The sequence below is a fragment of the Coenobita brevimanus genome, chromosome 67 (genome assembly GCF_032717465.1).
Source record: "Coenobita brevimanus isolate Jiangsu-jjx chromosome 67, ASM3271746v2, whole genome shotgun sequence".
Lineage (NCBI taxonomy): Eukaryota > Metazoa > Arthropoda > Malacostraca > Decapoda > Coenobitidae > Coenobita > Coenobita brevimanus.
The window spans coordinates 32,953,834-33,025,922 of NC_137020.1; the positions used below are offsets into that span (position 1 = coordinate 32,953,834).

At 41.5% G+C, this 72,089-nt stretch overlaps 2 protein-coding genes across 2 annotated transcripts in view; both read left to right on the forward strand.

Annotated features, from left to right (window-relative positions):
* The window catches only part of LOC145405458 (aldehyde dehydrogenase family 16 member A1-like), a 17,494-nt gene extending 1,425 nt beyond the window's left edge, over window positions 1–16,069 (forward strand). The window contains exons 2-15 of the mRNA XM_080276804.1: window positions 83–211; window positions 594–694; window positions 3,078–3,256; window positions 3,551–3,868; window positions 4,511–4,608; window positions 5,791–5,988; window positions 6,416–6,540; window positions 7,411–7,519; window positions 8,536–8,635; window positions 9,240–9,367; window positions 9,633–9,781; window positions 11,886–12,324; window positions 14,635–14,741; window positions 15,313–16,069. Of these exons, the coding sequence (XP_080132930.1) occupies window positions 83–211; window positions 594–694; window positions 3,078–3,256; window positions 3,551–3,868; window positions 4,511–4,608; window positions 5,791–5,988; window positions 6,416–6,540; window positions 7,411–7,519; window positions 8,536–8,635; window positions 9,240–9,367; window positions 9,633–9,781; window positions 11,886–12,324; window positions 14,635–14,741; window positions 15,313–15,505 (2,373 nt within the window). The 3' untranslated portion in view covers window positions 15,506–16,069. The remainder of the gene's footprint in view (window positions 1–82; window positions 212–593; window positions 695–3,077; window positions 3,257–3,550; window positions 3,869–4,510; window positions 4,609–5,790; window positions 5,989–6,415; window positions 6,541–7,410; window positions 7,520–8,535; window positions 8,636–9,239; window positions 9,368–9,632; window positions 9,782–11,885; window positions 12,325–14,634; window positions 14,742–15,312) is intronic.
* Window positions 16,070–20,100: 4,031 nt separating this feature from the next.
* Window positions 20,101–59,517, forward strand: LOC145405518 (solute carrier family 2, facilitated glucose transporter member 3-like). The gene is made up of 12 exons (XM_080276862.1): window positions 20,101–20,172; window positions 35,648–35,764; window positions 39,321–39,481; window positions 39,775–39,899; window positions 44,792–44,932; window positions 45,661–45,798; window positions 46,211–46,413; window positions 48,510–48,634; window positions 49,746–49,936; window positions 51,264–51,435; window positions 55,409–55,469; window positions 59,179–59,517. The coding sequence occupies exons 2-12, from the start codon at window positions 35,708–35,710 to the stop codon at window positions 59,206–59,208; spliced, it is 1,404 nt and encodes a 467-aa protein (XP_080132988.1). The 5' UTR covers window positions 20,101–20,172; window positions 35,648–35,707; the 3' UTR covers window positions 59,209–59,517.
* The last annotated feature ends 12,572 nt before the right edge of the window (window positions 59,518–72,089 follow it).

Here is a 72,089-nt window from a genome sequence, read left to right on the forward strand (position 1 = left end):
TATAAAAGGAAAATATACAATATTAAAGGAATGAGAGTTATCCCAGACTTTTTCCAATTTTCTGTCAACTAATTCCATGCAGGCATGGCTAGATGACCACAAGCGTAAGTTTGGCCATTTCATCAACAACCAGTGGGTGCATCCCAAGGACCGAAAGACTTATGAAACCCGTGATCCGTGTAAGGATCGTGTCCTGGCTTCGACAGTGCAGGTAATATCCAAGTTAAAGTTTGATTTGTCAAGACATCATAGAAAATGGATTTGATATAAAATGGAACTAAGGAAAAATATCATAACCATTGATTCTGTACATACCATCCTCTTGTAAGCTTAAACAGTTATAATTTAAAATGCCTTGGTGAAACATACCACTGAGAAATTCTCTCTACATACCTCCCTCTTGTATGCTTAAACAGTTGTAATTTAGCATTGGGAAACAACTCTGTTGAAGAAACTTAGTGAAACACACGTTAAAGTGTGAAGCACGATCAGATATTAGATGTAATGTTTATAGTAGAGATTACCTGTATGTAAAGTGGAATTTAGTGTAAAATGAATCTACGTGGCACTTAAAAAGATTACTATGTGTACAGGGCACACAGGAGGATGTAAATGAGGCAGTGGCAGCAGCAAGGAAGGCTTATGAGTCCTGGAGCAAACTCTCTGGTCATGCCAGGGCACGCCATCTTTATAGGTAATGTAGCAAAAAGTACAGCATTGGTGGTGTGACAACAAACGAAATCAGCGGTCATCTACCAAATCGACACCATTAATAAGTACTGTATTATAGTTATTATCACCGCACAGATTCATACGGTACATACCTAATAATTTGAAATCTGGTGAAAAAATTGTGCTGAATTTAACTACTGTAATAAAAAATTAGGATTCAGAGTGAAAATTTGCTAAAGTCGTGGGTAGGGGTGTATCACTACCAGTAATGGGAAGGTGTGCTTGTTTCCCCGTAGGATTAGTTGATTTCAGGACTTGTACGGAGTTTGAATGTTTATATCTGTACTAGATTTGCATGCTCTTCAAAACTATGTAAGCCACTTGCTACAGAAAATATATACACCTGTATAGTACTTAAAAAAGAAGAAAAATGTATTTAAGGGTATGCGGCTGGACCATGTACAGTATCCAGCTCAGGGAAGATGGACGCCCCTGCCCTGCATAGTCCCGGGTCACCCTTTGGCAAGGTGTAGCACCCGTTAGATCTTCAAAGAGGTAGTAGGTGGATGGTTACAGTCATCCCAGGAGGTACTACCATGGGAGTGATAGGGCCAAGGCCTGGTAGCTGGTCATGCCAAACACTCCCAGCAGGGGAGCTCGACCACATTTACCAAGTAGTCAGATTTCCAATACACAACTCTTGGGAGCTATGCTTCCTCTTTCTTCCTTGCAACTTGTCATGTGGTAGGACCCTGTTCTGGTTCTAGCAATGTACAGTTTGCCATAGGAAGGTGGCTGCTTGCTTGTGGTCAATAGATCTGCTCACCCAGACAGACCAGGGTAGGGCAGCAGCAACAACTGCCAGTACTGTATCTGTCTTTGTGTCATCTGTCTATCATTAAGTGCTTTAATCCTGGATGCATCCTTGGCACTTCTCCCCCTCTCCTTCTCCATCTTACTCACCTACATTTACCTAATCAATCCCTCATTTTCTGTTTTCTCCATTTGGTCAGACCATCTCAGGGTAACTCAGTGTTTTCCAATGCATTCATATTAACACTCCAATTCTCTTTTGCATCCTCACATATGTGTCTGTCTGTCTTTCCATGCAACTAAAACACATTCTACTTCCATTCATTAGTACCACTAGAGGTGTTTTTTATTTTGCTGTAGAGGGAATGCAGCATGTTATAGCCATTATGTCAGTTGGTTGACCTGATGATTTTTGTGTGTTGGAGCAGAGTTAGTTATTTTAATATAGCCCTTAAAATTTATCAGTATTTTGCCTCATAGTTTATCAGTTACCATACTCACATTATTAAGCCAGTTCCTTTATTGTGCTTCTTGTGTTTCTCTAGGTTCTTTTTTGTTCCCTGTCCCAAAGTTTGAAATTTCATAGACATATCTCCATCCATCCATCCCTGTCCCAAAGTTTGAAATTTCATAGACATATCTCCATCCATCCATCCCTGTCCCAAAGTTTGAAATTTCGTAGACATATCTCCATCCATCCATCCCTGTCCCAAAGTTTGAAATTTCGTAGACATATCTCCATCCATCCATCCCTGTCCCAAAGTTTGAAATTTCGTAGACATATCTCCATCCATCCATCCCTGTCCCAAAGTTTGAAATTTCTTAGACATATCTCCATCCATCCATCCATCCATCAGCCAATCCTATGTTGTCCCATGAGGAGCATAGGAGCCCGGGCTAGGCAAGTTGGTCCTAACATTTAAGATGAGAGTGACCAGCCTCACTCATCATTGAGTGGCATAGTGTGAGCAATAAACCCCAACCTTCCCTTGGATATAAACTTACACCGGTTCAATCCGATTGCAGCGCCATAATTACTCACTAACCACTAGGCACCATAATTTGGTTTTATGGTTACCACCCAGCATAGTAAATGGTTTCCTGGAGTCCAGGAAACCATTTGGCTTGTCACTCAGTGTAGAGTCACCCATGGGCAGAAGGAAGAGGAGAGAATGAAGGAAACAAAGACAGAAGAGAGAGTGTAAAGTCACCTGTAGGCATAAGGATGAGGAAAGAATGAAGGAAAGAAAGACAGAAGAGGAAGGATGGAAGTGAGGAAAGGGCAGATACCCAAAGCAGCACTACATCAGGTGAGTGGATGGTGAGCACCCCCACCTACCACAAGGACCTTAGTGGTTGTTTGACAACATTGAGCTTCACAGATATGGGGAATGATGTGAGATGAAAGTGTTAGTTGCTGTTGAAAAACAAAAATATCCTCTTATATAAGCACTCTCTTAAGTTAGCTTCTTGTTTTACACACACACTTTTATTTTTCTGTTCTCACAAATTTAGGATTCGTTAATCGTGCACATATAAAACCTGTCTTGCCCAGCCTGTTAAGTATTAATTATACCATCGCTGTCAAACAGTTTGGCACGACACATCCAGAAGCACTCTAGGCTTTTGGCTGTCATTGAATCTCTTGACAATGGGAAGACAGTTCGTGAGACTCGTGACTGTGATGTTCCCCTGGTGGCACGTCATCTATACTACCATGCAGGATGGGCGCAACTCATGGATGACGAGTTGCATCAGTGGAAGTCCATTGGTAAGCTGATTGATGTACTGTATTATTAAAACTGAGTGTGGAAAGGTGTAGACAAGCCCCCAGATTTTCTTACATGCAACTTAATGGTCGTTTGGTTAAAATGTACCATTCAGAGTGACAGACATACTGTATATTTGTGTTTGATCATGAAGAAGCAGTTTTTTTTCCTTTTTTTTCTTAAATTCACAAATTGCAATCAAGAGTAGTAGGCTGGCCCTTATCTGTATAAATCGTGTATTAAGGTTTTCTGTGCTGTTCTGTATAAGCAGAAATGTTATATCATGTATGCCTCAGGTGTTGTGGGAGCCATAGTGCCGTGGAACTTCCCAGTAATGCTCTTGGCATGGAAGGTGTGTCCAGCACTGGCCATGGGCAACACTGTCGTACTTAAACCAGCAACATCGACTAGGCTATCAGCACTTCTCTTTGCTGAGATATGTGCTGAGGCAGGGTTGCCAGCAGGTGTGTTCAATGTAGTGACTGGGAGTGGGTCGATGGGTATGTTGCTGGCCACACACCCATCTGTGGATAAGGTGGCTTTCACTGGTTCGACTGAGGTGGGACAGATACTTCGCAAGGCCACGGCAGGAACTGGCAAGAAATTGTCATTAGGTGGGTGTTTGTTTACTGTGCATTTTTCAAACTAAATGATTCCTAACCCGCATCAGTCTGGATGATTACCAGGTTTAGTCAGACTGGTGGGTTGATTGTACAGTGTACATGTATTAGAGCAATGTGCATTCCTTGTTTTAACTTGACAGTCATTGGATAGACTCTCCCCCCCCCCCCAGCTACATGTGGATGGGGACTTGAACAGTGAGTGTGTGCAGCCCGTTTCATTGGGCTTGCTGTTGGTTAGTTATCACACTGCCATTGTTTTCCTTTTCCTTGCTTTCTTGACCTATTCCACCCTACTTGCAGGCGGAGAAAAAAAAGAGGCAAGATGGTAATGATGATGCTCATGCTTAGGGTTCTTTTGTTTGTTGGTGTTCTGTTTGAAAATATGACAATTTTTTTTCCTTATGACTGGTACCCTGAATTAATAGAAACTGGCAGATCAGCTTTAAAGGTGGTATTGAAACTTGAATATGCAGTTTTTCTTTGAATGTCTGTGGACTTATAAGCAAAATTGAATGTCAAATGAAAAGTGACACAGAATGAAGACTTACTGATCTGGATTTGAACATTTGTGAGTTGACTCTTCCTTTGTTTATTTCCAATTCCTCACAATCGGGTCTGTGGCGAGATGTGTAGAGCTTGGAGGGAAGAGTCCAGTGATTGTGTTTGACTCAGCAGACCTGGACTCTGCAGTGGAGGGGGTGGTTGATGCCATCTGGTTTAACCAAGGACAGGCAAGTAATTTGCTCTCTCTCTCTCTCTCTCTCCCTCTCTCTCTCTCTCTCTCTCTCTCTCTCTCTCTCCCTCTCTCTCTCTCTCTCTCTCTCTCTCTCTCTCTCTCTCTCTTCTCAATCTTCATAGGTGCTGGAGAGAGATGTAGTCTCACAGTGGCATGGATAGTATATCACCAGTGGCTCTGCTATCTAGTTGTACGAACGTATCCTGCCTGCCACTGTGTACCCTGAATGGAGGATTAGGGACTATCTGAAGTGGGCAGTTTCAGCCTGCAGTCAGTGGAGTTCACTTCCTGATGAGCCAGACGTTGCATCTACTTCATAACCAGTATTAGTAATTTTGCTTTGTTATTGCCTACATTTTCAATATACTGTACCTGTATTTTCATTTTTAATTAGCAGACCAGCTTTGTAGGTACAAGTGGAGATTTAATGTTCAGTTTTTATAAATTTATATTTGCCTGTATAGCAGACAAAACAATCTCTGTATCTATCTATTGCCAGACGCCTCAATCCCGTTCGGGGTGGCCACAAACAGATCGCCTCCACATCGCCCTGCCCCCTGCAATTTCACTGCCCCGCTCCCAACTCACACCCCCATCTCTCATATACCTCTCCACCCCATCCCTCCATCTCATCCTCGGCCTCCCCCTCCCTCCTCCCCCCTCCACCTCACTCACAGACACTCTCTTCATCAGTCTTTCACCCTCCATCCTCTTCACATGGCCAAACCACCTCAGTGTATTCCTCCTAACGCTTCCTATCACATCCACATCCACACCACAACGCTCCTTTATATCCTCATTTGTCAGCCTGTCTCTCCATGTGACTCCACAGGCTCCTCTTAACAAAAATAATTAATATAATAAATAATAAAAATACTTAATATATGAAAATTATAAGGACTTAGTTGCTTGACCATTCAGCAAGCATGTGTATTATTTAGTAGGTGTTGTCCCTCTTTTGTGCTGTCGCTTTCCATGTTTTCTAGATGCTGCCACATCCCATGTTTAGGTGGGATTAATAGGTCAGGATGATGATGATGAAAATGAGTATGGTGTGGGTGATAGTGTAATTACTGTATGATGATAATAATAATGGTGGTTTTGTTGGTGGTAAGGTATGGTAATGATGATGGTAATGATGGTGATAATAATGATGATAATGTGTCTGGTTATTCAGGTGTGTTCAGCTGGCTCTCGTCTACTAGTGCAGCAGTCAGTATTCTCACAGTTCATTGATAAGGTCAAACATCGCATGGCCAGCCTGCGTCTGGGTTCGTCCTTGGACAAGGTGGTGGACATGGGAGCTGTCATAGATCAGACACAGCGTAGATCCATAGCAGAATATGTGGACCAGGCACGGAAGGAGGGGGCACAGGTTTGTATTGATGGTTTTAGCTCCTTCAACCCAAGGACTGGTATATCAGAGATATTGGGCCATTAACAGGAAGATTGAGGATGACATGGTACGAGGTGGTGATTGCTGACTTTCAATCTAGAGGTACTATTAGAGTGCTGGCACAAAACAGCAAGGTGGAGGAGTGACATGAGATGAACCTATGTGACCCTTGTTGCTTAGAAATTAGACATGAAACTGAAAATAAAAAAATAATTATGCATGTGCTACTGTCAGATGATTTTATAAAATTTAGGGGAACTGTGTTGTGGAGAAATTAGTAAGGCTATGTTTAACCCATCCTGTCTGAAATTTTTTGCTCTAGATTTTAAAATAATCTGTCAGTAGCAGAAGTAACGAGACGTGGCACTGAAGGAGTTAACAAGGCTATACCATAATAATGTTACAGGTGCACCAGATAGAGGCCCCCCCTGGCTGCTATTACCCTCCAACTCTGATCACTGGTGTCTCCACCACCTCACGCTGTGTCATCGAGGAGATATTTGGCCCTGTCCTGGTGGCCATGCCCTTCAGGTTAGCCACACATTAGGAATTGTTTTCTTTCTCATTAAAGGTTGAGTCCTTTAATACACATATATGTGAGTTTAGGTGCTGCAACCAAGTTGAGCCTGTAAGGGTTGATATCTTAGGGGTGATTGGAATTTATTGCTCACATATGTCATTCAGGGGCAAGTGAGGCTTGTCACCAATGCCTTAAAATTAATGACAGAAATTTGAAACAAATTGAGCGTGGAGGAAAAAAAAAAAAAATAAATAAATCTGTGGCTGAGTGGGTTAGAGTGCTCTGACCGAAGGGTCGGAGGTTCAAGTCCACTCAAGGGTCATTAGTAGACATCAGGAAGGGCATCCGGTCCTAAAGTGCTGCATGCTTCAAAACCTAAGTCCTCTACCCAAGGGCAACGCCTTAGCCCTTGTCGACAAAAGGGGACACTTAAAAAAAAAAAAAAAAAAAAAAAAAAATGGATGCAGCCAATTCAAATAGCTACCAGGCAGTATAATATCACCGAAGGGCCACTGAGGTCGTATGACAGTGTTTATATGTAAATAATCAAAATTGGTGGTTGACTGAAAGGTTGTTACCTAGAGTGAAGGGGTTTGTGAATTTTATTACATTGTTCTTGCATTTGTTTCTGCTTCTCATATCCTTTCATTTTCATTTTTTATAGATTCTTTGTCACCCTTCATTGTCAGGTTGCTATAAATTCCTCATTTTTACTATATTTACACTTACAGATTCCTTTTCTTTCTCTTGTTACAGTTTTTGTAAAATCTTCTTTGTCAACTTTCATTTTTTTAAATTTTGTACTTGCATTAATGGATGACATGAACAAATTCTTTGTTTCTATTCTCGTAGCCAACTCGGTCTGTGCTCTGTCTTTGTAGGACAGCGAAAGAGGCTATTGCCCTGGCCAACAACACCATCTATGGCCTGGGAGCATCCATCTTCACTGAGCAGATGACACTGGCAATAGAAGTGGCCAAGATGATCAAGGTACAGTTCTGTACATGTGTTGTGGCTAATTCAAAGTAGTGATGGTGTGTTGGTGCAGTGCCAGGAACTAAATTCAGTAGTACAAGTATAACCATGGCATAAATCTCTGTTTGCATAATGTTAACCGTCATTTATTTTCAAATGTACACTCAAACCTCGATTTAAGGGACTAAATGGGGAATCAGCTTATCCCTTACTTGAAAATGTCCATTGTTTTACCACATATAACTACGATGTTATAATGAAATGCAATTATTGTTTCACTTATTTATATGATTATGAATATTATTTTACGGGTACTGTATAAAGAAACATTAATGTGTATAACCTAGACATTATGTATCATTTTTTAATGCTCTTGTCCGTTTGTCAGGTAGAACATGGAGTCCCTTAAATCCGAAATCCCTTAAATGGAGGTCCCTTAAATCGAGGTCTGAGTGTACATCCAAATTGTTTATTGTCTCAACTCAGTTTGCACTGTTTCCAAATTTTGCATTGTCTCAACTTGGTTTGCTTTACTTCCAAATTTTTGATTGTCTCAGTTTTGCTTGCATTACTTCAGTGGTAAGCTCCAGGTAAGTTTAGTGGTGAATAATTCATAGAGTTTAATATGTCATGCAGTGTGGATACTGTGTTTCAGACAGTAGTAGTAAAAAATAGTTTATCCTACCCTGTCCTGATATTTTTAAAAGTTGTACTGCACTAGTATCATATGCTGAGTTTCTCTTTTCTTTCTCCAGTTTCACATTTTGACACCATCAGTCTTTAATAGTACATCATGCCATTTATTTATTATTCATTCATATCTTTTATGTATTAATTGTTAAAATCTCCATGGCTTCTTTGATCATATTTGTTTTGTTTTATCCTCTTTTCACCATATTCTATTCCTCACTAATCGGTATTTGTATATTTGAAAATAAGGGTGATTTCTGTCAGGATGATTAATGTTTCTCTGTATTGTATTGATGTTACTGAGTGCCTTTGATTAGTTATTGCTTCTCATGTAATTCTAGGCTGGTGCTGTGTGGATCAACTGCCATAACATGTTTGATGCAGCAGCTGGGTTTGGTGGGTACAAGCAGAGTGGTTATGGCAGGGATGGCGGCAAGGAGGGTGAGCACAGCATTACTGTACTTATGTTACCTCTGGGTTTGTACTAATGTACAAGTGCGTCTGTAAAGAAAAATATAATAAATAGTGAGTGAGTGAATTTGTGGCCCATGCAATTGATTAGTTCCATCTTTATTGTTTTGCTTTGTCCATAGGTGGGAAAAAAAGAGGCTGGGATGGTGATGATTAATTTGTTTTTTATGGAGCTGTATATTGAATCTTTAAGATATACTGTCATTTTGCTAATTTACCTGTGTCTTACTATATTATCTTTGTCTTACTAGAAGCTGTTGCAGTGCCCCCTGGTCATAATGTACAATGTTTGGATAAGTAGTTTGATTATTGTTTTTGTGTTGGGCATAGCATGAGGTGAAAAAATGGGTTGCGTTAATAAGCCATGCAGTGAGTAGAATGAGAAATAATTTAGAGAAGATATATAAAGGGAAATTAAGGTTGCCAAGGTGGTAATTTTCTATTTTATGTATTGGGTATATTTTTAAAATCAGAAGTCATTGCAGATATGCTGATATGTGTTTACTGTGTTCTTTCTGAAAAGGCTTGGTATCTGAGGACCTACTTGGTGACAAATTTCTTGCATGTATTTCAGGTTTGTATGAATATGTGAAGCCAGTGTGGGAGGGTAAGCTGAGTGTCACGGCCCCAGATGTTGACATCAAGAAATTTGGAGCAGCGTACATGGCTGATGGACCCACACTTGACCCAGCCACACCACAGGTATATTTGTGAGCAATAAGAACTTTTTTTTTTCCCCCCATAATTTTGACTCTACATATTTTGACAAGTGTGTTGGCCTTCAGAGATGGTTTCAGTAAGCTTCAAAAGTCATCACACACTCTTTATGTATTTAAAAAGCATGGTGGCCCCCAAAGACAGTAACAGTAAGGTTCACAGGTCATCACTCATTCTCTCATTAGCTTTTCATACCTCTCTGAAACATTTTGACTTCTAGCAGTTATAGCCCTGTGGATAAAACTTACAGATAGTGAGTGGTGAGGGTGCACTACCCAGAGTTGATCGCACCTATAAGCTGTATTATGGTGGCGCCCAGAAACGCCCTGATGGCAACTACTGTCGTGTGGTGAAGGATGCAAAAGGCAAGGCATTCGCACTGGTGGGGGAGAGCAACAGGTGAGGCTTGCATAGGTTAATTTGTAATAAATGGGTAAATATCTGGAATGAAACCATAAATGTTTCATTTATAACTGTAACTGGTTCATAGAGTTTCAGTTGAAATAGTGCTTGTATCATAGTTCTTGAATTACTGTTAGTCTGGTAGTAATTCTAGCACTGAAAGGTAGCATCACTGGGTGTTTTTGTTTTCTTTTTGTGTTATATAAATGTATAGTTGACAGTATTTTAATGAATGCAGTGTGTTTTACCACTTGTGCTTCTCACTTTGCTCTGCTGGCTAATATTGATAAGCTAAGAGTCTGACGTTATGCTGTACCCACAGATGAATTACTTTGGTATGTTGTGCCTGAACAAAGAGCTAGAAATATGTCCTATGTGTGAAGTTGGCCCATTGTAGTAGTAGGCAAATTTTTCCATTGTTCGTTTGTTTTTGAAGGCTCCAACATGCTTGCATGCATTGGCCTTGGTCGCCTAATGGCAGCTTTCCATGCTGCTCGATCTCTGGCAGCTTTCCTATTCAGTCCCCTACCCTTCAGGTCACACTCAGTTACCACGTCCTAGGTCTTTTTCGGTCTACCTCTCGTAATCCTACCCATAACATTAACTCTTCTCACTTTCTGCACCCAGTTATCATCCCCCATCATCTCCACATGCCCAAACCATGTCAGTCTACCTTTCCTCATCACAACACCAATACACTCCAGCTCTATCCCACCCCTCAAGTCTCCCATCATAAACCTAGCGCCCCCAGGCCTCACACTCAGGGACGCACTGCACATTCACCTAAGCATTGTTATTTCTGTACGTTTAAGCCTGCAAATATCCTCTTCCTTTACTTCCCAGGTCTATACAGCATTACACTCCTAACACATGCTGCACACAGAGATCCCTTAGCATGCAGGGAGAGCCCTCTCAATGTCAGGAGAGGCAATAGCTCCCTGAACTTCTTCCAACCACTCCACACTCTAGCCTCAGAGCTAGCTCCAGCCCCACCTCCAGCACATAACATGTCTCCCAGATAACAGAATTCTTCCACACACTCAAGAGACTCACCAGGAAGTTCAATCCTTTCACGCCTGACAATCTCCACCTGCTCTCCCCGACACACTGCACCCATGAAATCAGAATTGTCTTGCAGTCTACATCTAATACCATAGCATCTCTTCTGCACCCACTTATCACAGACACTGCACAAGATGGAATTACTTCCCATGCCCTTGTGGCAAATCACACATGGCCACTCTCCCTCTTCTTTGACGGTACTGCCACCAGCCCTAGATACCATTACTTTCATTTTATTTGCATTTACACTCAAGCCCTTGTGCCCCACACCATCTCTCTGCTTCCAACATCTTTCCTCCGTTTCCTTTTCATTCATTGCGATCAACACCAAATCATCAGCATACATATCTCCCATGGGAGTCCATTTCCGAAGTCATGCGAGACTTATCACAAACAGAGGTTTACCCACTTTTATCCATCCTTCCATGTTATAATGAAACTGAGCCAATAGGGGGATGGGACAGTGATGTGTCTGATAGTTCAGTATAGCCGATATTTGTTAGGGTCGGCTACATTGAACCCAGGTTTGTTATACACTGAATATTGTTCAATGGATACCTATTGGAATTGTGTGTTCACAGTTGTATTTCAGTTTTGCAGTTGTTTATGCTGTGTATCTTAACACTATACAGATAAATGTATTTATATTTTCAATTATTAATGAACAGTGGAGTGGAAAAAGCAACAAAAGTTGCTTACTCTGTACCGTTCATATGGTGTGATGTCTGTTTCCCCGCACTGTATTGACCCTTGGCTTGATATAGACAGTATACAGTATGTAATGAAGTTATTGGATAGGGTGAAGATGGTTGATATAGTGAAGTTTGGCTTAACGAGGTTTGATATAAGGGAGGGTTTACTTTACTCATTGCTTCCCCAGAAGCTAGAGAAGATTCTGCTTTCTCTTATTGTTATGTACTTCTTATTGCTATCACATAAAATTGTTACATGTAATGCTTTCCATTGTCAGAGCTGGCAGGAAAGTATGAGTGAATGTTTGATTGTGATATAATACAATATTGACCATTTACCTCTACAGGAAGGACGTACGCAATGCAGTGGAGGCAGCAGGCAAGGCTCAGCCAGGATGGGATCGACGCAGTGGTTTCAACCGTTCCCAGATCCTGTACTATTGGGCTGAGAACCTTGAGCAGCGAAGAGAAGAATTCATCACCCACGTAGCCTCAGCCATGGGATGGGAGGAAGATGAGGCAGGGAAGGAGGTGGATGGATCAGTAGAGCGGCTGTTCCACTGGGCAGCGCTGTGTGACAAGTACGGTGGGGTGGTGCAGGAGACGCAGCTGTATGGAACAGTGCTGCGGGTGCATGAGGCTGTGGGAGTCATTGGTATTGCCTGCCCTGATGAAAACCCCCTCTTGGCATTTGTGTCACTGGTGGGGGCTGCTGTGGCACGGGGAAGTGCTGCGGTGGTCGTACCCAGTGAGGCTCATCCCACCCTTGCCCTTGCACTGTACCAGGTGTGATATAATCCAAGCTTGCTGGATACAGAAAACCCTAGTTGTGTCACCCTTTTTTTATTTATTCACCATATTTTCGGGCATATAAAGTGCATGAGCGTATAAGGCGCACCCCAATTTTGGCAGGCCTAATCTGGAAACAATAAAAAAATGCAGCTAACCCCAGACCCCCTAGCTGAATGTCTCATGCTTTCGGCGCTCAACCCATTTACATATCGCTACATAACCATTCATGTGTTGGTTATAAAATTTACATGTATAGGAATCATGAAAATTTAGACTGACACTCTTTGGTAAGCTATCATGGTAGGCTAAGTTACAGTACTTACCTTAACACTACCAGATATCACCACTGACCTCCACCATCACCAGTATTGGCCATCATTAATAACTCGAACCACTATCAACCAACAACACTAAAATTATCAATCATCACCATTAATATTATCAGTCTCCACTGCCGACACTACCAACTACCACCCCTAATACAAAGCTATCATCACTGCTTAAGCAGTACGTGCCATCACCATGATCACTTGCAAATAGACATGGCGGCGCAAGTTGTGGCGTCATTAGAACTTACAGTAACGAAAAAATACTGCTGAATACTTAGTTTACTAAACTGTTACAGCGACTGAAATATGTTTGTTTAAATATCTATATTTTTTATTGTTACGGTATTTTTCCTCAAACTTATGAGAATTACAATACATCTTTTATTATAATGAACTGCCAGTTAACACAATCAGTACAGAACAATAAAGATCATATTTATAGTACAAATAGATATTTTATTTTATTTTTATTTTTATTTAACACCATAATAGGTACCCATAGCATTTGTATATTGTGCCAAATCTTACCGGTATTTTTTTGTTTCGGTAGTACAGATCACTGTCCTCTGATGAAAGCAAACAACAGTGCACAGCTGCTGTGGACGCAGGTTTGCTTATTATATACTGAATAACTATATTTGTAATTTATTATTATAATTACACATGTATAACTGTATTTAATTTTTAATATTTTGTTGCTAATCATTGTAAAGAAATTTGGGAAACACTTCTGTAAGGAAGGTGTTTGGAGTTTGTTTACGATACTGGTAGGCCTACCGCAGCACTGAAACTACCACTTGCCAGTAGCCCAAGCCTGACCTTGAGCATATATAAGGCTCAGGGTGATTTTCTGGGACATTTTTCTTTTTTGGAAAAGAAGCGCGTCTTTTATGCCCGAAAATATGGTATTTATTTTATTATTGTTATTACAATAATAATTACTATTATTATTATTATTATTATTATCATGGTGCTTGGTGGTTTAGTGGGGAGTTAAGTTGCTTCAATCGGATTGAGCCTGTGCAGGTTTCCATATCTAAGGGTTGGTTGGGGTTTATTGCTCATGCATTGCCACTCGGTGATGAGTGAGGCTGGTCACTCTTCTAATTGTCAGGACCAACTTGCCCAGCCCCAGGCTCCTACACTCCTCATGGGGCAACACAGGATTAGATGATGATTTTTTGTAAAGCTATGTGTGGAATGCTTTTAACCTGTAAGGTGTAGCCAGAATTACAGGGCTTGAATGGTGACTGAATGAAATTGTGGCTCATCCATGGACAAACTTTGGTTAATATCTAATTTTGTTAATTTTTTCTGGCTCTGGATCCTCCCTCACCCTATGGTGGGGTTCAAAAGGAGGTCTAGATGATTAAAAAAAAAAATTAAGTATTTGGCCATGTGAAGAAAATGGGGAGTGAGAGATTAACCGAGAGATTGTGAGTGAGGTGGAGGGGAAGGGGCAGACTGAGGATGAGATTGAGGGATGGGGTGGAGAGGTATATATGTGAGTGAAAGGGTGTGAGTGGGCAAGAACACAACCTGATGGTGTAGGACATTGAGGCATTTTGTGGACACCTCAGTTGGTAATAAGATGTCTGGCAGTAAATAGATTGATAGAAGTTCACATACCTGCCCTTGCTTTGTCAGGTCTGTTGTTAAACGAGTTCGCTTTCTGTTTGTACTAGATAATTTTATAAAATTATTTTTCATGTATCCAGGGATTTGATGTTCTGTATTATAAGTCCACTTTATATGGCAGGGATGTATTCCAGAATATCAGAGTTTTTCCATACAATTGGTACTCTTACTGAAGAAGCTGGTAAGTCAACTTTAATGAAAACAGCGGAACTCTCACAGACAGTTTTGCTGTGAATATCTTGAGTGAAGGAGTAAGTAAAGAATAAGTGTTAATTCATCAACAATTTAGCAGTGAACTAACTGTAAACAAGGACCAGTTATATGTGTTGTATTGCAGGTATTGGAGACATCTGACTTGCCTGGTGGAGTGATAAACATTTTAACCGGCAACCGTGACCATATCACCAAGTACCTCACTGAGCACCAGGATGTCCAGGCCATGTGGTAAGCTCACAGTCACTGACACATTTATTTTGTCTACTTTTATTTTTTCTGCCCACATGCATATATTCCCGCCACATTCTTTGTCTTGCTTTTCGTTACTTGTACTGACTGATTTTTTATTTTTTTCCCCCCTTGATTTTTGAGACAGTGGTACATTCAGGCAACTTTGCACTGATGACAAGCCAAAAAGTTTCCTGTAATCTAGAAAACTGTCTTACATTGTGTGGTGACCATATAACCAACAGATAGATACTTGGTGGTCCAGTGAGTTGAGGCACTGTAGCTGGATGTGACATATGAAGTGCTTAAATCCAAGGGGAAGTTGAGGTATATGGTTAGTGGGTTACATAATTCCTCTTAGGGTGAGTTACTGGTTATTCTTGTCTTAAATGTCTGAGCTGAGTAGCCAGGCCCTGGACCTCTATGCTTATGGTGGGGCAAAAAAACAGGTTACTGTATTATTGATTTGACATGTAGAAATAAACTAATAAGGAAGGGGTGCTACTGAGTTTCCAGCTGATAAGAATATGGGTGTTAGCCATTGATGACAGTGTCTCATTTGCCTCTGCAGGTACTTTGGGTCACTGGCCGGATCAAAGTTCGTGGAACACACCTCAGCGGTCAACCTGAAACGCACATGGGTTAACTATGGTCAAGGGAGGAAATGGTCCCAGAAGGACCAGGGGGCTGGGCCAGAGTTTCTGTATCATGCTACTCAGGTTAAAAATGTTTGGCTGACTGCTGGAGATATCTTTGCAAATTAAGGAAGGAAGAAGAGGGAGGAAGGAAGGTGTGAAAACTTCTTTGCAAATTATGGAAGAGTTGAGGAGGAAGGAGGGAGGGAGGACTGGAGAATTGTAGCAAAAGAAGGAAGATTGATATGGAAGAAAGGCTGGAAGAGAAGGTTAAGGAGGGAAGACTGGAGACATTTTTGCAAAATAAGGAAGAGTGAAAAGAAAGGACTTGAGACATCTTAAAAAAAAAAAAAAAAAAAAAAAAAAAGTGGCAGCAAGACATGAAGAGTGGAGTAGAAGCAAGAAAGATTAGAAAGGAGAGAAGAAAAGAAGATGGGAGACTGGAATGTATTTAAGAAGAAAAGTGGATAGAGAAATAGCTGTAAGATGCAGCAACGGTCAAGATGGAAGTACCCAAGTTGTTGTGGCAGTCACGTCAGTGCTGTACCCTGTCCACTTTAACTTAGCGTATAATTACCATCTGTCCACCAGGAATGCTGAGCTGTAACAAATTGATAAATACGAGTATATGATGCTAGTCACAAAAAAGTGTTATGGAAAGGATGTGGAGCCATAATATTCATCCTCGGTGAAACAGAAGTTAACTGCAAAGGGACAAAAGTCCCATGTGAGTTAAGATGGACTACCTAAGTGCAGTAATATTCTAGACTGAGGAAGTGAGGGAAAGGAAGGATGGATAGAAGGCAGTGAGAAATGGAAGACAGGAAGGAAAAGAAGAGAAGCCAGGTATGAAAATGCCATTGTTATGCATGGATTTAGAGAATATGTGAAGGGTAAAGGAAGTTTAGCACTGTATTGCACCTGTAGTTAAAAATAGGATGATGGTTGGATGAAAGTTGCTTGCTAGGTACAGTAGCTAGACTGTTGCTCATTTTCCAGGATAGAGTATTGATAGAAGTTATATTTTTATAGTGTAAATGCAGCAGTATCTATGACTACACTGGTAATGAAAAGAGTAGTTGGAGATTAGGGTACAAGGAGAGTACCTCTTGTTGCTGATTTGCCAATTAACATATGAATTAGTAGTTTTGTATGCTGGTAATTAGTATATAATTAATAAAAAATGTAGATATAGGAGGACATGTCTAAACTGGTAATGATGAGCATGTACAAATTATTGCTAAGATTTCATGCCAAAGGTAAGCAGTGACATTGTACTCAAAGATAACTTTTATATTCAGTAGGGAGAATTTAAGTATTTTGGCTCAGGTAAAAGAAAGCAGCATTAGTCACCATTGTTGGTACCATTGAACCGTGAGGTGTAACCCTTTCCATCAGATGACGTTATTATGATTTTGCTCTTGCTGTTTTACTGATTTTGTTTCAGTCAAGAGACATTTTTCAAATTGGTGGGGTTAGTTATTGCCTTCATTAATCCCTTTGTTGCTGGAGAGGGATGCCTTTATGTAGTGACATTTATATAAGCAGGTGGTTTAGCTTCCTGGTTATACAGTACCCTCGCGTCCAAGTATTTGTCCAAGACGTTTCGCGTCCAAAACGGAGACTATAAATAATAATCCAATATACTGTATTAATATGGAACCAACGGTTCATAATGGTCCAAATCTGAGGAGAATACAGCTATAACGGTCTCACCCGGTCCAACACAGTTCCTGCGCCCAGGAGAGTGATGTGGTTGTGATGTTGTCCAATAAAATATTGGCATCTGGTCACCTGATGAGGAGGTGGGGCTTGCTTTTGTCTTTCTCACCAGAGCATCGTGGACACACTTACCATGTATTGCATTGAATGTTTGCTCCTTGGTTATTGCCTCTCCTTATGTAATCATGCCTAGGAAACCGTCTGCTAACCCCTTGAAGCGTCGCCTTCTACCTCAGGCTTCTAAGCTGGAGATAATTGAGCTACTAAGCTGGAGATAACAAGCTCAGAAACACACATTTGCAAGGTGAGGAAATTTGTTTGGTGCCAAAATAGATCTAGGTTGATATTTGTAGGGGCACTTTTTGAAGAATTTGTGACTATTAATTTTTTCCATAAGGTCTTGTGTTGGTCCAAGACATATCTCATCCTAGACAGGACCCTCAGGTGACAATATTACTGTCTTGGACACGAGGGTACTGTATAAACATTCCTCACTTCCTTCCTGTACCCCAAAAGGAGGATGGTGAGGTGCAGAAGGAGGGCAGCTTCAGCCTGCAATCCATGGAGTTCACATCCAGATGAGAATGGGATTATACTTAATATTACAGTACTATTAACCTCATCACTATTTGCATGATATAATTTGGATATAATTTAACAGTAGCAAGAATAAAATATAAACTACATCATCAGGTGGAATAAGTTAAACTTTGTGTAGAAACTAGACAGTAGTTCCTAAGAAGTTGTATGTACAAGATCACAGCACTTTTATACAGTGTGTCTTGACTATCTTTTATGAGATAGAAATTTTAGTACTGTACTGATATCTTATGGTATCTAACAGATGGCTCTGTTTTTTAAAGTATCTAGTGCAGAACTGTAGTAATTCAACTATTTTTGTAGATGCACTTTTGTTAGTTCGTATTGTGTTTACTAACCACTCACAAAGGGGTATTATCTATCTTTCTATCTATTGCCAGACGCCTCAATCCCGTTTGGGGTGGCCACAAACAAATCGCCTCCAAGTCGCCCTGTCCCCCGCCATCTCACTGCCCTGCTCACAACTCGCACACCCCTCTCTCATACCTCTCCACCCCATCCCTCCATCTCATCCTTGGCCTCCCCCACCCTCTCCCCTCCTCCACCTCACTCACATACACTCTCTTCATCAGTCTTTCACCCTCCATCCTCTCCACATAGCCAAACCACCTCAGTGTGTTCCTCCTAATGCGTTCAGTTTGGTTTTCTGTCCACCTTCTGCAGTCTACTATCCCCCTTTTAGAGGATGGGAAGTGAGTTGAGGGGCATTTGTGTAGCTTGGTAGGAGAGGAGCCCATTTTTGTTGGTGCAAGAAGGCATCCCTCTCCAGCACCACTGAGGGGGTTAATGAGGGATATATGTAACTCCTCCAGTTGGGAAAGTCTCTCCTTAGCTAAATAATGGCCTTTGAAAATAGCAAGAGAGGAGTAAGAAAGATATCATTGGGCTGAAAGGGTGAAGGCCACATTTGTCGAATAGTTCCTAAGGCATTGGAGTCTGCCCTTTGTTTTCAGGTATATTGTAGTTATTAGTATTGTTTTTGTTGTTTTTTACATCATTCCTATTGGTTTATATATGTATATATATATATATATATATATATATATATATATATTGTAGTTAGTAATGTGCTTGCTATGTTTGTTGGGGTATGTCATAGTTACCAGTATTGTTTTTGATGTCTTGGTTCAGGTATATGCTAGTTGTTAGTATTATGTTGCAGTGTTCCGGTTTAAATTTATGATGTTAATAGTACAGGTTGACATGTATGATGTAATAAAACTTATTGATTTCCCAAGGATTTTGAAGTTAGTTCTTTGTACTGTATTTTCTATATAATCATGCTTTCTGCTAGCAACTACAGTGCTACATATTGTAATGTAGTCCAGCACTTAGCAGGTTACTTATTAACCCATTCACCATGAGGATTTTATTTAAAATTTACTAGACATCTCCAGATGATTTTATTCATCTTATGATAGACTTTGAGTTGGAAGGGTTCGATATTGGCTAAACTAATCCCTTCACCACTATACTGTTTTTTTTTATCAAGGCGAAGATGCACTTGACAGGTTAGTGCTGCTTGGCTGAATGCAACGTTACTTCATAATCTCTTTACTCGTCAGCATTATTAATTGACAACTTATATCTGAGGGGGAGATTTGGGTTAGTAAATATTATTCCGACATGTTGCATTCAGCCAGTCATCACCAGCCTGTCTAGTGCATCTTTGCCTCAGTAAAAAAAACTGAGTATAGAGGTTCATCCTTAGTTGGGTAAAATTGGAGATAGCTAGAATAAACAAAGGCATTACCATTTTCAAAGGGTACATAACATAAACTTGCTTTGTAGTGTAATACTGTATGTTGCACTACTATACATGCCTTATAACTAAAGTAGTACTTTAGATTCATGTACCATACATTCCATTTTTCATTAGCAGTTTGCTCCTCCTCTTTTTAGTAGTAGTAGTTGTTCCCTAGGCAGTCTGGCTGAACAGCTCTGAGTCCCGAAGGAAGGCCATGGCTCTTTGTAATGAGTACTGTAGTGTGCTGTAAGTGCAGCTTCTACGTCAGTACCGTATTGTGTTCGCAGCCTTAGAACAAGTGCCATAATTAAAGTACTGGTAGTGTCATGGATCAAAAGTAAGTGCCATTTTATTTTTGTGTGGGACCATAGGTAATTGTTAATAAGGGAGTATTATTAATATTTATAGTCTAATATATATATATAAAAAAAATGGTGCTTGTTGCAAATGTTAGGGAAGTAATTTTATGTCATTAGAACGTATAGTACATGTTAATCTGCAGTTCTTTGTTTGTGAATAAATTTTTGCTTGGAAATGTGCTTTTTGCTCACAGCCAGCATCATTATCATCCCAACCTCTTTGTTTCCTACTTAAGGATGGTGATGAGACTGGGACCAGAACCAAGGAAAGAGAAAACTTGATGGAACGAGAGGGTAATCAGTGCTGTGCCCTGGGAAATGGGCCACACATTCTCTCACCATTCAGGCCCCTTGCATCCTGACTCAAAGTAAGTTACAGTATATTCCCAGCCAAGGCAATTCAGTCCAAGGATGTTAGTTTTGTCCTGTTGCTGTTACCACTAGAGGAGGCTCCCTGTACTCTTTTTACTGTAACTTGCCTGAAATTACCATCTCTGCCTTGAATACTGAGTTGTAGCAAAAGATGAACAGGTGATGGTAGGCAGATGACGTGTTATGAAAAAGATGTTGAGCCGTAGTATTTTCTTTTGTAAGTCACTGAGCTACATGAAATAAAAGTGCAAAAGGATGAAATTCAAGGCCAAGTTAAGGCGAAAGAACTACGGTATAGTATTGATGGGCCGAATGAAAGCTGTACCAAACCCTGCAGTGTTTAAAATTCACTTGCTGTTATCATTTTTCATCAGAGGGAACTGGGTCACACGGCCTGAATACAGTACTAAGATGCGGTTGTATGAAATTCAGTGAGCCTTAGTTATGAGACAAGATAGAATTTCCCTGGCTACTAGTCAAATCAACCATCCAGCTTGACTACACTTGACCATAAACTGAGCAAAAAGGGGTTAGGGATCTTTATCAGGTTAAATGTGCTATAAATAAAATTGAAGATAGCAGAAAGTTTTAATAAATGATGCTCTCTTGCTAAATGTGTAAATATCTGGGTTCCTTTCTCATGTAATTCATGTAAAGATTGAGTAGCAGCTGGGAAAGGTTTAATGAACAGATTCACTGGTGTGATAATAGTGTGAGTTGATGTATTATTATATGTATATGAACACTTGGATTCCTTTGATTCACTCACTCTGTCAGTCTGGAGACAGTCTTTGTTATATTAGTGCTGCTGCCAGATTTAGTTGTTCTCTTGATATTGGTACAGCTGTCTAATATTAAAGGTGTTAATGAAGACTGTAGATTGAAGGTATTAATGAAGGCTGGAGTTTGAAGGTGTTAATGAAGGCTGTAGATTGAAGGTATTAATGAAGGCTGTAGATTGAAGGTGTTAATGAAGGCTGTAGATTGAAGGTGTTAATGAAGGCTGTAGATTGAAGTTGTTTATGAAGGCTGTAGATTGAAGGTGTTAATGAAGGCTGTAGATTGAAGGTGTTAATGAAGGCTGTAGATTGAAGGTGTTAATGAAGGCTGTAGATTAAAGGTGTTAATCAAGGCTGTATATGGTTCCTCTGGTTCCAAGTCACACCCACGGTATATAAAATCTGAGGATGGCAAAAATAGATTATAAAATGATGTTAAGTGGCTTAAGGAGTTCGTGTCTTGGTTGCTGTGTTGCGTAAGTCATGTCGTAAAGATAGAGCGACAGGTGAGAGTGGCTGAATCAGCAGATAGACAGGTGTGGTAATGGTTGGAGTCGGTGTAGCATTAAATGAGGGACCACACATACCAGGGGATAAAGCTTCGACCTACTGGAATCCAATTCATGAGAGATAGCACTACTTTGACCCTTCCTGTATGTCTGGGTGGTGGATATAGCCTCCCTTTATCAGCTTTTCAACCATATTTACTTTGCTGAAAAACAGATAGGTAGTCTTGAAAAGGACAGATAGATAGTCCTGAAAAATAGATAGATAACCCCGAATAATAATCAAGAAAAACAGTCTTGACATAGATGGTCCTTATAATTAGATAGTTCTGAAAGGGTTTAGTTTGACAGCAGGCTACAGCATCAACACTTAGGCTCTTATGACAGCTGAATAAAACTATTGACATCAGATGGTATAAAATACTAGTTATCGGGACCCTGAATTGGTTAATTTTTTTTTTTTCTCTCTCTCTGTCTCTCTCTCGAATTGAAGATATTGAGACAGCGTGGCAAGTAAATTGGCCTTGTGTGTCATTTTCCATAAGCTGAGAAGTGCGTGCTGCTTCAGACCTGTTGTTGTAGTAGTAGTAAGTCCTGGTAGCAGTATGTAGTAGTAGTCATAGTAATAGTAGTAATTATTATTATTATTATTATTATTATTATATTGTTATTACGGTTTTATTGTTGCCATTATTATTGTAGTGGATGATGGTGGTGTTTGTTACCTCTCAAGATCTATGACCACCACCAGCATGAATGAAAACATGACGGTATGAGAAGTGTCATGAGAGTGCTATTTCTCATGAGTACCGCCTGCCCCTTAACGATTTACGGCAACCAGGTTCTTCATTCCCGTAGGTTTTTAGTGACTAGCAAAAATCCGTATTGTGCCGTCTCATATTTACGACTTTCCACAAGCGAACACACCAATTTAACCAGTCATGAACCTCGGCATATAATACGTTTTTACTTAATTATGTATTTATGGAAAGTTGATGGGGACAACATTAATGCATAAATAAACCCAACATGAATACATTACCATGTCTTGTGTAGAAACTGGAAGGAAAGATCAAGAGACTGGAGGGAGAGAGGGGGGGAGTAGGGTAGTTGTAGCAGGTAGAAAAATCCTGAAAAAAATAGTGAGAGATGGGGGAGGGGGAGTAAGGTAGTAGATTGACTGGAAAAAAATTGGTATAGATAAGAAAACCAGCATCCCGAAAAAATGCAATAATAAGACACACACACACACACACACACACACAGCTGTCATATATTACATCAAGCCTCTCATCTTTTAACATCTTGATTCGCTGACGTCTCTTCAGGTATATTCTCGGCTATCTCTAGACTGTGTGTGTGTGTGTATTTGGAGAGACTTCTAGAACTGGAGAACTTTATACTGTATATAGCCTTCATTAACCACTATTACAGGTCTCTCTCTCTCTCTCTCTCTCTCTCTCTCTCTCTCTCTCTCTCTCTCTATGTAATTATCTGTCTGGCTCCAACTGTCTGCGCAGTTGCAGTATTTTAAAGCCTCTCTCGTCCTTCAAGGTTCCAACTACGCCATGTGTAGGAGAGAGAGAGAGAGAGAAAGAGCAAGTAGATGTATATCCATCCATCTTCATATTTCCACGGTAACCTTGCTCACCCTTGGCTCGGATTTAAGCGGTTCTTTGCGGTGTGAGATGGTTCAGTGCCCGGGGGTGGGATGCAGAAAGTTCCTAGTTTGGCTCCAGTCTCATCATCCTTACGCTAAATTGTAAAACCCGTGGCATTGCTCTAGGTATTTCTGAATGTATTGTCAATATTCGTGTACTATTCTGCTGGATTTTGCAAATATCCTGGAGGTTGTCAGAGGTTTTATAGATAGCGGATATACGAACATCTGCGACATTTGGGTGTGCATCATAGTGCTACCAATTTTGCGTTTCATCTTGCGTTAGGGGGAGATATTCCATTTAGTGAGTTTTTAATGTATTTCGCCAAGAAATACAGCAAGTGTCCACAAAGTTAGTGATATTCCAACTTATGTTGGATTGTAAAAATTATTATTAATCGGCATTCTTGCTACTTTTGTGAGCAAGTTTAGCGACATGTGGCAGTTAATATAGCAACCGTAGTGTGCACGGTGTGCCGCGTTGTGGCACAAGCCAGTGTTGTGCCTGGCGTCCGAGAGGTGGGCCGTGCTACATCCAACCGTTCCCCACAGTCACTCGGGGCCAGGTTTTCAGGCCATTGATTTCCTCTGTTGTGTGCAGTGATCACCAGCTGGGTCCCGGCGATTACGTGATAGACTGGGGATTGGCAGCTGCAGTATCCAGCACCACGCAACGCTATTCAACGTGACAAAAATGGACGAAAGTTTGTTAAAACAAGGATCTACAGAGCCTTGCATCCCGGTCGCCTTCAAAACAAAGGTATGGGGAAAGGATGACGGTAGATTTTAATGCTTTCCCAGTATTAGCGCCTGTTTGATAGTGTTCAAAATCAGCGATCGATAATAGATAAACAGATCATATTACTGTTAAAATTAGAGTCTGTCAGGCTCTTCATCCCGCCTCCCCAAAACAAAGGTCAGAAAGGGTGATTTTGAATGTTTTCCGCATTATTAACGTCTGTTTTGAGATTTTTTCATCGCTGTCCGAAAATGGACCCTTAAAGCAAGATTGTCGAGCTTTGATGTCGCCTGCCTCTGGAACAGGTAAGGGGAAGGGTTTGACAGCTGTTTCACATGTGCGTGTAAACCAGGATATATATAATGTTCAGAATAATTGCAAGGGGAAAAGCGTCATGAGTTCACCCCAAAGCCCTTAGCCCATGCTGGATACAGGTGTCTGATGTTCAGGTGTTGTGCATATAAGCTGGATGTGCAGGGTAATCACAACATCCGTCCGTAAACCAGATTGATAGGCGCGAAACGGTGGCCCGTTATAATGCGGATTTTCCATTCCCCAGGCAGTTTCTCTTGAGCTGCGAGGACATCTCAGTGTTTTCATTGCCTGTACTCTATCCATAGCCAGACGTCGTAATCCCGAAAGGGGTGGCAACAAACAAATCGCCTCCATATCGCTGTCTCGCCATTTCTCTGTCCTCCCGCCAACTTACCTCCCCCCCTTCCTCATATACCTCTTCATTACATGCCAGCCTATCCTTCATCGCTTATTTATTCACACCCTACACCCACAATCATACCCGCCTCCACACCAGGAGACTGAGCCATCCTAAAAGCACGTAAGTTGGCTCCAGGTGAGTTTCCACTAGAACGGTGTTTACAGATCACATTGTATATGGAACCTGAGTTAAAGGCTGTGAAAGTAGCAAGACTAATAAAAACCAACAACTTCAAAGTATCAGGAAAGTCATATCGCATTTTTCGTGATAATAACACATCTCGATTGGTTGTGAAGTGTGGGGTAGGTGTAGGAGTGAGGATAAAGGATCAGCAATCTTATTACTTCCTCATATGGTGTGTTTCTTGATTTCCTTTAAGTTTTGCACCGTTTGTTCCACTTTAGGAAATTTATATATATATTTGTTTATTGAATTAGCATTTTATTTATTGTTACAGGAGGCATTAATTATATCCCTAACACCTTTCACTTTTAGGATATTTTGAGTGCAAGGCCTGGGGGAGGGGGCTAAGTTTGCGATGGAAGAGTTGAGAGGTAGCATGGGACTGGAGTGTATTGGTGTTGTGATGAGGAGAATTAGATTGAGGTGGTTTGGGCATGTGGAGAGGATGGGGGATGGTAATTGGGTGCAGAAAGTGAGAAGTTTTAATGTTGGGGGTAGGGTAGTGAGAGGTTGACCGAAAAAGCCCTGGGACGGTCATTGAGTGTGACCAGGATTAAGGGACTAAATAGGGAAGCTGCCAGAGATCGAGCAACATGGAGAGCCGCCATTAGGTGACCAAGGCCGACGCATGGAAGCATGTTGGAGCCTTCAAAAACGAAAACGATATATAATAATTTGGTTGAAGGAAAAGTATGGCATCAGATTGTAACATCGGCTCTGGTTAGGTTTTGAAGGATTTGGTAGTTGTATGACTGAATTTACACGTACAGACGATCTTCATCATGACAGAAACTCATGAATATTTACTTTAGTCTGAGTGCCATGTATTTAAACAGTTGTGTGATTGAAAACACAGGTATAAAAACTGTGAAACACAACTTAGGTCGAGAATTTTTGGTAGGTGTATGAATTGAAGATGTCTGTTTGGTATGTGTATTGGGTGAAGATGATTGTTTGTTAGGTGTGTGGGTGAAGGTGATTGTTTGGTAGATGTATGTATGAAGGTGTTTGGTAGGTGCATGGATGAAGGTGTTTGGTAGGTGTATGAATGAAGATGTTTGTTTGGCAGGTGTATGGATGAAGATAAAAGTATAGACACGATCGTCGACATCACCCATACTCAGGAAGATTTGTAAAGTGGCCCCGTCGTGCAGGTGGTGGTGCAGTAAGCCAAGTATTGAAGGTATTTTTAACTCTGGCATCTGTTTTGAGTTTACGAGTATGGCCGGAGAGTATGCCGCGTCAAAGGTTCATGTCCTCGCCACTACTGTATTATGACGTTCCCCACGCTGAAGTTCAAAATATTGTGATCGAGTTCATTTATCTGTACAATCCATCAAATGTTAACTCTTGCGTCTGTACGCTGTGAAACACTGGACGAAACATTTGGAAATGTTCTCCAGTAAACATCATTTTTTTTTATATGCCTGCCCTTTTTATCAGTGCGCGTTAAAGAAGACCCTCTATGCACAAGCCCATCCACTGAGAAAAGCTTGTTTCAGAAGCGCGAACAGCAGTAGCGTTCATTGTGAAACCATGGATCATCTGCGTAAAGATCGTGCGTACCTAACTCCTGATAGGCTGTAAAAAACACCCTTGGATCACTTTCTTCTGTGGAAAACTGATTCATCCAGTGAAAAGTAGACCGCTCCTGTAGATATTTAAAAGCTAAAGTTAGATCAAGGTAAGGTAGGCTAGGGTAGGTAAACTTAGCTTAACTTAGCCTAGGTTGTTCACTTTTTCATAGGAGCATCACGTTTATGTAATGGATAAGTGACCTTTTTCATGGGGATAGCACATTATCATCTGTGTAGGGTGTAGCTTATGTACCTTATGTATCTGCATTATTAGAGTTTGAAGATGATCCATTGTGGCAAGTGGAAATGTTGGGTGTCTCCGACCCACCATTTCCATCTGTTACAATGGATATATTCACACTCTGTGTCTCACCCACCCAACATTTCCATGAGCTGTATGTTTGTTAATATATCGCTTATCAGTGTCCTGCTTGATTTGGATCAGTGTTAGCACATGCTTTGTATGCGGGTCTGGGGCGATTTGTGTGCAGATTAAAGGTCATGGGCAAATTTAGGGCGTGGCGCAGCACCGTCACTAGTTTGTACCCTTTTCACGTAAATGTGGCCCAGATATACGCCAGTCCATTTGTAACTACTTCACCCAGACCAGTGCCAGAAAAAAAAAAAAAAAAATTAGTCCTACGGCTCTACTTGCTTCCCATGACATCTTTTTGGTACTAGCTTGCTATTCTAGTATTAGTTACTGTTGCAGCTCAGCATTCAATATGGAAAGATAACTGTAGTCCAAGTTAGGGTAAAAAGACACTTGGGTTGTGTGACTTGCTCGTCTAAATAAAACCGTGTGGTGTTAATTGTAATAGAATACGTTTCAGCAACCATGAGCAGGTTGATGGTGACAGCATTAACACTGAACTGGATGTAATCGTCTGGCATTAACGTGTAAGAAAATAAGCCCTGACAGATTTAATAGGCATTGTAAGTGTTTGTGAAGATATTGGGAGCTGTTTGATTGCATACAAGTATAGCAAACATCCTAACCCTTCTGTCAGATGATGTAATTTTATACACTATGACGTCCTCTAATAATACCGTCATTTCTTACAGTATGACGTAATTTTATAGTGTGATGTAATCATAGCCTTTATACGGTATAATTTTTATTAAATACAAACTCCATAATGAAGGGGTTAAGCACTGCTTAAGCTCAAGAACGCATAAGACTGTACCCCCTGAACGCATACATTGTACCCCCTGAACGCATGCATTGTACCCCCTGAACGCATAAGCACTGTACCCGCTGCGGGTGTTGTGGTGCTGAGAGCCAAGTACTGACGCTATATTTAACATTTTGCCTGCCATCATGAGTTAACTCTCGCAGTCCCATGACGTGTTACTGTATTATTGCAGCAGCCACACGATTTGTTCAGCTTGGGAGAGAGCTCTGCAAACTGGTATAGAGTTTTGTTGATGTCTGTGAACGTTGGCTCTGAAAGTAAAGGTAGATAAGAGTAGACTATGACTATTGAGGGAGAAGGTGATGTTATGGTGTGGAGACTTGAACTGGTCAGAGAAGTACCTGACGGGAAAAAAAAAAAAAAGAAAAAAAAAAGGAAATGTGCTAAGGAAGTGGAATGTAGAGTGGCACAGGGAAGGAAAGTGGTCTGTGCTATGGCTTTGTTGCGAAACGGAGGTCTGAGTGTGGCAGCTGCAAGAGGATTACATGAAAGAATATTAGTATCTACAATTAGTATGGGTGTAAAATTTTGGTGGGACAAAGACGAAAAGACAGAGTTAGTGGGGTGGAGATGGGGTCTTGAGAAACGTGTGTGGCGTGCGGAAGGTGGATAGGAGCAAGATCTAAAGGCTTTAGATATTGGATAGGATAAGAAATAATGTGATTCGTGAAAGATGTCGAGTTAGGAAGTTCATGAAGAGCGGAGTTGAAGAGAGGGTACCATACTTAGATGGTATGGTCATATGGAGACAATGGGCATAAGTAAGGTGGTGAAAGGGGGTACCTATATCGGAGTGAGTTTGAAGTTGGGTGGGAGTGTATGTGGGAATGCAAGGTTATAGACAGGGTGGTGAAAAGGGTTTGAAGACATGAGGCGTGGTAGGCCAGCAAGCAGGCGGATACATACGCCAAATGAGTGTGTGAGAATGCAAGATCGATAAGGCTAGGAAACTGAGAAGGGGTTGAACTGGTTGGATGAAATTGTACTGAGGATTACTTGACAAGAATTTGGCACCCCTTTTTAACATGCCATATGCTGAATGAATACGAGTATATTTCGCTTTACTCTAACTTGGCATAAAATTGACATCTTTCCATCTCAGATGCCGAGCTGTAACAACAGATTAGCACTAGACTGTGATGTTCGTTAAAAGAAGTGCCATAATAACATGTAGAGTTGTGGCATTGTCTTTCTGCCACAGAGGTACCGTATCTCAGTCCACGAGAATATTAACGTGCCACGTATGCAGAAGGGGGAAAAAAAAATAAAAAATAGGTAGCTTGCTTTCACCCTGCGGAACCGGTTCGATTCCACAACTTGAATACGAAGTCGTGAATGCAAGAAATATGAGCCTTAGTTAGGAATAAGTGTCCTTGGTTACTAGCCAGAGTAACCCTCCAGTCTGACTGCACTAGCGCGTCAACAGACGAAGATCCCTAATTCCTTTCAGCTGCGTGATGGCCATGTGGTGTTATGTATGAACCATTTGACTAGTAAATAAGGAGACTGCCCGCACAGTCAAGGTTTATCGAATTTCACGCAACCACAATTTATTGTTGGGATTGAGAGTATCCCAGTTCTGTCAGATGAAGCCAAACTGGCTCTGGTAACGAAGTGCAGGGGAGCCTCCTAAGGACGCGAAAATACGGCAGCCAGACTTGACGTCATCTTGCAGCGATAGCATTGATTATCTCTCTCTCTCTCTCTCTCTCTCTCTCTCTCTCTCTCTCGGTGTGTGTGTGTGTGTGTGTGTGTGTGTGTGTGTGTGTGTGTGTGTGTGTGTGTGTGTGTGTGTGAGGAGAAGAGAGCATCAGATAGCGAAAATTATAGCCTAGCGTGTGGAGGGTTAGCGTAGGCTAGTTGCCCATAGTCACGAGGATGTGCACGTGAGCTTACCAGGCACCATTTGTTCTCCACTTTAAATTGGCCTAGATTTTATGTAAATACGGTACTACGGCTGTGCTGCTTTAAATAGCACTTCTTCGTGACTAGCGCCGTTTACCAGGGCCTAGAGTTTCGTCCATTTGAGACTTTTTAAGTGGCAGAGAAGAGCAGTACTATGACCATCTTTTTCACAGTACTTCTTCGTGATTAGCACAGTTTCTAGGGCCAGGATTTTCGTTCTTTTGAAGCTTATTAAGTGGTAGAAAAGGACTACCATGACGTCATCCTTTCCATAACAGTTCTTCGTGACTAGCGTTGTATTCTAGCGTTAATTTCGTCCATAGTCACGAGGTGCACAGTGAGCTTACCAGGCACAATATGTTCTGTTCTCCTAACTTGGCCTAGATTTTTATTTTGCAGCTTGTGCCACGAAAATCAGTGACGGTAAAGTGCAGGTATACAGCCTTGCCATAGCACTTCTTCGTGATTGGCACATTATTCGTGTTAATGTATATCGGGCCAAAAACAACAGTACTACGTCAGCCTTCTTTTTCATAGCAATAGCGCTTCTTCATGACCAGCATGTGTTCCAGGTTTAACTTGGCCCATAGAAACGTGGATGTGCGCGTGAACTTAGACATATGATAGCTTTTTCACCTTAACTTGCCCAGATTTTCGTCCTTTTGCAGCTTATTTCATGTAGCTCAGTGCCCAAAAGGAAAATTACTATAGGTCTACATCCTTTCCATAGCACTTATTCGTGATTAGCACTTTATTTTTGGGCTATTTTCTACGGTAGGGACTTGCGTGGCTTACAATACGATGGTTCTATCCTTTCCATAATACTGCATCATGACTAGCACTGGATGTTTTTGTTGTAGCAGAGAGAGAGAGAGAGAGAGAGAGATCATGACTAGCACTGGATGTTTTTGTTGTAGCAGAGAGAGAGAGAGAGAGAGAGAGAGAGAGAGAGAGAGAGAGAGAGAGATGGGCAGCAGTTGATTGATGTGTCGCGTGAGGGGATCTAAGAGATATGCCGACCAGTGTCCGAAGAACGTGAATGTGCACGTGACATGAGAGTCATGTCTTGTGGGGAGGCCCATGGAGTGCAGGGTGGTTTCCATGGCAACGTGACAAGACACGTGACCGTACCAAAGAGGCTCATGGGTTCTCGTCGCTTCAGAAGGCTTCGTAGCATCTTTCCTTTGACGATTTTTTCCTGCACACCACACGTTAATAACCTGCCCTATTAATGCAGTCTGTCAGTACATCAAAGCTTCCTAGCACCTCTTGCTTAGCGATTTATGTTATGCTTATGACGAGCTGATAATCTCCTCTTGCTATATTATGTGATCCCGATATTACAGTGCCATAAATAATAAACAGAAGAAAAGTACAGGGTACTTTAAAAAAAATCGGTAAGAATGAGGTGCTAGGAAGCCTTAGCGTAGCCTACGGGAGCCGGGGTTGGATGATTGGCGCAGGCAAGAGACTTCGTAACACGTATCGCATATCGTTTTATTTTGTATATTACACAATATATTTTGAGCGTATGAGAACACGGCTTTGTGTTTCCAGTGCCTGGCCATTTCGTTATCAGTTCATGTAATCCGTGGACACCGTTTTTGGCAGGGATCTCGTAACTCCTGCATGGCCAGGGGGGCTGACAGCACTAGCCTCTACTCCCACCCACCCGTCCTGCACGTGTCTTGCACATGTGTGAGATCGTATCTTGCGTGTTTTGGAGATTGGTAACACATCTGCCTTAGCGATTTATCATCCACTGTATACCTGATGGCCCTCTAACTGGTTTGGAGATTGGTAACATCTCTTTTTTAGCTATTTATCCTGCACTTTGTACCAGATTATCCTGTGAGTGGTTAGATTTCCTAACATATTTCTTAGCGATTTATCCTATACTTTATACCCGATGATCCTCTAGGCGGTTTGCAGATTCGTAACACCTCTTCCTTAGCGATTTATTCTTTATCCCTGATTATCCTCTTGTAAATTATTGGTACAACTATGTCGATTTTAAAACACGACTGACATGGAAGGATGGTAATATGTAATTTGCAAAATAAATCGCAAAAGAAGTGTTCTGGAGCCTTCTTCCCTGCCTGATGTTCATTTACTATATTCTCAGTACATGTGTTGGTTATCAGCCCCCCCCCCTCTCTCTCTCGCAAAAAAAAAAAAAAAAATGGGCGTGCTCCAACCTTTATTACAAGAAATTCTATTACGGAACGAGTTAGCAACTGTCGTCAGGAGCCATATATATAATATATATAAAATATATAAATATAAAATATATATGTATATATATATATATTTTGTTTATAGCGTGGAGAGAGAGAGAGAGAGAGAGAGAGAGAGAGAGAGAGAGAGAGAGAGAGAGAGAGAGAGAGAGAGAATTATACGATATGAATCTGTCAAGGTCGTGTTTATTGTGCTAAATTATTAAAGTAAACAGTTCATTATAGCACACACACACACACACACACACACACACACCGTACGAATGTTTTCGCTCCAACATGCTTGCCTGCGTCGGCCTTGGTCACTTAATGGCGGCTTACCATGCTGCTTGATCTCTGGCAGCTTCCCTGTTCAGTTCTTTCCCCCTGAGGTCACATTCAGTGACCTCGCCGTGGGTGTTTTTAGGTCTACCTCTTGCAACCCTACCCCCAGCATTAACACATCACATTCTGCACCCAATTATCATCCCCCATCCCCTCCCCATGCCCAAACCACCACAGTCTACCGCTCCTCATCACAACACCAATACACTCCATTCCCAACCTACCCCTCAACTCCTCAATCGTAAAGCTACTAGCCCCAGGCCTCACACTGAGGGACACACTGCATATCCACCTAGCCTAATCGTTGTCATTTCTGTACGTTTGAGCCTGCGAATATCCTCTTCCTTTACTGCCCAGGTCTCATTACCATACAGCATTAGACTCTAACACATGCTGCATATATATATATATATATATATATATATATATATATATATATATATAGAGAGAGAGAGAGAGAGAGAGAGAGAGAGAGAGAGAGAGAGAGAGAGAGAGAGCAGTAGCTTAGAATGTCTACATCTGCTCAACTCCTTTGTTGGTGACGTGGGTGCTCTCAGAATAATGTTGCATCATGTTTCCCCTTAAAGACAGACAAAAGTTAATTGATGTTGGTGATGAGCTAGTAGCATCGTGGTCTCTTGGCTGTCACAGCTTGTAATATGGGCTGATGTTTGATGTAGTACAGGCTTATATTGATTCTCTCTCTCTCTCTCTCTCACACACACACACACACACACACACACACACACACACACACACAATTATTTCAACAATCCGTACATGGACAGCATCACACACAAGCAAATGCAGGGTGTAGACGCTGACTTACGTAACCCCTGCCACTAACACCCTCGGTCACAGCACTGAACCCATTACAGGCCCCAACCACAGCACTTGGTTATGTCAATTTGTCTCCAGCTAGACTACACCTTGCATTTTACCTCACCATATCATCACATCGATAGGGAAAGATTGCCATGTTTGAGACGTAGAAGCAGTATTTACTAACATTATTGAGCCTGAGTTACTGTAATACATTCCTTGTTTAGTCTTTTAATTTATACATAGTCTTTTGTTTTCACTCATAAACCGGACTGAATGCTTAAGCGGAAGAATACGAAAAACAAACCGATTTTGATAACAGTAAACTGTTGTGGGGGTGTTTTTATCGGGGAAATGGGTTTGGATCGTTGATGAATAGGACCCCTGAGAGGTACGGTACGGCAGGTCCGGTTATATGGCGCAGCTCTTGTTCAAGAGGACATTGGAGCATTGCTAGGTACGTTGCTAGGTACGTTGGTACGATTATGCATGAAGGCCTCTTAAGGCAGAATCCGGGCTAGTGGTTGATGGTTCGTGTACAGTACGCCTAGCACTGGAATGGTCGCCGTTTTACATGACAACACTGGGGACGCCTATGTCGTTCTCTTGACCTAGGGGGACGCCACCCGTCGCCCTCGAGCGGTGGGATAACCTATGGCGGCTGAGGTCGGGCCACTGCAGTACCCTCATGTCACAGCGCATCATGTGACGACAACAAAACCTATAGCGTGATGTTGATGGGGGTGGTGGTAGGGATGATTAATGATGATGATAGCAGAAAAAAAAAAAATGGTGATGAAAATGATCATGAAGATTATATTAATGATGATGTTGCAGGTGGTGGTGGTGGTGATGATGATGATGATCATCATCATCATCATCATCATCTTATGGACAAATGAAAGAAAAGCTTTCGGGAGCCGAATGCTAATCGCCGGCCAGAATATGCTGCTGGCCAAGTCACAAGCGCGGCCCCCCAAGGGGGGACCAGGGGACGGTGCCCCCCCTGGGGGGGATGGATGGCGGCGCCCATTTTGGCCATATCTTGAAACCTCGGAGGTTACATATTGATAGCTCAAGCCTTTCATGAGATATAATGGTGTTAAAGGCGGGCGATAGAAACTAGTTGACCCTTGGTAGCCATTTTGGTGACCTTGATCAAGCCTACCCGTTTTCGAACTCGTCCTAGATTCTGGCCATATCTTGATACCTTGAAAGTTTTGTGTGGATAGTTCAAGCTGTTCATGATACATAATGGTGCTAAAGGCGGGCGATAAAAACTAGTGTATCTTTGGCACCCATTTTGGTGATCTTGACCTTGACCCCGAGTGCTCATTTTTGAACTCGTCCAAGATTTTGGCCATATCTTGGTACCCGGTAGGGTTCATGTTGATAGCTCAAGCTGTTCATGATATATAATGGGAACACACACACACACACACACACACACACACACACACACACACACACACACACACACACACACAGGCGGGCAAAAACAATATCGCTGTGCCTTGATAAAGGCAGGCGATAATAAAAAGATGGGGACTCATGCCACTACAATCATGGCACTCGGGTCTGAAGGTGTCATTATCGTACCCTGGCAACCTAGCCATCAACAGTGCATCCGATTTTATGTATAATGTGATAGTGTGCGAAATGATGAAGTGCGAAGGAGAACTGGAGTTGTTCGGGAGATGGCTGGTAGAGTTGAGCAGAAGGTGTTGCAATGGTTTGGGCATATGGAGAGAATGGATAATGAGCGATTGGTGAAAAAGATAACTAGATCTGATGTGAGAGGTGTAAGACTGAGAGGAAGACCACGAATAGGATGGATGGATAGTGTGAAGAGAGCGCTGGATGCGAGAGGGATGTCTGTTGAGCAAGGAAGAGTGGCTGTGCGTGACAAGAAATAAATGGAGAGAAATTGTGAATGAATAAGTGATGACGCAGCCCTGAGGGGATATTCTTCCGCATTTGGTCTGATCAGCTAGTCAGGTCAGGTGCGGGTAAGGGGATGGGTCTGTTATGATGTGGCAGGGGTAAACCAGTTCTGCTGTCGGGTCCTGCTGTGGATGTCACTGCTTGCATTGCGCAGTTGACCCTTGTGCGGTGTGATGCGGTGAGGATCTGTCCGTTCTCCCCTTTGGGGCTAAGATGCGAATGAATGTGTTTGAATGGATGAGTAAATGGAGAGTGAGTCGTCCTGTCTCGGCTACCTCCCTTTCCCTGGGGGAAGCAGCCTAGGTATATAGATAGATAGTGATAGTGTGTGATCCGTGTATAATAATATTCATATAATTCGTGCTTAATAATCTGATTTGTGTATAATATGAAACAAAATTGGATGCCTATTGACTGGTAGGTTGCCAGAGTACGATTATGGCACCTTCAGACCCGTGTGCCATGACATACTGTATTGGAACGGTCCTGATCGCCTTAACTTAGGCCTTTGAGATCGTGACAGGTTACTCACCCATTATCCTAGGATACAAGGCCACTGCATCATCCAGGTAAACTGCCTTTTATAGGTGTTATACAGTATTAGGTACCAGTATGTATTTTACCTACAAGCCCACAAGGCGTAGATGACACCTGAGTTGAGTGACACCACCAGCAGTCTGCACCATATCTGAATCCTGGTGCTAATGGGCCATCTGCTTAGCAGTCAGCATTGTTGACCACCACAGCTAATCAGGTGTAAATAGGATAATTTATTAAAAGCACGGTTAATATGATAATTTTTTCTGGTTTAGATAATTTATTGGAAAAAAAACTTAGGATGATAATTGTGATGATTACAATATACTGTATCTCTTTTCGTGCAGAGTAAGAATGAAGGTGGTGGTGTAACCGCATGGCTGTTGCTGGCTGTGAGTGCCTGTCTGATGGGGTCGTGTATTCCCAATGGCTATAGTCTTGGTGTCATCAACACACCACAGGAGGTAAGCTCATGCATCTTGGGGCTCAGTCAGATATGAATGTTTGTTTGTTTGCCTCTCCTGCCTCTTTCTATCGATGCTGGATTCATAATTGCTTGAATGAGAGGTAGTGGATAAAACCGCATAGTGAGGCTATCAAGGGAGAAATGACAAATATGCTATAATTGATAAACTGGGAAATCAGAGGTTAGACTATGGACCCCCCCCCCCCTCATGGCACCTTTGGAGTTCTTTCACGAATCAGTCATCATACAGTAATATGAGACACCATGCAGGAACTCCAGTGGAAGTAAAGTTCATAATTCTATTCTCCTTTTTTGCAGTTTTGATATTGGTGCTTTTGGCATTACTTTAAGTTCATCATATCACGTAAAGATTAATGATATATAGGTACCATATATACCTCAGTCCACAGTGTCACATTCAAGCATCTGTGATCCAGTGACGAAAGAGAGGCGGGAGGGAAAAATGGATTATATTTGACTCTTCAGAATATACAGTCAATTGCTTTTTTTGGCAGTCAGTAGAACCATTAAGTCCACAGGAAACTTCTGATTTTTTTGTTAAATTTTTTGCATATTTTTTACTATTAACCTTTCAATCTTGTATTTCATGGTTTATTTGTGCTGTCTTCGGATGACTGTCCAGTTTATGATAGATTTATTTACAACCTCAGTAAGTACTTCAATATGAGAAGTTTACGAAATTGCCTGGTAATGAGAGTATATGATAGAAAATTTGATCAGCAGGCTGAAGGTGAGGGACCTGGTTGGGCATACATAATTTGCTGTTGTGTGAATGAACTGTTTATAGACTGTCTTAAGTGATTGCTTGTGTTATCCAGATGTGTTGTTTGTTCACTTTAAACTTGGTGTAGATTTCCTGTAGCATAGTGGCAAAGTAAGATAATACTGTGCCCTGCATCCTTTCCAGTGTGCCTCATGATTGTCACTGTATTGTAGTATTAAACTTTTGTTACAGCTCAGCCTTCAGAATGGAGACATGGCAATTTTATGCCTAGTTAAAGTGGGGAGAATGTAGTGTGTTAGTGTTGTCATGGTGTCAGTGTCTGAACCTACTGGATTGGTCCTGTTGTATGATAAGGTATAATGATAAACAGTACATTAAGCTGGAGATGCTGATGTCGCATTAATGCCCGGAGTCAGCTGAGGTACAGTTGTTGTTATGGTCCTACTCTCATAATGTGATCCCAGTGAATTGCAGACTGAAGTTTTCCTCATCTAAGAATTCACCATCTTCCTTTTGGGGGATAGGAAGGAGTAAAAAGACAGCTGTATGTCCTCATTGCATATCACCTTTTTATGTCCCTTTTTTGTTGTTATTTCCTCAGTATATGATAGGAATATTGCCACTTGAGTTTCAATGATGCTTTTAAGTTTGATCCAATTCCCCCCTCCCCCCCCAATTTACAGTAACAAATTTTTGGAAAATATTGTGATATTTTACAACATTTCTTACATACACAAAGGAAAACTGTACTGTATATGATTCTTGCCACTGCCAGAGCATTATAGTCATTTCATGAAAGACCTCTGCTGTGGAAAAGGCTAGAAATATTTTTTGTTGTAACCAGTACTGTTTTTCTTCTAACCTGTCCTAAAATTGCCGTCTCTCCATATGGAATACCGAGTTGTAGCAAGAGATTTACTCATGATGCACTCATTCTAGTCGCCAAGAAGTGCTGTGGAAAAGATGTATAGCTATAGTAACTTTCTTGCTCTGCCACTTGAGCTGTGTGAAATAAACTGTAACAACAAATTTATGAACCAAGTTAAGGTAAAAGAACTATAATATGATCATACCTATTTTATTTTCTTCTGGATGCACAAGTGTCCCTCAGCTCCCTCCCACCTTCCAAAAGGAGATGGTGGGTTACAATGTTGGTGCAGAGCCACACTTCTGGAGACACAGAAAGGGTTAGTAGTGATAGTAGTAGTGTTAGTAGTAACCCCAGGCTCATCTGAATGTGAATCTGGTGGACTGCAGTTTGAAGTTACCCTCTTCCTGCAGTCCACCATCCTCCTTTTGGGAGGTAGGGGGGTCTTAGGAAGGAAGTGAGGGTTATTAGTGTAAGTGATCAGTGGAGCAGCCCAGTTATATCAGTGTCACTACATGAAGGCATCCCTCGCCAACACCACATAAGGGTTAACAGATCATATTATTTTCGACTAGTTTTTTACACTTAAAAATAATGAAATACAGTACATTAAGCTGGGGATGTCTGCTGCATTAATGCCATGAGAGAGAGGCTGTGATCGTTTAGTTTATGCTTGCTGTCTCCGGATACTTTTGTTCATCTTAGGGGACGCCTTTTGTAATTGTTGTTTTGTTGTTGCTGTGGTGGTGGTGGTGGTGAGTCTAGGCTCATCTGAAATGTAAACTGGTTTACAGTAGACATCAGCTGCCCTTCCACAATCCACCATCCACCTGTTGCATAGGGAAGGAATTGATGGATGTTTATGTAACCAGACAGCTGAGTCTTCTGGCTATATAAATGCCACCATATAAAGGTTTCCCTCTAGAAGCTTACTGTAGTGAAGGGAGATGATGAAGTTTATATCTATCCCCATCAGTTTGAAATGTTTCTCTTAAAGTGTGGAAAACTCCCTGGAGGTTGGGGGGGGGTGGAAGGAATACAGGTACTTGTAGGTCACTTGATTAGAGAAGTTTTCAGTTTGATTTTGTTTTTTGTTTTTCTGTGATTTTCAGGTGATTTTATTCACCTCTCATCTTAGGAAAGAGTTTTCAAACTGGAGGAATTTGATTCAGCCTTTATTAGCCCTTTCATGAACACAGGGTTTGCCCTGACTAAATTGAATAAAATATACATAAATTACCGTATATCGGTGGGAAAAGAGGTCTGGATGATGATGAGTAATGGCAGAGCAATAGGTCGTTTTTCTGTAGTGTCTGTGTTTGATGCACTAAAGGTTATCAGAAAGTCAACTTGTAACAAATATTTACCCTAGTCAGTATTAATAGAACATCACAGGGAATTATGTGATGGTGCAGGTGACGCAGTTGCTCTGGAGTTTATTCATTGCATGCTTTGAGGACCTAATCACACTCTTAGACTGATTGACATAGGAGTTTTGAGTGCATCAATAAACTTAAGAGATGTTGGTGACAGTCCATGGCAGTGAATGGAGATAATAGCCGCAGCAAATGACAGTGTAGTTAAGCAGAAAATGTTTAAAACTGTTATTCTGACTGGTGTGCTGCACCAACTTAGTTGCCATGGACACCGTGTATGTACCTTACCAGTTGTGAGTATGTGGAGCTGAGATGGAGGAATGGAATGGAGAGCTGTTTGGGAGAAGGAGGTGTGAGTTTGAGAGAGGACAGTCTGATAGCAGGGGACAGGGTGACATGGGGTTGATTCATCTATGGTCACCCCTTAAAGGATTGTAGCATCTGGCAATAGATAGGATAGATTGATAGGTACAACATCAAGTATTCCATTTCTATACTGTATGGACTCTCTGTTTGTACTTTATCATCCTATTAGCATCAAGCATTTCATCCATTTGTTGTACAGATAATCCGTGGGTGGATGAGAGAGAGCTTGTGGGAGCGTTACAGGATTGTCCTGAATGCTGAGCAGGAGGTGACACTGTGGTCGGTGATTGTGTCCCTTTTTGTGGGTGGGGGCATCCTGGGCTCTTCCATGGGACCTGTCGTAGCAGACCGCATGGGCAGGTGGGTGATGCTGTAGCCATAGTTTTTTTATTGATTAAGAAGGCCTATCAAATCTTCCTTACCAGCTTATTTCTGTATATGGCACGTTAATATTCTCTTTAATGTTAGTTTTGCAGTCTCTCTTATTATTACCAAGATGTAAATGTTGTGCAAGGGAATGTTAAGGTGTAGAAATTGCTGACGAGAATATCAATCTCGGCAATTTTTTTCCAGTGATATACTGGTTTATTCTTGCTACTGCCAGATGACTTTATTCAGAATAGGAGAGACTGCTCACTGCTGCTCCTCCCCAGACGTACATTTCTGCTCCTGAACCATGTGCTCAGCCTGTCATCTGGGTTGCTGCTTCTTGGAGCAAGAGTGGCGAACTCCGTGGAGATGCTGGTGCTTGGACGCTTTATCTCGGGACTCTTCTCCGGTAGGTCGTCTGATGGGGATTGAGTTTTATCCATCTTGTAACCACCGGGTGACTTTGTGTATCTTAGAAAGGACATCATATTCTGGAAGCTTATCTTTGTCACTACTGCTACAGGCAGATGATTTCAGTGACCTGCAGCTACTAGACACTGTTATCAGTCATGGAAGGAAAGAATCTCTTTCTCTGACAGTGTAACCCTATGACTGTTGACATTTGTGTTAGCCTAGCCATGCCTCCATTAAACATTTTTATGTATACTAGGAAGGAAACATAATTGTGAAGGCTTAGCTCCATCATTATGGTGAGCTTTGTTTTATATTAGTTGTAGAACCATCACACAGTTTTTTCCTAGTTAGAGAGAACCTTAATTTTTTTTCCACCATACACTTTCCCCCAACTCAGGAAGGGTCACTTGTAGTGAAGAGGTCATGATAGTAGCAGCAGCAAATGACCACAACTGCAGTAGGATGGTTGGAGTTTACTGATTTGACAGGCTATTATAACATCTATTAGCTATGTTCTGTATTTACACATGTACAGTAGAAAGGGTTGATCTGTCGAACAATCAGAGACTTTCTTAAATGGGACTATTTCTCAAAACTTCCGAAATATCGGATTTGCTGAGTAATTAGTCGCTGAAAAATTGGACTTTTACTGTACTGTATAATGAATCCATGATTAAGAATCACGTGATTTAGTAGATTCCATTGTATTTATCTTTGTCTATCCATCTCTCTACTATATTTACCTATATCTGTCTTTCTATCTATATACTGTATTTTCTTTAAAACTAGAAAAGATGTCCTCGGGTCAGATGGGTGAACTTCATTTTTTTTTTTTTTTATGTGTCCGACTCTGGGCAAAGGCTTCAGGGCCTATATCTCAGGGGCAGTAGCCTATCCCAAGGCCCAGTAGTCCTCCTACACCTCCACATGTCACCACTTCGGCACTAACACCTACCGTCCATACTGAATACATGCTAGGGCTGTCTCATACAGGACTGGTGTATGCAGATTCTCCAATTGACCATCCTCATATATTTTTATACAGGGTCAGCGTTAGGTCCATCCTCCCACACCAACCTCACACCCTCTCTCGGCGTGGGACATGTATATTACATGTATGTGTGTCTTCTACGATGTCTTACCCAAAGTGTTACAAAAATAAGTGTTGTTTCCGTGGCAGAGTGAGGGCAGTACTGCGTCAGGTAAACATTGATACAGGTACAGTATGGTTATTTGTATGATAGAGAAGAGGTTTAAGTTTTGTAATACTGTGTTAAGGGTATGAGTATGGTTTGGTTGAAAAATTAACTTTTGCTGTCGTGGTAGAAAAACATTTACCATGTTGTTTGTGGTATAACTCATGGGTATTTGTATATGACAAGTCCTAGTCATTGTCACTTTTTTTCTGTTCTTTTAAGTAAATTTACAGAAACTGTGCCAATTAGAGATTGATTGTTACTTATAAAACTGAATAACCATTTTGTCCCAATATGTAGTGCTAGCCGTATGGAAAGTTGTAATATTTTGAGGCTCATTGCTGACTTGTGTTTTCCAAAGCATTGCCTCCTTTTTCCTACATGTAACGAGGACTGAATGTAAATAAAAGCTGTGAGGAAGTTGTAACAGTGTGTCAGGAATATGATGATGGTATGTGTCTGTTCAGGATAGTTTGATATCTGTATTCTCACCAGCTAAGGAGGCTCTTGGATACCTCTTCCTTACCACATACAGCTTTTTCAACAAGACGGAGTCAGAGGCTTTTCATCTCATTAACTCTCCTCCTCATACTGGCTTCCTTCAGTGTCTCTCTTTGCTGCACTGTTGCATCTTTATCTCTTTTCTGTTGCTACTTCAGTGGTCACTGCTCCTCTGAACTGTCTGATTGCATCCCTTCACAGCTGCAGCGGGTGTTTAGCACCAATCTAGCAAAAAACTCTCACCCCTTTTCTGTCCAACTCTTTAATACAAGAGTTAATCATTACTTCCAGTCCTTCATGTATGTAACAGGTTAACTTTGGAACTGTCTCCCTCTGTCTCTGTTTTCTACTGCCTATAATCTCCAGTCTTTCAAATGCAGTGTGTCCAGGAATCTTACAATGAATAGATCTTGAATTTGGCTTTCTGTATTCTTGTTTTTTATTTTTGTTGGAGGGAAGAATTTGCAGACTCCTGGCCCTTGGTTCCTTCTTCCTTGCATTAGATATATCTGTCTATCTATCTATCTGTTGCCAGATGCCATAATCCCATAAGGGGTGGCCATTTGACTTAGAGTAAGTTGTTTCACGGGGAGGGGCACTAACCCTCCACCGACCCACTTGTTGACACGTAGGGAGCACGTATGGGTTGGTTATATGGTTACCACCCAGCGTTGTAAATGGTTTCTTGGCTTACAGAAAACCATTTGGCTTGTCACTCAATGTAAAGCCACCTGTAAAGGAAAGAAAAGCAATAAGAAGTGACAGGAAATATGGGAGAAATGGGAAGAGAGGAGGGCAGGCACAGAAAAGGAATGATAAAGGCTAAGGAAGAACTAGGCAGCACTACATTGAGTGAGTGGATGGTGAGTGTCCCCACCTTCCACAAAAAGCTGAGTAAAATTGTTTGGAGATTGCTCAAATAAAAAAGTTATGTAGTTAAATTGAAGGGGTTAAAGGCAGTGTTGTCACCCTGTTTACCTAGATGATAGTATCCATGGTCAGTATATGACAAATTTTCCTTGTGGACACTTTGACTGCTTAGTACAGAAAGATAACAGTATACCAGTGTAGCCAGTGGCATACAGTACAGTACATCAGTATTAGTATACCATATATATTCTTGTTTTAAGAATTTTATCTCATCTTCCATTGCTTTTCAGCCACCAAATACATTTCTAAATAAACTGTAATCTTGTACTATGTGACTCTATGGTTTTCTGATACTGCACATGTATAGTTATTGGTCTTTTGACAGGCAATTAACACATAGAGCTGGAGGATGTCATTTTCAGGTTATTCTTACCATCTCCCGATAGTTTTATTGAAGTTAAGATAGACTCTTCTTACTGAAAGTTGATATAGTATACATAACCCCCTTATTATGAGAGGCTTTTCCTAAATTATATAAAATTGAATGGGAGTAGTGAGGATAAACTAAAAAGGACATTTAGCCGAAAGCATTGCTGGTTGTGTAAGCCAGTATCTGTCAGTAAGTATAGTACAGTATACAGTTGAAGAATTATCAAGTTGTTTATCATGATCCAGCAATCAAGCCTCCATTGCAGCTGATTTTGCAGTTTACTAAATGTACTGCAGCAGTTGTGTGGAAGTCGTAATATTTTGAAACATCCCAAATGTATGACTAGGACCTACTGTATTTCAGGACAAGAAAATTCGGAAGGATGATGGTGATGATACCAATGAGAATGATGGCTGTGATAATGATGATTATTGCACTGTACTTTGTCTGGCTTTGTATTACCATGAAATGCTTTTCAGATGATACTTCTCAATTTTGTCTTTTCAGCTCATATACTTCTTTGTTCCTTTTTGTATTTTTGCATTCACTCACTTATCACATTACTGTAACATACTCCCATTGCCTGCAAGCCACATTCACTCATCCTTATTTCTAGTTTTCTCTCAACTTGCCTCCTCTCAGTTTTTTTTTTTTCTGTCTTTCCATGCCTTTATTATTCTTACATGTAGCTGCCACTGTTGTACTGCTGGCATCAGAATTCATGTTATCTGTCGTGCCTCTTTCTTTCTCTGTCGATTTTGAGGCTCAGTTTGGTGAATCTGTAGCAGGGAACTATGATGACCTTGCAGCAAACACTCGTTTTCTTGCATTTTTTTTTTTTCTGACAATTTTTCTATAATTTCCAGAAATTTAAGCATATTAAGTATCTTTGGTGCCTTGAAAGCTGATTTTGCAGTTCCCCCTAATGTACTGTACCAGATATATAAAAAAGTTGATACTTGGAACACATTCGTGACATATAGGGTGTCCTGCGAGGCTTTTAAAAACTTCACAAGGTTATTCTTGGCGTAATTTTAAGAGAAAAATGCTATATTAACATGGGTTTATTTCTCATTCATTGCAGAGCTACAGTTACTGATGACCATGTAGGTCAGTATGGTCTCCATCATAATGAACCCTCAAGTCATCAGCCATTTTAGCTTTGAAATAAAGTAATTGAGAATTGGATCAGTGTTGTAACATTTATTCAGCAGAATTAGTCCAAGAATAACCTGAAGTTTCTGTATTATTATTTAAAAAAAAAAAAAAAAAAAAGTGAGATATTTGACCACAGATCATGGTCATCAGTGTTGGTTACTGTGGATTCACCATACTGAATTTCAGTCCCTGTAGAGATGGATGAGTGGCAACATTGTTTTTATCACAAACTACCTTTTATAGTATACAGGAAGACCTCACTGCAAATCACCTGTTTTTTATTTATTTATTTATTTATTTTTTTTAATTTATTTTTTTTCTTAAAGTTGAAAAGTGCACTACAAATCATAGAAAAATTACTGATTGGTTGTTGATTGTTGGCCAGAAAACTATGCTCTTTCCACTTCATCTTGGCCCAGATTTTCATCCTTTTGTAGTTTATATCACATAGCACAGTAGCAGAAAGTGACAACACTGTGGTTTTACAGCCTTTCCATAGCACTTTTTTGTGACCAGCATTATATTCAAACTGTTGCAACTCAGCCTTCAAGATGGAGAGATGGCAATTTTAGGCCAAGTTAAAGTAAATGAGTGTAATTGGCTAGTACCATTTATAATCCAGTGTACTACAGTATTTATGAACTCATCTCGACCAGAAATGAGGGGCTGCCTGTACCATATCACCCTTTCCTATCTTCTCCATCTCACATTATGTCTCCCACCACCCCACAGGCATAGCGACTTGGCTGGTTCCCCTCTACCTGGGTGAAATTGCCCCCTGTGCCATGCGTGGCGTCATGGGAGTCACTTTGCCTCTTGGGATGAATGCTGGTGTGGTTATCTCACAAATCTTGGGCTTGGATAGTTTATTAGGTGAGATATTTTTGTCACACTAAAGTATATTATTTTAGTCATCCTCATCATATCATCATTTTTGCTGTTATTTCTGATGCCCTTTTCCTTCCTGGGAAGCCCCAGACAAGATGGTCATGACAGAACTGCCGTCAGGTTACATTATCCTCACATACTCATCTCACTCTTTTGGACACACTTATCTCACTCTTTTGGACACACCTCTTTCTTTTCTTTATTTCACCATTATACTGCTCTACTCTCTTCCTCCTTATCACATGAGGTCTGTCTGTCTGTGCCAACATTATCCTTGATCTTGCTTTCACAAACTTCCTTTGGGACCTTATTAGTGTATTAGTGTGCATTCTTTGTACATGTCAGTACCATCTCAGTGTATTCCAGATCTCACTCATTGATATTTTTTCTATTTCATAAAACTCATAAATTTCTGCATTACTTAGCCCATTCATCCGTCCTTACACCTGTAAAGTTCATTTCCACATTTTACAACCTTGATAGCTCTCTGTCACTCTCTGCATGGGTTCCTCTCCCTTGTATGATTGTTGGTAATAAAACACTCATGCAGGGCTCTCTTAGCCTTCATTTTAGGCAGTGGCAGAAATACATTAAAATGGTATTGACAAAGGATAAGAGGGATGTGTTCATAAGGTGGCTTTGAAGTTCTAACAAGTCTGTTGGTACCAAGATCTTGAATATCCGGCCATTACCGTGTTGTATTGTTTTTGCAGGGACCAAGGAATGCTGGTCATATTTGCTTGGAGGCTTCATAGTGATGGTGGCATTGGCATTGATGTTGCAGGCATTCTTGCCTGAGTCCCCCACCTACTACTTTCTTGTTGCCAAAGACCAGGCCAAAGGACATGATGGTAAGTCACAGCACAGGAGTCAGGGTAGATGATGTGTATTATGAAATTTCTGTAAGAGGATCAAATAGAAACAAGGAGGATATGCTAGTCAGTAGCTCTCCTATTCATAGCTCCAAGTCATTTGTGTTGTGAATCACATGCCTTAACCTCTTGAATGCAAGTGGTGTTCTGATGTAGTTTATCCTTGCTGCTGACAGTTGATTATATTCAACTTAGGAATGGCCTGTTGTATTCAGTGGACTTATTAAGGCTGTATAATACTCCTTCATTTCGAAGAGTCCATACTAGGCTGATAAAAATTGTCTGGAGACAGAAATGTGAAAGAACTATATCCAGGTTGACCAGGTTACATGTGAAGCAGATGCAGTGGAATAGTAGGTAAGCTTTTATCCCTGGACTGTACATTTTACAGAACTCCAGCAACTACGTGGTCCAAACAGTAAGCAGGCAGAGGCAGAGGAGGCAGCCTTAGAGGTGGCTGCAGGAGCCCTTAAGACTGGGGAGGATGCTGTCAGGTGGGGTGTGGGGGATGTAGTGAGGTCACAGTTGTACAGGTTGCCACTCCTCACTACAGTACTGCTTAATGCTGGACAACAGTTTGCTGGCATAAATGCAGTGAGTTTTGACACCATTTTGTTGTTATCACTTGAATTCAGGTTGTATCCTATTTGAGACCATATACATTAGAAGGGTCATTCGTGCCACCCTGGCCAAACCTTTCTTAATCAGTTATCAATCTCAGGTCTTCCTTTGTCTTACTGTACACACTTTCACCTTTCTTTGGAAGCAAAAATGAACATTCTTGGTTATGGTTGTTTGAAAGTAGCAAAACTTTTTTAGCATTTTCTACAAAACACTGCAGGTAGTGTGAGTGAACCTTCTTATGTGTGGGGGCTCTTTTTCTTGCTGCTGCCAGACAGTTTTACTCAACTTAGGAAATGCTTCATATATTAATGGTGTTTATAAAGCCTGGAGAGGGATGCCTTCACTTGGTGGCATTGATATAGCTGGGCTGCTCTGCTGGCTGGTTATACAAATGTCCCTCAGCTGCATCCCTATTCAGTGAAAAGAGGATGGTGGACTGCTGGAGCTAGACAAACATCACCCAGTAGTCAGTTGGGTTCATGTTCAAACATGCCTGGGGTTGCAACTATACTCCATTTCACCAGGCCTGGCACCATATAATTGATGTCCACACCTGTAGCATTGATAAAGGTCCTCAGTACTGGATATACCTTTTTGTATTGCCTTTATATTGGTTCTCAAATTAATATATAGAGGTTCACCTAGTGCAGAAGATTTACATCAACTCATAAGGCATTGATGATATTGATGGTGCCAAACTTCATGAAATTGAGTTTAGTAGTTCATTCATTTTAACTTGGTCCAGATTATTGTCCTTCTGCACTTTATTTTACTGGTAGGTGGGGGCCCTCACTATCCACTCACTTGATGTAGTGCTGCTTTCGGGTGACTGCCCTTTCCTTTTTTCCTCCCTTCTTTCTTTCCTTCCTCTGTCTTTCTTTCCATCATTCTTTCCTCTTCCTTTTGTCTGTTGGTGACTCTACACTGAGTGACAAGCCAAGTGGTTTCCTGTACAACGGGAAACCATGTACAGTAGAGTCTCTTTTGTCAGAAAATCATGGGACTTTCAAAGTTTCGTTTAATTGATTTTTTCGGATAAAAGATACTGTAATAATATGCAGGATACAAGGGAATAGTATTGTACTCACCCATCACCCATTTCTGGCGACGTCTAGCCCATCACCACCACAGCACCCCAAAAGCCACTCAACCATTACCAAAACACTTAATACACTGTAGTAACTACGTATGTAACTGCACTTTGGTAACTGTAATAGAAACTGTCAGCTTAAATAAATCTTCACTTATATAAACTTAAATAAATCTTCACCAAAACAATAACGTAATTCGCTGTAAGCAATTCGAACAAATAAAGTCTTAAACATAATTGTTTATTCTTATTTTTTGTTTCCTTATTCAGTCATTTCCATATCATTCACATCATCCAAATCTTCCGAGGTGGTGGATGGGGGCTGGCATAACCAACCCTCGCTCTAGTAACTAGCAGAGCAACCGTAAACTAACACTAGTGGTGCAAAACAAGCCTGCCGTGTTTGAATTTTCTGATAGATTTCAGATTTTTGCGGTTAATCGAAATGAGAACATTGTAGTAAAACTTACGGTTAATGGCATATTACGGTTAAAAGAATTCCGGATAAAAGAGACTCCACTGTACTACTCTGGGTGGTAACCGTATAATCAAATTACGACACCTGGTGGTTTACTGGATAATTAAGGCACTCCAGCTGGACTGAGCCTGTGTAGGTTTATATCCAAGGGGTGGTTGGGGTTTATTTCACACGTAATGCCACTCGGGAATGAGTGAGGCAGATCACTTTCATCTTAAATGTCAGGACCAACTTGCCTAGCCTTGGGCTTCTTTGCTCCTCATGGGGCAACACTGCATTTGATGATGATGATGCATTTTATTTCACATAGATCAGTACCAGAATAAGATAGTGTTATGGCTATACTGTACATCTTTTTCATAGCACTTCTTTGTAACTAGTATCATACTGTAGCATTAATTTATTCAAACAACTCAGCATTGAAGATGGAAACATGTCAGTTTTAGGCCACTTTAGAGTGAAAAGAGTATACAATCGCCATGCTGTTATGTCCCTCAGGTTTTCTACTACTCAACGCTGATCTTCCGGAGTGCAGGCCTAGACCTTCACCAGAGTCAGGGTGCATCCATAGGAGCTGGTGCCATCAATGTTGTTATGGGCATTATGGCAGTTCCACTTGTTAGGTGAGTACAGTACTCCCTTATTATGGGCAGGATTTTATTTTTCATCATCATTATCATCATCATCTGCACCTCCTTTTTCTTTTTCCCCACCACCCGGGAATTATTTATTGATTAAATCCAAGGCAGGTAAAGAAAATTGCCCCCCTCCTCTTTCCACCAGGCATCACTGACGTTATTGCACCTGCTTTTGGCTCACCTAATATCCAGCTATGCATCTCTCTCTCACATGTAATCATCATCATCATCTGGACCTCCTTTCCCACCCTAGGGCAGGGTGAGGAACAGGAATGTCCAGACAGCCCAAATTTTCACAATCCAATGGGCCATGCTTCCATTCACTCACCATTCAAGGCCCCGGAATCCTGACTGTAAGTGATACGTCAAAAACATTCACCATGTTCTGTAGCTTCACATAGACGTATCCGATAGAGTCAGTCTGGACGGTGTCACATTAAAAAGGGGTCCCAAATCCCTGATCATGCACTTCTCCTCACAATATTCATCCAGGCAGCTCGATCTCTCGTCAGTCCCCTAGCCTCACCGACTTCCAAACCTCTTTTCCTCACACACTCATCTACCATATCTCTCCACCTTTTCCTTGGCCTGCCTCACCTCCTTCCTCCCTCAGATACGCTCAGATATACCTTTTTCACCACTCTGTTGTTATCCATTCTCTCCATCTCAGTACACTCTCTTCGATTCTGGTGTCCACCGACTTCCTCACTCCACATCTTTCACGAATCACACCATTTTGTATCCTATCCACTCCCTGTTCTCCACATACATTCTTCATTATCCCATTTCCACTGCTTTCACTCTTGACATTCCATTTAAATGCCGCACCACAGTCTCACATCCTTATGTTAAAGCTGGCACTAACACTCCTTAATGTAAGCCTCTTGCAGCTGCAACACATGTAATAATTAGCAAAATATTCTTAGTACCAGTTTCCCAATTGAATGGGCCACACTCCCATTCAGGTACCAATCAAGTCCCCAGAATCTTGGCTCCATTAGGTACAGACTTACTCCACATGTAATGTAGCTTCACATTCATCTGTCGAGCAGACTTTCTGAACACTGTAAACCATATTCCTCTTCATCTATGCCAGGTTCTGCCGTAGACGTGCACTGCTACTGTGGTCATTGGTGGGGTGTGTGTTGAGTCAGGCAGTACTGTTGGTGGCCCTACAGGTCATCCCCTATGTCCCTGCAGCTGCATATTTGGCCATTGCTGCTCTTCTGGCTTTTGTCCTGGCATATGGGTTTGGTCTGGGTCCTGTGCCTTACATGGTGGCTATGGGTGAGTACTGTATGAGATGCTACCCAAACGTTCCAGTAATTTGAATATTGTAGGAAAATAAGTTACCCTACCTCCTATTTCTCACTGTCACCATCGAAGTAGTCCCCTTGGGCATGTATATTGTGGTTCCAGCGTTTTTTCCACATACATCCCTGGAAGGCTTCAGGTGTGATGGTCTTGAGCACCTCCTCTGTCTGGATTTCCTCAATTGAGTCAAATTGACGCCCTTTCAGTTGTAATTTCAGCTTGGGAAACAGGAAAAAGTCGCAGGAGGCAAGGTCAGCCAAATAGGGTGGGTGGGAAATGACTACTGTGTTAGTGGAAGCCAGGAACTGCTGGACAATTGATGTATAGTGTAGGTGGGGGTGATGTCATGATGCAGGACCCAGTCCTTGTTCTTCAACTGTTCTGGACGTTTGCGGCGGATAGTCTCCCTCAGACGCTGCAAAACTTTACAGTAAAACTTTCCGCTGACGGATTGACTGGGCGGGACGAATTCCTTGTCAACAGTCCCTTGGATATCGAAGAAAACGATCAACATCGACTTGACATTGCTGCGCCATTGGTCTGCCATTGCAAAAATGCCAAACCATCTACACACCACGTTACAATAGTAAACCTAGCTCAACAGCACGTCCGCTCACAGACATGGCCAGGGGCACACTGACACAGAAGGGGAGCTGCTGACTCCTCCTAATGCAAATGGTTGGCTCCCTCTGTTCAGATTACTGGAACTTTTCGGTAGCACCTCATATGTATGCTGTACTGTATTGTATGTTGACCAGATTTTCATCCTGATATGTGCACTTGTATACTGACTCATAAAGTAAGGTATTATTATTACTAGTAAAGTACACTTTGTGAGTGTGTGACAAGTGAGCAAGTGGCACATTATCACAGTTTCCCTCTGATATACAATTATAGGTGGAATCTCCAATCTTTAATTCCTAGAGCTGTTACAAAAAACTCAGTGTTATAACAGAAATTCTTATTTTAATTTGATTTCGTAACTGAGGTGTTCACTGATTAGAGCCGAACACTCCCTTGGAAAACTCGAGGCGTTCCTTTACCCTTATGGGTGAGTTTTTAATTGATAACAAAATTTATTGAATGACTGTCGCATGCAGAAAGAATTTCAACTCTACTTCACATAGGAGTAAAGTTATTAGCTTCTACTTCGTGTGACGGTTTTGTCAGGCTGGGCTGCTCATTTCCAAACTTAACTGAGAGTAAACATCGCTGGCTTGCTTGTAATTATTATTATAATTATTGCCATTGTTTTTACTATTACAGTACTGTTATTAACACTAGAACGCCACTCCACCAGAACTGTTCCCAGTTGGTCCACGAGCAGTTGGCATTGCCATGGGGGGCACAACCAACTGGTCTAGCAACCTAATAGTGGGCCTAACCTTCCCACTCATACAGGAGTTCATCGGAGAATTCTCATTCTGCTTTTTCATCCTTTCATCGTCTCTTCTTATCATGTTTGTTTATAAGTAAGTCCCCTTTATTTGCAGTAGTATCTGTAGTACTTTTCAGTAGTAGTAATAGTATTTTTTATGCAAGGAATGGTTGCTGATACGAGGGCTGTGAGAGGACAATGTGGAGGTCTGTCAGCTCATGTGATTGTGGTATGCAAGATCAAGCTGAGAGGATTGAGGTGGATCAGGAGAGAGAGGAGCAGTCGGGGAGAAAGACTGAAGAGAAGCTGAGGGTCAAAGAAATGGCAGATGATCACAGGACCAAAGTAGACAAGGAGTTAGAATCAGTGAATTGGAATGAAGTGGACCTGGACAGCGTGTGGAATGCATATTAGGATTGCTTAGATAGGAATGCTAAAGCGGTGTGTGGTGTGGCAAGAGTAACAACAAAGAAGAAAGGTACGGCATGGTGGGATGATGAGATTAAGAGAGTGGTGGAGGAAAATAGGAAGAAGTGGTTAAAGTGGTTACAGGACAGGGGTTCAGTTGAAATAAGAACTGAATATATTGAGAGCAAGAAGCACATAAAGAGACTAGTGAAGAGGTAAATGATGTTCTAGGAAGAAAAACGAAAGCAAACTACAATCAAGTCACCTATAGCATGGACTTCTATGGCACGGTTTTCTGTGACACGGCAAGGTGCCAGAACCAAAAAAAAATGAACCACACGGGTAAAATACCTATGGCGCATTGGTGCGGCAAGATTTGAAACGCGCCTCTTGCCTCAAAACCCCCAACCCTACCCCTTCCACTTTAGCACTATCGTCGTCGGAGTTAGGTACGTTCAGTATTTTATGCCCTTAAAGCCCTTTATTATTTATTGTTTAGTGTTTAATTTGTGTGTAATACATGCATTGACTGATTGCTTAATTGTGTGCCTGTGTAAAGTGGGGCAAAATGGGGAAAAGGGGGGTGAAAAAGGGGAATTCGGGCGAAAGTCCAGAACCAAATTCCATTTTTCCCATTTGTTTAGTTATTTGTATGGCATGGTTTTCTATGGTGTGGGCTTCTTCCAGAACCAATCAGCTGCACCTTAGGCAACTTGACTGTACTCTGAAAATAGGATGTTATTCTGGAAAGAGGTGCGGAAATGTAGAAGTGAAAGCAGAAGGAAATGTGATGGTGTGAAGGATGTAGGTGGTAGATTATTAACCCATGGGGATGAAGTAAGAACCAGGTGGACAGAATATTTTGAAAGCCTGATGAATGGGAATAGTGAGCAGAGCGGCTTTAAACATGATTGGTTTTGGGGGTGTGCAGAGAAGAAATGCAGTGTCAGAAGATGTGACACTCGCACAAGTGAAGAGTTCTGTGAAGCGGCTGAAAAATGGGAAAGCAGCTGGGGTTGATGAGGTGTATGCAGAGGTGATTAAGTGTAGTGGAGAGAGTGGAATGAAGTGGTTGTTGGAGATATGTAAGAAGGCATGGATGAGTGAAACTGTGCCAGCAGAGTGGAAAAAGGCTGTGATTGTGCCCCTGTACAAAAATAAAGGTGAGCAAAGTGAGTGCAAGAATTATTGTGGCATAAGTTTATTGAGTGTGATAGGGAAGGTATATGGAAGAATTATTATAGAGAAAATAAAGAGATATCAGAAGTCCTAGTGAGTGATGAACTGGGTGGCTTTAGGAGTGGCAGAGGATGTGTGGATCAAGTATTTGCAGTGAGCCTGTGCACCAGGAAACCATTTACTACGCTCGGTGGTAACCATATAGCCAAATTTTGGCGCCTGGTGGTTTAGTGGGTAATTATTGCGCTCCAGTCGGTTTGAGCCGGTGAAAGTTTATATCCAAGGAGTGGTTGGGGTTGATTGCTCATGTAATGCCACTCAGGGATGAGTGATGCTGGTCACTCTCATCTTAAATGTCAGGACCAGCTGCCTAGCCCTGGGCTCCTATGCTCCTCATGGGGCAATGTGGGATTGGATGATGAATGGATGGATGGATGGACAGATAGCACAGAATGCTTGTGAGAAGGACCGTTAGGTGTTTATGACATTCATGGATCTGGAAAAAGCATACAACAAAGTGGACAGAGAAGGATTGTGGAAAGTTTTGCGCATGTACAGTGTAGATGGTAAGCTGCAAGGTGCCGTCAAGAGTTTTTATGATGGTAGTGAAGCATGTGTAAGGGTTAATGGGCATCTAAGTGAATGTTTCACGATCGGTGTGGGCTTGCGACAAGGTTGTGTGATGTCCCTATGGTTGTTCAGTATATACCTGTATATGGATGGGGTGATGAGAGAAGGAAAAACACGAGTAATGGAGAGAGGGATGGTGTTGGTAATGAATTGTGATGGATGGAATATCTCTAAATTTGTTGTATGCTGATGATGCAGTACTGCTTGCAAATACTGGACAAGAACTTGGTAGGCTAGTGCAGAGTTTTGTTGATGTCTGTGAGTGTCGTGCCTTGAGAGTAAATGTAGAAAAGAGTAAAGTGATGGTTATTGAGAGAGAAGGTGACTCCCAGTGTGATGTTAACAGTGAATGGAGACTGGAACTGGTGAGAGAGTTCAAATACCTGGATACAGTGATGGAAAAGACAGGAAAATGTGCAAAAGAAGTGGAAAGTAGAGTGACACAAGGAAGCACTGTAGCTGGTGCTGTGAAGGCCTTGATAAGAAACAGAGGCTTGAGTGTTTGCAGCTGCACGAGGCTTACCTGAAGGAGTGTTAGTGCCAACTTTAACGTATGATGGGAGACTATGGTGTGGCATGAAATTGAAAAGTCAAGAGTGAGAGCAGTGGAGATAGGACTGCTGAGGAATGTATTTGGAGTACAGAGGGTGGATAGGATACGAAATGGTGTGATTCGTGAAAGATGTGGTGTGAGGAAGTCGGTGGACCCCAGAATCGAAGAGAGTGTAGAGATGGTATGGTCATGTGGAGAGAATGGATAACAATAGAGTGGTGAAAAACGTTTATCTGAGCGAATTTGAAGGAGGGAGGAGGCAAGGTAGGCCAGGGAGAAGGTGGAGAGATATGGTGGATGAGTGTGTGAGGAAGAGAGGTTTGGAAGTCGGTGGTGAGGCTAAGGAACTGACAAGAGATCAGGCTGGCTGGATGAATGTTGTAAAGAAAAGTGCATGATCAGGGATTTGGCATCCCTTTTTAATGTGGCAGCATCTGGATTGACTCTTATTGGATACATTTATGTGAAGCCACAAAACGTGGTGAATGTTTTTGGTGTATCCGATAGAGCCAGGATTCCGGGGGCTTGAATGATGAGTGAATGGAAGTGTGGCCCATTGGACTGGGCAGATTTGGGCTGTCTGGACATTACTACTCCTCGCCCTGCCCTAGAGTGGGAAAGGTCTCGATGATGATGATGAACAAGGAACCAAAGGCCAGAAGTCTGCAAGCTTGTTCCCTCCAAGAAAAAATGCAAACAAAATAACAGAGAACCAAAGTCAAGATCAGTTCAAGATGTCTGGACACACTGCATTTAAAAGACTGGAGGTCATAGGCAGCAGGAAATACAGATAAAAGAGGACAGTTCCAGATGTCTGTCATTTTAGAAGTACCACTTATATGGTGAATGTTGTGATATTTTGGTACACATCATCATTGTATAATAAGGAATTATTGAACTCCTTGGCTCCAGGTGTTGTTCTGCTTTAGGTTATTCTTGCTGCCAGATGATTTTTTTTATCCCACCTAAGACAGGCCTCTAACATTATAAGGGATTACTGAGGGTTATATCTAACCCTGTCTTTGAAGTCTGTTGTCGTCATCAGTCACCATCTCCAGTGCCTTGTTTCACTGTGGGAACCCACAAACAGGGGATGACTGTGACAGAAACTTTTCCAGGACACTTTATCCTCACACACCTCACTCACTCTTTCAAACACTTCTCTTCCTTCACTTTCATGAGTAAACTGCTTCACTCACTTTGTCCCTAACTGAATAAAACCATTAGGGAATAAGAAGAATAAAGCGAAAGATATTTATATCTCTGGGCGTAATGATGATGGGTCTCCTTCCCACAGGTTCCTGCCAGAGACTCTTGGGAGGGATATAGCTTCATCCCCAGCATCAGAAGTGGAGCGGGTCAGTGATGATGGTAGTACGGACAACTCCATAACAGTCCAAGTGTAGATTTAATCTTTTAACAGTCTGGACTATCAATGTATCTATCTACTGTATAGCCAGATGCCATAACCCCATAAGGGGTGGCCATTTGACTTTGAGTTAGTTGTTTTACGGGGAGGGCCACTAATTCTTTGCCAACCCACTTGTTGACACATAGGGAACACATATGGATTGGTTATATGTTTGCCACCCAACAGTGTAAATGGTTTCCTGGCTTGCAGGAAACCATTAGGCTTGTCACTCAATGTAAAGCCACCTGAAAAGGAAAGAGGAGTAATAAAAAGTAACAGGAAAGATGGGAGAAGCAGAAAGAGAGGAGGGCAGACATGGAGAAAGATTGATAAAGGTGAAAGAAGAAGTAGGCAGCACTACATCAAGCGAATGGATGTAGTGCTGCCTACTTCTTCCCTCACCCATATCATTCTTTTTCTTTGTCTGCTCTCCTCTCTTCCTGTTTCTTCCATCTTTCCTTCACTTTTCATTGCTCTTCATTCCTTTTCAGGTTTTGTAGTCAGCGGAAATTCAAGTAGTCCGAGGGGTCAGATGTGTCTTGAATATCCTCTGGAATGCTGGATTTTTCATCACCTGAAAACAGAGATTTGGATTTAGCATGAACGAAACAGCTGACTTAAGGCATTGCAGGAAAAAGGCTAAACCATAAGGGCATGTGCTTAAATTTTGTATCGTAAAGGGGAAGATGAGCCCTCAGTCACCAACAATGCTGTAATTTTATGTAGCACTGTATCTCCAGAAAAATAAGTGTCTGTCCAAGGTTTGACAGATATCCAATGGAAAAGTTCAACCAGCTGAGGCATGTTATTAGATTCTCATATTTTGCCAGTTGTAAACTTTCTTCGGATGAAACAAAGATGATAGGGGCTTCTTTGACTGCACGTAATGAAGATAGAATAATATATGTCCACCTAATCATTATAATAGTTGTTGACTGCACTATCAAGCGTGTTACTAGAGGGGTTTTGGAAATTTGGCCAGACCCACCATTTATTTATTTATTTATTTTTTTTATAGGTCTTTGGCTGCATCATGAGTTAATTAATTAGAAACCAGCAATGTACACACATTCGCAGGATGGTTTTCATGATGTAAGTTATCGTAGGCTTAAATTAACCTTGTACAGGTATTACATTTCTTTGTATGTACTACTTGCTGTCACATCATCAGGGGATAACAATTCAGCTTGAGAAGATTATTGATGTACACAATTACATGCATTCAGAACGATTGGAATTGTGAAGAAGACCAAGAACATCGTCAGGATGCCAGTGAACAGTTTCAGAGTGTCTACAGTGGTTTCAGCAAAATGGGTGGAGTGGAGCCATTAGTGTTCAGGAGTACTGTAGTGAAAGACAGCACCATCAGTACTGGTAATACTGCGGTATTACCTGCACAAACACAGTCTATTCATCCCTTTGTTTGAATCATGCCATCTTAGAACCAGATGAATAGTTCTCAAGATCGTGTACAACGTGTAGCCAACTGATGGACCTGTTCACACAGTCAAAAGAATACTACATAGGAAGGGTCCAGTAATATCCAAAATGATCACTACAGATTGGGATGTCTGATGAGGATGAATGTATTTCATGTGGATGTGCATGTGATTATAATACTTACTGTGTACAACATAGAAAATACCACTAGCAAGTGATATAATGCATCATTATGAAAGCAGGGCAACTAATGTTGGGCAAGAATAATGGGATTTTGTGATAGCTATCATCTGTGTTGTCATACTGTTTTGTACATTGTAATTATTTTTCATTTGTTTCCTCTACACTAGGAAACCATTTACCATGCTGGGTGGTAACCGTATAACCAAATTATGGCGCCTTGTGGTTAGTGGGTAATTACGGTGCTTCAGTCGGATTGAGCCTATGTAGGTTTATATCCAATGGGTGGTTAGGGTTTATTGCTCACATAATACCACTCAGGGATGAGTGAGGTGGGCTCATGGCCTTTGGTTCCTTCTTCCTCACAAAAAAAATAAATAAATAAATAAATGTCGGGACCAACTTGCCTAGCCCTGGGTTCCTACACTCCTCATGGGGCGACATAGGATTGGCTGATGGATGGATGGGTGGATTTTTTATTTTTAAATCATCCTTGATTTTATGATTGAAGTGTGGACATTAGTGAAGTTGTGGAGAAACACAATGACATACCAAAGTCCATTTGCTTCCTTACTCGTGACATTATGGATAAAGGTGCTCAGTGCCATGATCTGTGATCTCTCTCTGGGTGATAATAGGCATCATGTCCACTGTGTCTCATGCAAGTACAGGTATCTATGAATCCAGTGATAGTAGAGATGAATGGATTTTTATAGCTGCCTATTCAAGGCTAACCCACCATCATCCTACTGAGCTTTTCTGGTGGAGAGGAAGTTTGAGCAGAGAGCAAAGACTTGTACCCGAACAATGAAGTAGTGCACCTCAAAAAAAATTGGGAGCATGAGATGGAGGGATGGGGTGGAGAGGTATATGAGAGAGGGGGGTGTGAGTTGGGAGCGGGGCAGTGAAATGGCGGGCGACAGAGCGATGTGGAGTCGATTTGTTTGTGGCCACCCTGAACGGGATTGAGGCGTCTGGCAATAGATAGATAGATAGTTTGCTTCCCACCTGTTAAATCTTGCATGTGTGAGAGGAGTCATAGTGTCACCAAGAAGATGGTAAACTATAGTGAATTTAACCTGATAGATGGTCAAGTATAATCTGAATGATGAGTTAATTTGTCGAGTAACTAAGGAGACTCATTACTTAAACTTATCATCCTATGGGGATTGTGTTGCCAAAGAGTTAATGAAGGTTATAAGACTTCTTCAGTTTGGAAAGTCTTTCCTAAGGTTGATACCTGTATAATCATCTGGTCGTACTAAGACTACTGTAGAGCATAAAGTGTATCATTGTACTGAAGGGGTGATTTAATATAGCATTTATGGCCAGAGGGAAGGGAAGGTGCTCATTAGTCTAGTGGAAAGGGAAATTCTTGAGTGTATATTTACTCTCCATTTAGAGTGTAGGGGATTTATGGGTCATCTGAGTGGCTGGAGGTTTTGTACCACCAATTCCTTTGTGTTGTAATGTGCACATTGATTAAGAATCGTCTTGTATGTTATTGATGCATACTATGTCGATTTTAGAAAGGTATAAAGAAAGTAGAAGAGAGTGTTAAGGTGTAACTAACAGTTTATTTAGCTATTTAGCACATCACAGCTCAGTAGCCAAATGGGTTATTTATGCAATCAGTGTCAAAATTAAAGCAATATAAATGACACAGAAGAGACTGTCCAATGTCCAAGCGAAATAAATCCTTGTGGAAGAGATGCTACAAAGCCTCGAATGCCATCTAGAATATAACCCTGTTAGTCTTCCTTCCAATCATGCATTATCACTTCTCATGTAGTCAGTCTCTTAACACTTCTTAGTATTTTTTTTTCTTGCTATCCAAACAATTTTTAAATTTTACTTATTGCATTATCCAAACAATTTTACTCAGTTTAGGAGAGCACTTTGAAACTAGACCCTTACCACACACAAACATATGTCATCACATATCTCACATACATCCCTCCTCTTCCCTACACACTCCTTCCCAGTTTGACTTAGCAATTATGGAAAGGTTTCTCAGCTATAATCCTCCATATCAGAGAGGTCCAGTTCTTCAGAGGACTACATAAGGCCAACACCTCCTTCTTCTTCTATATAGCGAAGGAAAATGAAACTTGAACTCCAGGATGTATTACAGGTATTTATTTTATTTTTGGTGTCTCCAGCTTTATTCATTTGGGGAATGCTCCTTGAGTGATGAGATGAAAAAGGGTAAATTGTATATACCTAACACTTCCAGTTTAAAAACTCTCCCACTCTGAATAAAATCTTCAGTAAGTAGCAAGAATAGATCCTTCAGTGATGGATTTATTTTTCTCCCACCAAATTCATTTAGTTTAGGAGAGTGCCCATGTAGTGATTGAGTTAAAAGAGGCTAAATTGTATATACCTTACTCCTCCATTGGAAAGCCTCCTACACCTGAATAAAATAAGAAGCAGCAACAATAACTTGGAAAACACAGTACATCGTGTTACTGATGAGGTTAATCTAATAGTAGGATGCCAAGAGGGGATGCCTTCACATGTGACACTGATATACCAAGGCAGTGAAACTGCTCAGTTATACAAGCATCCCTCTGTTCTCTCCCTTACCCCTGCAAGGTAGATAGTGGACTGTAGAAGGGTTAACTTTGGCTAAGGTTGCAACTCCTACAGCTATAAGGTCTTAGCTTTCAAACAGGGCATTGTTGGCCTGCAATCCATTGGGTTCATATTCAGATGAGTCAGGGGCTGCAGGTCCCATTAATGTACTACCTGTTCTTAGCATTCCAACCTGAATGAGATATATCTTGGTTCCTAAGGAGTCTGTCAATTTTAACATGTAAGAGGGTTGGAATGCACAAAGGTCATTATTGTCATGTGCTAACACTTTAAATCTGGGTGATTCATCTTATAGTTTTAGTTTATTCTTGCTGCTACCAGACTTTTATTTGGCTTAAGAAAGATGTATTGTATTGAAAGGGTTTATTTAATGCTGTGTCTAATCCTTTGGTTGAAAAGTCTATCCCAATCTGAATGAATTCCATAGGAGATGACAAAAGATAATGAAGAAGACGTTTCTAAGCTGAATCGGTCAAGGAGGCTCTCTTTAGTATGTCTTCTGTAGTTATTAATTTTGTTATGCATCTTATGTGCTCGTAGAGAGGTCAATGCTGGTAATGGTTGCTGATACGAGGGCCGTGAGAGGACGATGTAGAGGTCTGTCAGATCATATGATTGTGGTATGCAGGATCAAGCTGAGAGGAGTGAGGTGGATCAGGAGAGAGAGGAGCAGTCAGGGAGAAAGGCTGAAAGTCGAGAAGCTGAGGATAAAAGAAATGGCAGATGAATGCAGGACCAAAGTAAGGGAGGAGTTAGAATCATTGAATGGGAGTGAAAGGGATCTGGACAGCCTGTGGAATGCATGTAGGGACTGTTTAGCCAGCAATGCTAAAGCGTTGTGTTGTGTGACGGGTAACGACAAAGAATAAAGGTACGGCATGGTGGGATGAAGAGGTTGAGAGAGCAGTGGAGGAAAAGAGGTAGAAGTGGCTGATGTGGTTACAGGACAGAGGTTCAGTTGAAATAAGAACTGAAAATATTGAAAGCAAGAAGCATGTAAAGAGACTTGTGAAGAGGAGAAAGGAGGAGGTAAATGGTGATCTAGGAAGAAAAGTGAATGCAAATTACTCTGAAAAGAAGTTTTTCTGGAAAGAAGTATGGAAATGTTGAACTGAAAGCAGAAAGCAGTGTATAAATGTGAAGGATGTAAGTGGTAGATTACTAACCTATGGGGATGAAGTAAGGACCAGATGGAATAAATATTTTGCAAGCCTGATGAATGGGAATAGAGAGAGCAGAGCCACTGTAGACATGATTGGTTTTGGGGGTGTGCAGAGAAGGAATGCAGTGCCAGGAGATGTCACACTTGCACAGGTGAAGAGTTCTGTGAAGCGGCTGAAAAATGGGAAAGCAGCTGGGGTTGATGAGGTGTATGCAAAGATGATTAAGTGTAGTGGAGAGAGTGGAATGAAGTGCTTGTTGGAGGTATGTAAGAAGGCATGGATGAGTGAAACTGTGCCAGCAGAGGGGAAAAAGACTATGAACGTACCCCAGTACAAAAATAAACATGCGTGAAGTGAGTGCAAGAATTATCGTGGCATAAGTTTATTGAATATTGTAGGGAAGGTATATGAAGAATTATTGTAGAGAATGTAAGAGAGAGAACAGAAGTCCTAGTGAGTGATGAACAGGGTGGCTTTAGGAGTGGCAGAGGATGTATGGATCAAGTACTGTATTTGCAGTGAGGCAAATAGTGGTGAAGGCTTGTGAGAAGGACCATTAGGTGTTTATGGCATTTATGGATTTGGAAAAGCATACGAGAAAGTAGACAGAGAAGGATTGTGGAAGGTTTTGCACATGTATGGTGTACATGGTAAGCAGCAAGGTGCCGTCAAGAGTTTTTACGATGGTAGTGAGGTATGTGTTAGGGTAAATGGGCATCTAAGTGAATGGTTCACAATCAGTGTGGGCATGCGACAAGGTTGTGTGATATCCCCATGATTGTTCAATATATATATGGATGAGGTGATGAGATAAGTAAAAACACGAGTAATGGAGAGAGGGATGGCATTGGTGTTGAATGGTGATGGATGGATTATCTCAGATTTGTTGTATGGTGATGATGTAGTACGACTTGCAAATACCAGACAAGAACTTGGTAGACTATTGCAGAGTTTTGCTTATGTCTGTGAGCGTCGTGCATTGAGAGTAAATGTAGAAAAGAGTAATATGATGGTAATTGAGGGAGAAGGTGACTCCCAGTATGATGTTACAGTGAATGGAGAGAGACTGGAACTGGTGAGAGAGTTCAAATACCTGGGTACAGTGATGGAAAAGAGAGGAAAATGTGCAAAAGATGTGGAAAGTGGAGTGACACAAGGAAGGAAAGTAGCTGGTGCTGTGAAGGCCTTGATAAGAAACAGAGGCTTGAGTGTAGCAGCTGCACGAGGCATACCTGAAGGATTGTTAGTGCCAACTGTAACATATGGATGTGAGACTGTGGTGTGGCATGAACATGAAAAGTCAAGAGTGATAGCAGTGGAGATGGGACTGCTGAGAAATGTATGTGGAGTACAGAGAGTGAATAGGATATGAAATGGTGTGACTCATGAAAGATGTGGAGTGAGGAAGTCTGTGGACACCAGAATCGAAGAGAGTGTACTGAGATGGTATGGTCATGTGGAGAGAATGGATAACAATAGAATGATGAAAAAGGTATATCTGAGTGAATTTGAAGGAGGGAGGAGGCGAAGTAGGCCAAGGAGAAGGTGGAGGGATATGGTAGATGAATGTGTGAGGAAGAGAGGTATGGAAATGGTGAGGTTAGGGGACTGACAAGAGATCGAGCTGGCTAGATGAATGTTGTGAGAAGTGGATGATCAGGAATTTGGCATCCCTTTTAAATGTGACAACGTCCGGATTGTCTCTATCGGATACATTTATGTGGAGGTACAGATTGTGGTGAAAGTTTTTGGCATATCAAATAGAGCCAGGATTCCTGGGGCTTGAATGATGAGTGAATGGGAGCGTGACCAATTGGATTTGGCAAGCTTGGCTGTCTGGACATTGCTACTCCTCACCCTGCCCTAGGGTGGGAAAGGAGGTCTGGATGATGATGATGATGTAATGCATCTTACTGCATTATCTTCTTGTATGTTATCTGCATCATTTCGGTAGTTATAGTGTCTAAATAACATAGTAGAGAATAATGATGTACCATATATAGAAATAGTTTAGTAAGGAAGGGGTGCCGAGGGGCCTCCTTAACTGATAAAATTACAGTCAGGAGGTTATAACATCACTGCCTTTTGTACAATTATTCCTAAAGACATTGTGTACAGAATCTCAAGGAACAAGATGAATTTTATCTTAAGGATTGTGTTGGGTATTAGTGGATAAGAACTAATATCTACAGTAATGTATACTGGTACTGAGATTTGTGCAATATCATTACTGTACAGTACAGTGCTTTTCAGATACAGTATTTGTATAAACTTAAAAAGGTATGAATTTGAAAAGTCTGTGATTCAATAATATGGAGCATCATGTATGACATGCCAGTGGAACCTTTTTGCTTTAATTTTGTAGCTGACCGTCATTATCGTGAATATGCTATGTGTACTATTATATAATTCAGAATCTCAGGTACTATACAGTCAGTTAATTATCAGCTCATGACAGACATTATTAAGATTATAAGAGACTGAAACTGGTTGCTGTGCAATATTAATGCCTATGGTGTTTCATAATGTGTATAGGTGCTGTGATATAGGCTATACTATATACTGTAATTACATGACAGCAAGTTGTGCAACACAAAAGTTATTGTGCCATTAGATAACTACTGTACTGTACAATACAGTGTGTATAATGATATTTTAGATGGAAGGAACTGTATCCTGATAAAAAGTACTGACATATTACAGGATAATGCATGGATCACCATACTGCAGACAAGACTGAGGAAACGGAAGAGGTGACAGAAAATGGTGCAGACATCCAAAACTATTGTCATCATCATGGTGATCATAGGATACAACTGGTTGTGCATGGGACTGATCATGACCAGACACACTCAGTCCATCCCACAAGTCAGGACCACTCAGTTAAAATGATCAGCATTGTTGCTTCTGGTATTACATCTGTTTTCGATGTTGCATAGGCCAAACGGGTTCACCTGATATCACTCCTTGCTGTTCATTGCCAACTCCCACGTAATACCTCTGGACCTAAGGTCGTCTGTCAGATTGCTGAAATAGGCAGTAACACCAAATCAACACAAGATAGAAAGGTAAACAGCCAGTCCCATATTACCCTCTTTGAGATATAGTGGCCCAACTCCAGGCTACAGTAGTTCAGTACATTTAAGAGCAGATGACCAGCCTGTGTCCAGTGATGGTATTACTGTACAGTACATGATATAAAGCCTTTAGCCACCTCAGGGATCAAATAATATACTTTCCTTGATGGTTTTGTGTAATGGAAACACCCTGGTCACTTCTTAGGGATGACACCTGTGTAGATCGTCACTCCTAGGTTGTTCTGACCATTAGACCAAGTACAAAAATACACCTCAGAATTCTTCTCCACACAAATGAGTGTTGTAGGAATATACAATACAGTACAGTATATGGAAGAGAAGAATTGAGAAGGATGAAAGATATCAGAATGTCTAGAGAGTTTTGAACAGGGAAGGGGGGTGGGGAGGATTTCATACTCCATCACACTGTAACACCTGACTCCCTTCCTCTTTTCTCCAGATATACTGGCCCACTTACCCACCTGCTTGCCAGACTACTTACCTACCTACCTATGCACCCACATTCCTACCTACTTACCATGTACCTATCAGCCTACATGAAGCCTTAGTAAGGGTAGGTGTTAGTGTAAGTGACTGATTCATTCTTGATGTTGGTGTGAGACAGAGCTGCTTATGTACCCTTGGCCATTACTGTGAGTGCAAAGGCCCGTGTAATGATATTTCTTTACTGCCAAGAGAACATCATGATAGAGATGCCAGGGAAAAGTTGCCACAAAAATCAATCTTGTGACTAGCTTTTGGGTCCGACAACCCCCCCCCCCCCAAGCTCTCGGGAAATACTAATTGCCCTGACCACAAGAGTTAATAGATACTCATGTGACTTCACTTGAGATTAACTAGAGTAAAATACTATAGTGGTGGTAGGTGGGGGCACTCACCATCCACTTACTCGATATAGTGCTGCTTTGGGTGTCTGCCATATCCTCTCTTCCTTCCTCTACTGCCTTTTCCTTCTGCCTGCAAGTGACCGTACACTCTGTCATCTGTTTTTCTTTCCTTCACACCTTCCTCTTCCTTCTGCCCATGGGTGACTCATCACTGAGTGACAAGCCAAATAGTTTCCTGTACACCAGGAAACCATTTACTAAGCTGGGTGGTAACCATATAACCAGATTATGACGCCTGGTGGTTTAGTGGGTAATTCAGGCACTGCAATTGGATTGAGCCTGTGTAGGTTAATATCCAAGGGATGGTTGGGGTTTATTGCTCATGTAATGTCACTTAGGGATGAGTGAGGCTGGTCACTCTCAACATAAATGTCAAACCAACATACCTAGCCCTGGGCTCCCTCGTGAGGCGACATAGGATTGGATTATGGATGAATAAAATAGTCCTCTCCACCTAGAGAGGGATATGTTACCAGTATTTAGCACAGGCTTCTGTAGCAGCTGAATAAAATACCTTGGCATTGGTTGGTATAAAACACTGGAGGTGTCCTAACCATGAGTGTTAATGGTAGCAGTATTAGTATTAACACCCAGGCTCCTATGACGGCTGAATATAGTGGATACTATTTTACAGATTGAGTAGAAAATCACACAGTGGCCTCATTTATACATGTGTCGTCAAACCTGAAAGCTTTCTGTGTATATGGCAATTTCATAGGAAGATTTTATTAACGGGAATAGGAACATAGGTACATTGTTGTGTCCCCACTCTCATCTGAAATGTGAACCTGCTGGCCGAAATGGCTGAATTTCTTTTCTTGTCTACCATCCTTCTGTCGGGGAGTAGAAAGGAAGTTGAGGGACAGTTAAATCGACTGATCAAAGGTACCTCCACATGAAGGAGTCTCTCCAGCATGTGCTTGCCAGACATTTTATATTTCCCGCCTAATGGTTTTCCTGCTCAGGCAAGGTAAAATTAGGTTTGGTCAACATGGGTTTTTAGATTAATTATGCTAGGTTAGATTAGTTGGTTAGGTTTGGTTAAGCTAGGCACGGCTTTGTTACTTTTCCAGGCCGTTAAGATCGTCAAGAGATTGAGTGCTGTATTATTGATAAGATTTATTGTGAAATATTATCAGAAGCACTTATTTTCGGCAAAAATTTATACGCATATCGACAGAATCACATTAAAAGATATAGGATAAACCAGTGATAATCCATTATGGGCAGTGTGTGAATGTACCCAGTTTTATTGTGGACAGTACCGTGCGGGGGATTCTGGAGAATTTGAATTTTGAGCAAAGTGACGTTTTCGGGAAGAATTGGCCAACAAATCTCGGTGTATTTTCGTCCTATACACTAGTAATCCGGCCTTTAAAGTTATCAGTTACAGACCAGCTTTTAAAAAGTGAACTGTGAACAAAGATGATTGAAAAATACCCACCTTTTAACGGACTGTACCATGAGGCGGATTAGAATTTCTAGCAGAGGACGCCTTGCCGGAGAGGGGAGGTCCTGTGGCGTATGTCTATCTTTTTTTTTTCTTTGTGAAACGGTTACTTGGCCCAGTAGTGCGACCAGGACAGCGATCTGGGTGTATGATATGCTGGAGAATGCCGGGTCAACATTAATTAGCATGTGACGCCGTAAATCCACATACCAGCGGCTTTTTCTTGTGACCATGAGGACCACGACTCGCAATGTGTAATCCCCGACCCATTGCCCAGTGGTCAGACAGGTTAGGTATGTAGTCTACTGGATTTTGTGTTTGAATATTACAGGTGACGTTCTAGAAGAGGCCAGATTATTGTGTATCCACCTCAGAACTTCGAGAGGATGACGCCTTTTACAATATACTGTACAGCATCAGGAACTGGTTGGTGTGCAAAAGTTATGGAATGAAAGCGCTGCGCTAATTTAAACACACTCCTGTAAATTATCCTATTTTGACTTGTATGGTTGAGATAATTGGCTGCCGTTTCAGCCCCAATTGGGTACCGTCGATCATAATGAACATTTATTTCCTAATTTCCTTTTGTCGTCGCCGAGGAGTGTTCGTCGGCAACCAAGGGTACATTTGTTTTTATATTTGGCGTCAGTATTTGATAAGCCGGGGGGAGAGCAGCGAAATGGCTGAGGACAAGGCGACATCAAGGCGATTTGTTTGTGGCCACCCCGTAGGGATTAAGGCGTCTGGCTGTAGGTAGACAATTTTGGCAATTGATTGTAATTATTTTTTATTTATTTTTTTTTTTTTTTGTGCACTGCATATGCGAAGTTTATAAAGCAGTGATTGTTTAAGAAAAAAAAATCTTAAGGGACATTAAAGCAGGAATATCAAAAATTAAATACAAGTTACTGCTTGTTGCACTGGAAACTGTTACTGTATGTTAAAGGCAGAACAGTCCGTATGTTTGTGTTCAGGATAGATACCGAGCGACAGGTACTGGTACCTCCATAAGATAATGACAGCTGTGGGAAGATTACATTCAAGTAAGAGAAGACAGAATGATACTGTACAATTATGGGAAGATAGTTGAGAAAATCCACTGTATATCATAATCTCAGAATGTTATAATTCCACTTACGTCAGGCCCTACAGTAAACCACAGCCCTGTTGTATGCAATGACTCACCATAACCTCATAGTACACGACCCTGCACTCCAGTTCTAGCGAGATACTCTAGCTTCTCACTAGACCTTGCCTACACTATGCCATAATCCACCATAACCGGTTCAAGTTCTCCGCTCTAGCTTCTCACTAGACCATGCCTACACAATGCCATAATCCACCATCCACCAAAACCGGTTTAGATTCTCCGCTGGGGCAGGGAACAGTTTTTGGATTTGAATTGCATAAAAATCTAGACTTTATTGATAAACTATAAGACCCGCCGATATGTTAAAATACCCCCGCTAATACCAGTACACCAGTCCAGTATGAGACAGCCCTAGCATGTATTCAGTATGGACGATGGGTGTTAGCGCCGGAGTGGTGACATTTGGAGATGTAGGAAGACTACTGGGCCTTCCGAGATGCCCAGAGGAAAGGACCAGATGCCTTTGCCCGGAGTCGGACACACACACACCAAAAAAAAAAAATAATAATAATAAAAAGCATCAGACCCCAGAGGAGGTGGAGGGATGGAATGGAGAGGTAAATGAGGGATGTGTGAGCTGGGGGGATGGCAGGGGGCAGGGCATTATGGAGGCAGTGTGTTTGTGGCCACCCCACTGAACTCTGTAATATGGAAGGGCTATCTTCACAGGCAGCGTGTGACTTTCGGCCGCCATATTGAAACATCCGCTGTCGTCGGCTCCAGTGTGGTAATGAAGTTGGAACACTGTTCATAGCCTGCTCTGTTTCCCTGCAGCAGCTGTTTATACATATGTATCATAATACAGTAATAAATAAATTATATATTTTTTTTCTGCCTAGCTTAAAAATTATATGATAGTTTTAGCCAAGAGTATGAATAAAACATCATAGGTTGGTGCAATGCATTTTTTTTTTTTTTTTTTTTTTTTTTTTTTTTTTAATGACCGCCTTTGTCTGGTTAGCTATGAGAGTAAGGATAAGGAAAGAGCACATTCAGTTGGAAATAATGTATTTCGCCATCGTAAAGCACATTTTGTAGGCTACAGTAAATTTTCTTATATAGCTATCTATTAGCTGTTATCAGTACTACTTAGTACTTGCACATCTTCATATACCGGTATATAAGCACATTTCCATAATTATTTCTTATCCAGTCCTACGCTGCCCCATGAGGAGCATAGGAACCCGGGGCTGGCAAGTTGGTTTAGACATTTAAGATGAGTGACCAGCCTCACTCATCCCTGAGTGGCATTACATGAGCAGTAATACCCAACCACCCATTGGATATAAAGCTTCACCGGCCCAATCCAATTGGAGCGCCGTAATTACCCACTAAACCACCAGGCGCCAAAATTTGGTTATATGGTTACCACCCAGCGTAGTGAATGGTTTCCTGGTGTAGACCATTTGGCTTGTCACTCACTGTCGAGTCACTCACAGGCAGACGGAAGAGGAAAGACAGAAGAGGGAGTGTAAAGTCACCCGTGGGCAGAAGGACGAGGAGGGAATGAAGGAAAGACAGGGGAGGATGGAAGGAAAGAAGGATGGAGGAGAGGAAAGGGCAGACACCCGAGGGCAGCACTACATTGAGTGAGTGGATGGTGAGCACCCCCACCTACGGTACTTTTTAAAATACAAGCAACCTAGCCAGCTACTTTCTTACTTTAGTACCAATAGCTTTGTCTGTAATAAATTTCTTAATGTGATGTACCCAGATAATACTGTAGCACTGTGATACTAGTTTTATTGTGAACATGATTGTCCTTAATGGAGGCGTCAAACAAATGGGGTGTTTAGACAGTCAAATATTCTCTTAATACTAGTACAGTAAAACCTCACTAAAACAGACTGAGGCCCAGACCATTCCGAAGAAAGCTAAACTCCCATAAAAGCTACGTATGGACTTCCCCCTGCTAACCCAGACTTTTTCCAAGTACTGTACTCGAGGAGGGCCATCAGTCCATATTTGAATGTTACTCATGGGACGATACATACATCCTCTTGGCCTTCATGTTCCATTGCATAGGTGGGCAAGGAAACCCAACCACTAGCCTTGATTTAGATCTTTTTTGGCTGCATCCACTTCGAGCACCTGAATATTCTATATCACTAACTAGGAGCTGAAAGGCATTTTTTTTTTTTTTTTTTTTGGGGGGGGGGGGTTAATTATGAAAGTAGGATGTTACAAGGGTGCCTCCAAACTATTAGGTTTCCCGTTTGGACAAAACTTTTTATACCGCATAATAACAGTAGGATGTCACCTAGCTATTATGTTTCCAGATTGGATCAGCTTTCATATACTGTAAAAGTAGGATGTCACCAGAATGTCACCAAGCTACACCTTACAAATGTATCTGTGTAAAGTTGCAGCCTGTGGAATGGCTGCCTTATTTCGCTTGGTAAAAGTTTCACTGTAGATTAATTGGGTGGAACGTGCCGTTTTCTCCTCACACACACCATATCTTATTCTTGGTATGCATTTTCCTTCTGAGGCACAACATTTCCTGTTCTTGTGTTTTCTCTCCACACACACCATTTCCTGTTCTTGGTGTGTTTTCTCGCACACACCACTTCCTGCTCTCGGTCCTTTTTTTTTTTTTCTCCCATCAGCCACACCGGTTCCTGTTCTCGGTGTGTTCTGAAGAAGACAAAGATCATGGTGGCATTAAAACATGTGTTTGATGGCATTAAAGTATATGCGTGGTGGCATTAAACTATAATTATATTTGGTGGCATTAAAATATACAGTATGCCTGGTGACAGAGGTACTTAGTGACGGGACGAGTGACATTACTTAGGGGTTTGTTGACATGGTAGCATTAGCTATATGTTTCTTAGCATTAAAATATATTCTTGGTGACAGAGAGGTGCTTAGTGACAGGTAGAGAGGTTTGGTGACAAATACCAGGTGACATTACTTAGAGGTTTGGTGACAATACTTGGTGACGTTACTTAGAGGTTTGGTGATAAGAGGTACTTGGATTACTTAGAGGTTTGGTGATAATAGGTACTTGGATTACTTTGAGGTTTGGTGACACCTTTAGATAACAGCGACATCGTACAACGAAGAAATAGGGATGAAATTTTCATGTTTGTCTCTAAGTTTACTTGTAAAAAGTACTCCGTCACTGGATCAGTGTAATAAAAAAAAAAAAAAAATACATTTTTATTCCATCATACTGAAACGTAAACCTGGTGAACCATAGGCTTAAGCTTCCCCTTCTCTTTCAGTTCTCCATCCTCATTTTGGGGGGATGGAGAAATACCAGCTATACTAATGATTTTTTTTTTTTTTTTCACAGCACGCAAGACTGGCGCGGTTGTTTCAAGTTCATTTGTGGATTTCTCTACAAGCCAGATCACGGGAACATCACAACCACGACCAGTACTACCATTGTCACAACTACCACCACTATCACTACACCACTACGACTGCTGCAACTACCACCTTCACCACAACAACAGCCTCCTCTACTAGTCGTTGCGCACTGCAGTGAGTACCATAATATTTTACCATGAAGCCTTGCCTAAATTCTGAAACTCAAAAATGAAAGGAACAGTCGGTTAACAAGTATCTGTGCACACTTGATTTCATGAGTATGCCATAAGTATACAAGGTGGCCCTTATATAACGCTACAACTCAGCACCCAGTAAACAGATTTACTGATCAACTGCTGTACCCCTCACACCTCCACTGACTTACTGAACCCGCATTAACCCCCCCTCCTCTCTCTCTCTCTCTCTCTCTCTCTCTCTCACACACACACACACACACACACACACACACACACACACACACACACACACACACACACACACACACACACACACACACACACACCTCCCTTCTCTCATTAAACCTTTACCCCCCCCTCTCTCTTTCTCTCACACACACACACACACACACACACACACACACACACACACACAGCATGTCTTCCCTGTCATCTCTCACAGCTTCTCTCCCATATTAAACCCTTACCCTCCATTCCCCCCCCCCTCACACACACACACACACACACCATCCCTTTCTTGTCTTCTCTCTCCCATATAAATCTCTCTCCCTCTCTCTCTCACACACATACACACACACAGCATCCCAGCATCTTTTCCTTGCCAAGTCTTCCACTCGCCTTCACCTCCCCTTCTCTCTCTCTCTCTCTCACACACACACACACACACACACACAGCATCCCAGCATCTTTTTCTTGCCATGTCTTCCACTCGTCTTCACCCCTCCCCTCTCTCTCTCTCTCTCATACACACACACACACAGCATCTTTTCCTTGCCATGTCTTCCACTCGTCTTCACCCCCCCCTCTCTCTCTGTCTCTCTCTCTCTCACTCACACACACACACAGCATCCCAGCATCTTTTCCTTGCCATGTCTTCCACCCGTCTTCACCCCTCCCCTCTCTCTCTCTCTCTCTCTCTCTCTCTCACACACACACACAGAATCTCTTCGATGTCATCTCTCTCATAAACCCTTCCCCTCCATCCCCCCCCCCTCTCTCTCTCATATTAAACCCTTCTCTATACCCCCGCCCGCTCCTTTCTCAACATATCTTTTCCTTGCCATTGTTTCCTCCCGTCTTCAGTCT

Coding starts and splice junctions, on each gene's coding strand:
- LOC145405518 (XM_080276862.1), top strand. CDS start 35,708: ATGGGGTCGTGTATTCCCAATGGCTATAGTCTTGGTGTCATCAACACA. Junction 39,900..44,791: donor TATCTCGGGACTCTTCTCCG/GTAGGTCGTCTG, acceptor ACCACCCCACAG/GCATAGCGACTTGGCTGGTT. Junction 46,414..48,509: donor AGTTTGCTGGCATAAATGCA/GTGAGTTTTGAC, acceptor TATGTCCCTCAG/GTTTTCTACTACTCAACGCT.